This window comes from Dufourea novaeangliae, unplaced genomic scaffold, assembly GCF_001272555.1.
Source record: "Dufourea novaeangliae isolate 0120121106 unplaced genomic scaffold, ASM127255v1 scaffold118, whole genome shotgun sequence".
Classification (NCBI taxonomy): Eukaryota; Metazoa; Arthropoda; class Insecta; order Hymenoptera; family Halictidae; genus Dufourea; species Dufourea novaeangliae.
Window position 1 is genome coordinate 2537712 of NW_015374006.1, and position 72089 is coordinate 2609800.

At 39.2% G+C, this 72089-nt stretch overlaps 5 protein-coding genes across 5 annotated transcripts; 3 read left to right on the top strand and 2 right to left on the bottom strand.

The window, feature by feature from the left end:
• Positions 1–13878: 13878 nt before the first annotated feature.
• LOC107188245 (cysteine--tRNA ligase, cytoplasmic) lies at positions 13879–17031 on the bottom strand. Its single transcript, XM_015576506.1, has 10 exons — positions 17012–17031; positions 16731–16925; positions 16286–16628; positions 15908–16048; positions 15642–15852; positions 15089–15558; positions 14867–15011; positions 14575–14783; positions 14131–14505; positions 13879–14007 (listed from the first exon to the last, which is right to left on the bottom strand). The coding sequence occupies exons 2-10, from the start codon at positions 16907–16909 to the stop codon at positions 13879–13881; spliced, it is 2202 nt and encodes a 733-aa protein (XP_015431992.1). The 5' UTR covers positions 16910–16925; positions 17012–17031.
• An 820-nt stretch (positions 17032–17851) lies between these two features.
• LOC107188278 (lethal(2)neighbour of Tid protein) lies at positions 17852–19162 on the top strand. The gene has a single exon (XM_015576547.1). The coding sequence runs from the start codon at positions 17852–17854 to the stop codon at positions 19160–19162; it is 1311 nt and encodes a 436-aa protein (XP_015432033.1).
• Positions 19163–19741: 579 nt separating this feature from the next.
• Positions 19742–21653, top strand: LOC107188219 (zinc finger protein 277). Its single transcript, XM_015576476.1, has 9 exons — positions 19742–19754; positions 19851–20073; positions 20140–20317; positions 20394–20596; positions 20684–20846; positions 20910–21116; positions 21192–21334; positions 21418–21519; positions 21591–21653. The coding sequence occupies exons 1-9, from the start codon at positions 19742–19744 to the stop codon at positions 21607–21609; spliced, it is 1251 nt and encodes a 416-aa protein (XP_015431962.1). The 3' UTR covers positions 21610–21653.
• Positions 21654–21898: 245 nt separating this feature from the next.
• LOC107188220 (peptidyl-prolyl cis-trans isomerase-like 6) lies at positions 21899–24241 on the top strand. The gene is made up of 10 exons (XM_015576477.1): positions 21899–22117; positions 22201–22389; positions 22469–22531; positions 22613–22760; positions 22846–23038; positions 23137–23287; positions 23389–23575; positions 23642–23835; positions 23902–24035; positions 24118–24241. Exons 1-10 carry the CDS (start codon positions 21899–21901, stop codon positions 24239–24241), a joined length of 1602 nt encoding a protein of 533 aa, XP_015431963.1.
• Positions 24242–24467: 226 nt separating this feature from the next.
• LOC107188221 (DNA repair endonuclease XPF) lies at positions 24468–29171 on the bottom strand. Its single transcript, XM_015576478.1, is given in 20 exon segments — positions 24468–24632; positions 24713–24904; positions 24982–25122; positions 25197–25370; positions 25457–25675; positions 25749–25886; positions 25981–26148; positions 26224–26393; positions 26432–26716; positions 26804–26958; positions 27026–27174; positions 27243–27356; positions 27435–27587; positions 27685–27865; positions 27949–28128; positions 28200–28288; positions 28483–28627; positions 28697–28813; positions 28928–29052; positions 29142–29171. Coding segments are annotated over 20 exon segments (3090 nt in total).
• Between the last annotated feature and the right edge of the window lie 42918 nt (positions 29172–72089).

Genomic DNA, 72089 nt, shown 5'->3' on the forward strand with positions numbered 1-72089 from the left:
TTGACAGCGTCGCTCACGCCCAATGATTCCGAGATTAATTCAGTGAACATGAACGAACGACTAGCAGGCCCAGCCTCGGTGAAATGATCGTAAATTAAATAAACCCTGTCCACAGCTGGGCGAGTACACGATCTTTCGACGAGTGACGTAAGCTAGAAATCTTGAAAAATTAAGAAATATTCAAAAATAGTATATTTTAACATAGTGGAAAGTATGTATAGAAATTCTTTTTCTATTTAGGTTCTGCGAGACATTTCGATGAAATTTCGCAATGGGGTGAAATCTACCCTTCGACACCCCCTCAAGAGACGGCCACTCGAGGTTCAGTAGAATACCACCGGTAACGATGTGACTGTGACCTACTGGAGGAATTGGGATACAAAAATCGCTTCTGATATATCATTTTGAAGGTACCCAAAATATCGAATGTTTCAATAGCTTTGAATACCAACTAGCTTCGATATATCATATTGTGGTATCAACTATTTCTGCTGAAATGCAATTTCTTGCAGTATAGTTTCGATAAATTGAAGGTTCGTAAGGACTTCCAGTATTCACATAGCGTTAATATACATCTATTAAATTCTATACTTATATTAAGTAGTAAAAGAGCGGTAAAAATTGTTTCACCTTCTGAAAGTGTAGCTTTTCAACTCCTATTCTACTGTTTTCACCATCAACAGTATCCAACCTCTCTGTAACACTCTACAGACTCCATGTTAAGATCTAACTGAAATTATTGTTTTTTCAACTCATCAACTTACTATGTATTTTCGTCCCTACCAGCATCGAACTTTCCTCTAACACTCTATAGACTCTATACTAAAATACAACTGACAGTGTTACTTTTTCAACTCATCAACTTACTATTTTCACTCCCAACAGCGTCGAACCTACCTGTGACACTCTGCATACTCTCCAGAAACTTATTCCTCCACAGCATATATCATTCATCAACAAGTCGAACCATCCCAAAAACCTTCATCTTCCCCATCGCAAGATCAATCGCTTCTGGCTCCTACAAAAAATACAATTCCCACAAACCATGGTCCGGAATATCATTTCTCTTGTTTACCAGGCAGTAGTATCGAGTAGCTCTCTCAAAAGGCCACGCAAGAAGAAGGGAAACGCGTCGGTAAGGGGGTAGATCGGGGGGTGGCCGCCTGGTGTCTCGCGGCTGTAATTGCTGCCGGTGAATTAAATATAAAAAGACGAAGAAGAATAAGACGAAAGAAATAAGACGGTGCACGGAGGGCAAAGAAGAAGCCGCTGAAACGAGCTCCGGATCCCCGGCCCCTCCTTGGTCTCTTCCTACGGCCGATGAAGGGTCGGTAGTCGTCGGTGCTCTGGCATATCATTACCCTTGCTCTCTCTCTACCCGCCGATCCTCCTCCTCCCTCACAACCCCCTTTCGACTCTCCGTTTCCGTCTCGCTCGCCTTCTTCTTGGGCTCTCTTCACCCTTCCATCTTCTCCCGGTGGCAACCCTCCGGTACTTCGATTCGCGCGGCTTCTACCCTCTCCACCCCCTCCCCTCCCTCCCTATCGTCACCCCACACCGGGGGCAATATGGCCGCCCCTGAACGCGCTGGATACATTACGGGCCGCGTTGCTTAATTACGCAAGATACTTCTTCGAGGGTTGGAATCGCGCGTGCTACCGAGTTCCCTCTGCACTCCCCCCACCACCGTCCACGAGGAACAGGGAAAAAGAAGAAGCGGCCCGGGGGTCAGAATATTTTCTTCTTTAGATTTCTTTTACTCCCGTCCAGCACCGCGGAAGGGTGCGGACGGGTCTCTCGAGCGGAACAGGAGAACGAAGAAAGGCGAGGCCGGGCTACTTTCCCTGAACACGAAACGAAATTAGTTCGTTAATGCCGGGGGAGAAGAAACATGGCCCCGACTATCGTGAATTCCGTTCGCCAATTATCGCGAAGTAGTTCTCGTCGAGTGAACTCTCGGTGGTAGGTATTATCTTGTGGATGCTTGTTGCTTCTTGGAGGATCTCCATGGAACCCGGAGCTCCTCTAGATCAATCTACCGTGGAGAATCTTGGGAACTATTTAGACCAAGTTCGCCTGCCCCCTCTCCCTTGGTGTGCCCCCAACCCATATCTTTCGTCGGTCGGTACGGGCTCGGCGAAAGAAAAAATTAAAAATTAAAATTACAATCTCCCTTCGACCGTCTGTCCTGGTGAAAGAGGAGAGGTGGGTGAGGAGACAAACGACAGGAGGGGGTGAGGTGACGATGGGGGTGGGTGGGTGGGTTGATGGCGACAGAACAGGGTAAAGAGAGTGCTCGGCGCGAGGCGTAAAAAATAATGCGCGCGTAAAAAGACGACGCTTTCGGCCCGAAAAAAAAAGAGAACAAGGATACCCAGGAGCGAAAGTATTCACGGTTTAGTAGAAGGCATGAATAATATAAGGGCCGAGGAGCAACGCGAGACGAGCGAAGTCGGACCGAGGACTCCATTAACAGATCCCGCGGAAGGTGTAGATCCGAAGATCGTTGGAAGCTTCTTGTCTTTTAGCGAGTATTTTAAGTGACATAGCGTTTTCGCGTGGACGAACCTTTCACGAAGACGGCAGACATGACCGTGGGTTAATTGTCTGGTTAACACAGTCAAAGTAGTCGTTGTTTATACGCTATCACTAGGGTATTTTACCGATGTCGAGTAGATCTCCACGTTTTCAGTTGAGAAATTCAAATATTCTCTATAATCATTTTATGCAAAATCACATTTTCTAAAATAATTCATAAAGGCAAGAACAAAAGTAGGAATTTATTTCTTCCCATAAGTATCCTTATTGGTTGAACAATAAACTAAAGAAACTCGTCGCATCCGATGAAAGTTTTGTCTCTCTACATATTACCATCCAAGAATCTAGAACCACTGGAATTGCCATTCGATCATATATCGCGGCACAAAAATTAACATAAATTCATATTAGGAGACCCGATAAAAGCGATCCACACGGAGCAGACCTTCGATCCATCCGCACGAGGGGCACGGTTCCGATGAATGGCCTAGCAGCAGGAAGAGAATTTTCCATCGGGGTCGACGAACCCTTTTTTTTTTCGATGGAAACACAGCCCAAGGTACAAGGAACAGCGCACGAGGCGAAAGGATTCATCCCCCTCCGGGCGAGCCGCGGACCCACGGATCCGTGGCAGCGAGGGGTTGAAAAAAAAATGGGTTGGGTGATCGTGGGTGAGTCACTGCTATCGGGGGCTCTGGGGGTGATAGCGACGGCCTGCGGGGTCGGGCAGCACCGCGCAGACTTTTTTTTTATCTAGAGGGATTTGCAGCGGTGCCTAGGTCCGGTTGCACCCTTCCACCCGAAACCCACCCCCACCACCCTTTCGATCGACCCGTAGAAAGAGTATAGACACGAACACCCTCGGACGAAAATTATTCATGAGATGCGCGTAACTGCTGCACACCGCGAGATCAGTTCACGGATATTGGCAAGGGTTGACGAAGAGGTGGTGAGGAGGGAGGGGCACGAATTTGCTATCGAATCGGGCGGAGGGAACGGAAACGTGACGCGTCATTACCGCGTGTCTCGCTTTCGCGGTTTCTTGCCGCGGAATCGGAACTCGAACAACCACAGAGAGAAGATCCCGATTACCATATAGATGGAAGAGAGCCGTAAGGATACTACCGAGTGCACACGGCTGAACGAAGAGTGGGAGAAATTAAAATCCCGCGAAAGGATGTCGTCTGAAGCTGTACAAGGGGATGCTTCGTGCCGTGGGGGGGGAACGAGTCCGAACGAAGCCAATCAAATTAACAAAAAAAAAAAAAAAAAGAAAGAGTAAGAAGGAGGAAGAAAGAAACGAAAATCCAGGCAATGATCACGGCACACGACGGTATAAAGAGGATCAGTGGGGGGGTGGATCTCTTCTCGGCCGTGATTGCCACTTTCCGCTGACCCAGCCGATTCTTCTACGATCTTCGCCGGGCCAATTGCCAGAACGAATAAAATTTAGATGAGTAACGAGGTCGACGATGCCATTTAACATTTTATAATCAGAAATATCACGTTCGGAGGGGTGGTTGGGGCAGGATCTCGGGGTAACCCTGTACAATTTTCTCGACACGCGCGCGCGCGCGGTTCTATTCTAGGCAGGACGAAGAGAAGAAAAAAAAAAACGCAGCTCGCACCCCGACGGTATTTCATTCGCCACCGACCCAACCCCCCCGTGCAACCCCCCCGTGACAGGTCTAAGCCAGTCAGGACCGTTAGCATCAGCGGCGGGCCTCGACACTGGTTGGCCTCGCAAGTAATTTCGCTTAAAAACGTAATTAGTGTGCGTCGAGATGGGGTTGAGCAGAGAGTAAGAGAGAGAGAGAGAGAAAGGAGAAAAATCGTTAGGGGTAGCGAAGTTTTTTTCATGAGCGTGGGGTGCGGGCAAGCCGCCTCGCTCCGCGAGGGTGCCCTTCCGCGGAAGGCCGTGGAGCGTAGGGTCCCACCCTTGGCCCCTCGCTCCACCTTGCCGGCGTATCTCTTTCCTTTTTTTTTTCCTACCTCCCCCCTTGTCCGCCCTTCTCGTGATCAAATCTTTGGGGTGGACTTCTCGAGTGCTCCGCGGCAACTCGGCCGTGGGGTATCGAGCCGTACATCTTCGATGCTCCGAAGAAGTTGAAAGGATAAGGAAGTTGGAGGAAGGGTGAAGAACGAGATGGACCAGGGGGTGGCGGTAGATTGATAGGCGACGGAGGAGACCGACGAGATCTGGCCAGGGGGATGCTTCCATCGAGGACACACCGGGTTTTATTTGTTGTGCGACCTTTCTGGAAAATTGGAGATTCTTTGTTTCGCGTGATCACGTGGTAATCGAGGGGTCGACGGTGTTAACTCTTGGAACAAGGACGGTTTTGATAGCCGCTGAGAAATCTTGGGCACAAGGGTTTGTTGGGTACAGTTTCATTCGAATAATACGTAGTGAAATGCAACAGTATCTAAGGGCGTCATCCGGAGCTTTAAACAGTTAAGGAGATTAAATAATTGTTCGTCGAATGTCGACTCATTCAAGAAGAAATATTATTTTGTAGTATTATTCATCTGGACAATTATACCCATTCCTACCAGATGATTTTTCTTTCCTAAGGAAGTGGAATACAGAATAATACTTCACTTTTTATCTAAACGCATTATTGACCGATCTCGAATGTAACCCCTGCCTTGACCAATGCAATCTTTTCCTTAATTAATTCCTGTATACAGTCAATCGTTCGTTCACTTCAGCAATCGCCTATTTTTCTAACAAAAAGCACCGTATCAATGCTTTGCACTCCAAGACTTTTTTACAATAAACAAGTAATAACTACAAGAATCTTTGCTGTGTTACTTGTAAAATGCATAAACGTTGCTTTTCCAATACAGACTGGCAAGTAGTTATAATTTAAGGTTCATTCGTTAATTTAGTTTCTATTTTAGTAAATAGAACAAGCATATACATGAATCGCCGTTGCAGAGACAATGGACTGTAAATGGTTAACGAACTAATTCAGGACATCTACTTTCACTCGGAAGAATCCAAAATTTGATAGAACTCCCAATAATAAAATTTCATAATTTATCCAGAGCCTTTCGCAAAGAATAGGAGCACGCGCGTAAATCCACTGTTGGACCCGTAACGTCTTGGCACACGAGGTCGCATAAGTCTTGGACTCAGGTGCTCCGTACTCGACAGGATGTTCATACTGGGGAGCCCCGGTGGCACTCTGTGCTTTTACCGAAAATTTATTTCACCGTGCGTTTTACGGGGACCCCTCTCTAAACGGGAGACGTGTCAAAGGTATAATAGACCCGAGGCGCCGCGTCGCAACGTTTCGTTCGGATCATCGAGTGGAGAGACAGAGGGATGATCGTCCACCAATCCCCATACTCGGATGGGTCATCCCGAGTATCCAGGGCGATGATTAGCCGCCTCGACACGTGTTATGGAGATGAACTGTCACGAAAATGATTTCAGGGTGGCTTTCGGTAGGTGTACGCTTTCAGAGGATATCAGGCTTTTTGTGTCAAATCGATCCGCACTCGATCGAGCGAGGGTGTCACGCTGTTGCTGTACGGATACATAACACTTGGGGCGTTCCAGAAACGATGTTAAAGGGTGCCCCGTTCCAGCCCGTAGAAATTCTGTTAAGTTACGCTAGTATACCAATACTGTGCGTCTCTTGTTATCGAATTTTTCAACGACGATAATCTTTCAGGCGTTAAAATCGACGCGTTTACCGCGTTACAGAGATACAGTAACTCACACATTCGTTCACATACTTCTGAAATACCAATGAACTGTAACAATTGATATGCAATTTCTATTTATATATTCTTACTGTCTATACTTTTATCATCCTTCTGTGATACATTTTTGTATATAATTTAGCTATACAGAAATGATAGCCTCTCGTGAACAAACTTGTGAGTCACTGTGTATACTACATTTCTGGAAAACGGTTTTTAATCATTGAACTATGAAGCCTCATACAAATTCAGATGTTTACAGGTTAATTTTCTAAACAGAAATTACGCCAGCAATTCGACAAGTGTATTTCTAACATTACTTTGAACTTTCATGGTAAATGTAAATATAATAGACTTCACTACAATACAACCAATTATAATACATTTGAAGTATCTCCAGATAAATAGTTCGATACGCTAATACTGTACACTGTTCATCGCGAGGAATATAATCAACCCTCCACCGACGTTTTCACCTAACCACGCTATTCTAAAGAAAGGAACATCACACCAGGCATATTTTCATCTTTGGTATCAAGAGAAGGTCGGCGTTGATGCATTTCCCCCGAAGACGTTGGATGAGAGGAAGGCAAATTGGTGGCGGAGAGGAAAAAGTAATAGGGAGGACGATTGAAGAGAAAATTGAGAGAAGCTAGCACGGAGGGCACGTGTAGAACAGGAGGATCGACGACGGAAGAACTGATTACAAATTTATAAAGAAATATATCTCGCGACGCGTGCCTACGGGAGGAAGGAGGTCTGGCCCTTTGGATTCACCTTCGACCTCACCCTATATCCCCTCCCCTCCACCTCTTGTAACGTTCCTCGTCGGACGCGGCCTGCAGCGGAAAAAGCAGCGGGAGGCAGGCAAGAAGAGTAGGACGAGAGAGAAAAAAAAGAAGCACAGAAGAAGAGACGAGGTTTGCTCCCGGACCGACGAGGAAGGAATGGAAAGGTGGCGCAAGGAGGCGAAGGGATGGGCTGATTGAAGCGGGCATGATGTTTAATTCAAAGAAACTGAAGACACGCCCCGCTAACTACGGAGCAAGCCGCGCCATCAACCCCGTGGAAGACTGGACCAGCGGAGGGAAAGGACAGGAGGGAGGCAAGAAAAAAAAAAGGAGAAGAAAGATGCCATGATCCTCTTTGCCCTCCTCAAATCTCCCTGGTAATTGCTTCCTTTCAACGGAGCATGACTTTACGCGTATACCTACCAACGGAACCTATAGACACCACCGTCGGGGCTACTAAACCGTGGCGTGTTTCTGAAATCAAACGCGTCGAAGACCCCTTCGTCGAGACCAACCACGTTCCAGGATACCTTGGAGCATACGGTTATAGTGATATTCATTTTCTTCCAGTATGTTGACATCAAATGGTACTTTACTCAAACAGAAGTTTGGGAATCCTCGTTAGGCCAGTAGCAAAGTTTAGAGTCCATGTAACACCATAGATAGTTTAATGCTTCTTCATCATACTTAAAAGGTATAAATGTCATTATGTAGCTTGAGATAGGTGTACACTGGTGAAAACAATTATCGGAATCTTTTGATTAATAGTCGGTGCTAATACCGCACGGAAAAGATATCGATTTATCAAACAGTATGAAATTTTGATGATGAAAAATTGTTAATCATAAATGCGATCGATGAGATATACCGCAAAGACTATGCGTGAAATCTTCATTAGCCAGGCCCAGATTGCACAGCAATTCCGCCATCGCTACGAACGTCTACCATTTTGTCTCCGGTGCAGCAATTACCGAGGTTGCATTGCAGACTTTCCTGTGCGCATGCCCTCGAGGGTGAAAGGGTTAAAGGCTGCCCACCCTTAACTGGAAGGCAGGTCTTCGAGACCTACGGTTTCTTCCTTACGTTCCTGTTGGCTCGCGAATTTCTGCTTTTTAACATGGAATGAACTCCTTATCTAACGTTTATAATATTATTTACAGTAGTACCGAGGATCAACATTGTAAAATCGTGCGTATAGAAACCTTTGATGTCTGAATAAACAAAAAAACGTATGATAGATGTATATTTTGACAAAAAACACTTTGCATGGAACACAATTGATTTGTATAGAGAAAAATTAGGAAATTTCAATGTTATTAGCTGCTTTCCTTTAAATAAGGAATACTTGAATTAAGTGTAGGCATCGATTTGTTAATTCCTTTCAGACAAGTGTCTTCCCCTTTGTAGGAACACTGCATTTTAAGTACTTTCCACCGTCACTCCAATTTAACCTGTTAACCACAGAAGAGGAGTGCACTGATCATTGTCATTCGACTCTATCTTCCCTTGATTATTCAATTCGTTCTGCTAAATATTCCTGCATTCATCTGCATCATTCATAACCGCAACAAAATAAAGTTCACCGTCTCAGAATTTATTCCTGCTTGACATGCATCCGATGACACACATATGTATATCCTGAACCTCTACATATGCATGTTTACAACCAAAAACATTCTCGGTTAAGAAATCGAATAACTATCATCTACGAACATTCTATACCTCAATCAATTCGACTAATCGAAGTTCCAATCCAATTTCGTTCATCCCTTAATAGAAACAACAATTTCATCGATTCACTGATCCAACAGAACACAATACGCTCCGAGCACCGAGGCTCATCAAACAAACCAGCAGGAAAAAAAACCTACCATTCGTTCATACGACTCCGATTAATCGGATAAACCGATTCAGAATAACTCGTTTTCGAGCCACGGTGCAAAAACCCCAAAAGGGTGACCGATTCCAGCGAGTTAAGGCCGATTTGCAACCGCTCGTCGACTCGCCGTTCATTAAGCTCGCGCTACCCATTACATTTTTTCATTTTTTTTTTTTGCAAGACGATCACCCTCCGCCACTCTTTCTCACCCCGTGGTAACCACGTTTTTTCCGCTGTTTCTCCTTCGAGGGAGGAACAAAAAATGACCCCAGAACGACGGACACGTGGGTCGACCTAGACGCGTGCGGTTCCGTTTTGTTCCAAACGGGACCCCGTGGCAGTAATAACAAAACGCGGCCGTGGGCCCGCGGAGACGAAAAACTCGTCGAAAAAAACCGAGCCGAGACAATACATGTCGTAGCGCAGCTGGTTAAACGCGGAAGGGTTAGCGATTAACATAAAAGGGTGCCATTACACGCCGCGCACGCAAGACGCAATCGGATTCAGGGCCGCGGCGTAACAAGCCGTATTTGTGCACCGTGTTTTTGCGATAGAAAAACACACACACGGGCCCACCTCTCTCACCCTGCTCGGATGGATCGGGTGGCACGCGACCAAGCAGTTTTTAGACTGCCGATTTCACGCGTTTATGCAGTTGTAAGAAAGCTTTAAAAAGGTGTAAACTAATTGAATCGAGTATAACTTACAGAAAAAGATGTAGATTTCTGAATGATGGTCAATTTCGTGTGCAGATTATGTGAATCCATGGCAATGACAAGAGTGTATGTAGGGACAGTGAACTATGTGTAGTAGAATTCCGACAACCGGGCATCTAATTGTTCAGCACATACAATCAGACAAAATTCTGAACATGATCTGAAATAGATTAAGAAAATTAAATTACATACTTATATTCTATACATATCTTTTTAATTTTTGTTAATAAATAAGGTTATTATACATTAACCACGGTCGTTTTTAAAATTATGTTCATGATTTTAACCGCATTACGGGGGTATACTTACATGGTATAGTCCAATAATCTGGCAGGGTCGAAGTCCCCGAGCATTCTTGTTGCAGTATCCCTTGTCTTTGCTAGTAAAGGATGTAGCGCCTGTTCAATATGCTATCAACATAAATATTGCACAGCATTCTTCTCCTGAAACGAAAACAATTCGTCAATAGAAAAAGATGAAATAATGTTACTCCGAATTCAATTAGTTTTCATTCCGGTAAGGGTCATAAAGGGTTTTGATAGAGACGACTCTCTCCGTGTCCGCGAGCGATTTGTCATCGACTTTTTGATGCGTTTCATCGCAGTCGTCGTACCAAAAGGGCGCAACAATAGGAATAATCGCTCGCCCGCCGGGAAAGTTTCGGAAAATCACTCCTTCCGGCGCGAGAGAAAATAAATCAAACAAAAGGATAAGAGCGCGCGCGGCGATGTGTCTGCGGTGTAAATCGAAAACCGACGAGCAGAGGAGGGTAGCCCGAAAAATTGTCGATGGAGTTATAAAAGTGGGCTCCGCCGTTCCACCCCTCCGAGGGCGCCCCGACGCCCAGACCACCACCACGGTGGTGTGGCTGTCCTCAAATCGCGAACAATACATTATTTATGTCTCTCTAGCTCGTCCGTGTCCGTGCCGGCATCCCGATTCCTTTTATGACACGGAATCATCGATTCGCCTGGTGTAAATAACGACACTCGGATTTTTTTTTCACGCGTTCTTGCGGTTAATGCTTAATGACTTCCTGTCGTTGAACCGGGTCTGGCGCAACATTTCAACACTTTTTTTTTTATAAAATTATGGCTTCAGTTTGATGCAAGATTTGCTACAAACACCTTGCGCGCACATTGGCAGCAACATGTGCAGTAAATTGACTCGCGCAAACCTTGTTCCGATTTTGCCCTCAATTTGACATAGGTCATTTTGAGATGAAAGGCAAACAAAATGTATCTTGCATAAATAAAAGGATGAATTAATAGAAAAAGAAGACAAATCAACAGGTTAACACGTTCGCTGCTTACCGATTGTCACACGTCTATCGCCAAAGTCGATAGTCGACGCGGACCCGCGATGTACGCAGCGAACATGTTAATGAAATGTAATTCACTCTCGCATCAGTATTAACAATAGAGTGATACAAACTTGTTTTATAGGTCTAATCTAACATAATGCAGACCTAGTACTAATTTGAATATAATCTGACCGAACACACAGAATTGTATATTCTCGAATGGTACCAAACATAGGTTAGGTACGCTTGATTAGGAGTTACCTAACCAGTCTTAACCGTTATTAATCTATCACAATTAAACTATACACATTCATGACAGATCTAACCGAATCTAGGTGTAAACCCTGAACAAAATCTTAATTAAATCTAGACAGGGGTCTACCTTCATTTTTCTTCGGATAAAACCCAACTCCGAAGAGCATTCCCTGGTCAAGCTCTTTCTTCTCCATTAACTTCAGTTTAGAATCCTTTTAAACGCACCGAGAAGTACTCCTCCAAGGACCCCGTCGAATGTTTACTTTCCTTTCAACCGTAATTGAATTATGCAAGAGACTCCGGAACCGGGAGGGAACAAAATCCGCGGGAGTCGCCTAGAACAGGAAATAAGTCTCGGCGGGAACTTAGCGAGTACAAGGAAGCTCTCTTAATGAAACTTCAAAACTTCTTTCTTTTTCTCTCTCGAGTCCCCGTTGCAACGCACTCGCGCGCGATTCTATCCAAAATGAAAACAATTCTCCCGTTTCCAGTAATTCAGCCGTTACATCCAGCGGATCCAGTGTCGCAGATTTCACCGCGACAATTCCCGTTAGCGTACGTTGCTACCGGTCGCCACCGCTGCGTAACGTACTTATTCAAATCGCGTCAGGACACAAGCCTGTACCACTCTAATTTACCCATCGACAAATACGCCTCGTTTTCCTCGAATGCATCCCGCGGTTTCACCTTTCCACGCGTCTCGTTTTTTCTTTTTTGTTACTCGACTTTTTTCACGTTTCTCTTGATCGCCAGTCGGTTACATCAAGGCGGGAAGAACAAGCTCTGATCAGCGCCGTGGTGGAACCAGGGAATGGGAAGGCGGGGGGGAAGTACGCGGAAACGAATGGCATTTGACGAGGAAAAGGTGCCGGATACTTATACACACGGTCGGTAATACGAGTGTGAAGAGTGGTGCTCATTAAATTACAACAGTTACAGAACTCCGGACCCCGGGATAAAGTAATAGACCGGCAAACGAGGACCACAGCCAAGCGGTGAGACGGAAGAGGGGGGTGGTGGTGGCGGGGCTTTATATGCATACGAGAACATTCAGTTGTCAATCAACAGTCGAGACCTTCCCGACTTTGGGGTGCGAAAATCGGACTTTTTTCCGAAAAAATTTACGTATTCATTCACGCAGGCCCGTGGAGTAGCGAAACACGGGGTGAAAGTGAACGCGAGTGAGCAAGCGAGACGAAGAGCGAAATGTCTGTTTGCTTTTTTTTTACCTCTCTTGACTTCATATTCGAGAGCATATTCTTTTTTTTTTCTCCGTCAACCGTCACGCATTGTTAACGTCAACTTTACCAGCTTTTTCCCCCGTGTGTCGCTAACGCGACACCCATGAAAGGAATACCGTCGAGTGAAGAAATAACGCGAACAAATAAATCGAACGACTTCGAGGAGATTACAACGATTTTGCGCGGTAATGATTATTATTATTATTATTAGAGTTAATGGATTATGTAGTTTGATATGGTGAGCAATGTTGATAAGAGTACGTTTCGAAATGGCGAAAACTGGTAAAAGGGTGTTCACCCTCGTTTCGCTTGGGACCGGAAACAAGGGAATGGAAGTCGCGGGTGGGGGGGGTTCTAAATATTTCGTCGCGTTTTTGGCACGAGACATTATCAGACCGTGTATTTTCCACAGTTGGAAAAGCGTCCGCAATACAGGACCCGTTCGCTTGCCTCGCGTGTTCACAGTTCCTGAATGCGGGATGAATATCGGACCGCCTCGCCGCAAGTCGGGCATTATATCGCTTTTACATTTATAAAGCTGTCACTGACGGCTCCGCGCGTCATTGTGAAAGGGGTATTATGCTTCCATAATGGACAGCATCACGTGTCAGATTCATCCGGTAAGGTATGAAAACGCACCCAAGTTTATTTTGTTTCAGCACGCTCGAAACCCGGATGTCGGCACGAAATGACATTATGATTAAAAATCATAGTCTTATATAGAACTAAACCACGAATGTTCATTGCGAGAAATTAGTGACGTATCTCTTTCATTTTTAACTGAATAAAATCATTTATTAATCATTGATTATCAATTTGTATTTCGCAAGGATCGTAGTGTATTTGCAATATGTCATGTTTTAATAATAAACAGAGTATTTGTCATAGCTGATGTGGGGATCATACGATGAACAGTTAAAAAGTAAATATTTTGCCAAACGGCGGAAACAGTCTTCCTATCTACAAGTTCTTAAGGCAATTGGTATGAGCATCTGCATGATTTTCGTGTAAGTAGTTTGTCAATATTATTATCCTGAATTTAAATCTATTTAAATCATTAGTCAATTTGCAATATGTAGTTCGTGTTTAAAAAATGACAACAGTATTATTAAATTTTGCATGGGAGGTTTATTGTTCTTTTACCATTCGTATCGATACAATAGCATAATCAGCATTACAAATATTTTAAGTACAGTAACTGTATCTGTTAGTCGTACCATTTTAGAAAAATATAAAATCGGTATACCACAATTCGCTCATTCCATTAAATACCACACATATGCAAGCATCAACATAAATATTCTTAACAATAAATTAACACAATGATGCAATGATACGAAACCAAAATGGGAAATAAATATTTTGCGCGCATGAAGATAACATTTGTCTTGGACAAGTGTATCTTTTGCGCGCAAAATTAATACTATATAAGGGAAGAATATTATACGCCATTTTCAATAGAAGCAAGGTATTCGTTGTATCGTTTCTCTTGTGCTTGTTGCAGCTTCTGCAGTTTCTTTACTTGTCCTTTACTGATTTCTTTACCTTCAGCATCGTGCGTTGGTATACCCTAATAAACAATACAAAGTTTTGGTTTAGTGGACAAGCATATTCTTCATATGATATGATACAGTAGAGCTAGAGAACTCCAAACAATCACTAATTTTTGCAGCAAGTAACTAATTTTACTTACGTTGCTATCGAATTGAGAATATTTATCTTTCTCCAGCTTGAACATATCAGAGGGAGGCATTTTTCTTTGAGCTTCTTTTGCTGCAGCCACCGCAGCAGCTTCTATCTTTCGTCTCTCCTTCTCCTCTGCTTTTTCAAGTTCTTGCTTCCTCTTACATTCCTTCTCCCTTAAAAGTTCTTCACGATTTACCAATTTCACTCGACAAGATTCTTCATTACTATCTTCTAAACGCACGCCGATATTTGGTAAAACGTCGTCGCGCAATTTATCACATTCTTCAAGAATACTATTAGCTTTAAGTATTTTTGCTTCATTCCGCACTTGTTCTCGAAAGTTTGCCAGAACTTCTAAATAAGGCATTACGACCTCTTCAACCTGGTTGTAGAAAGATTTATAAACAACGTCTACGCGTTATAAATAAAAAATGAGAAATATAAAACGTACATTCAAGTTCGCTGTATTATCGTCTACTGGAAAACCAATGGTATCATGTGAAGATGATATTGCACCAAATATAGTAAACATTTTTGTGATATAAACTGCAACATCCCTGAGCAATAAGGTATTCGGTTGCTTAGTTTGATTCATATAAATATTACAATGTGTAACAATATCTCTAATCATATCAAGTGCACTTCGTGTGTCAACATTATCTGTTAAAGAATATTTGTTAAGTATTTCTAATGTATGCAAATGTATATAAATGTGCATAATTTATAACTCATTGCAAACCTACCACATAGTGCATTATGTACAGAGTCCTTAGCATTGCTGAACTTTGCATTCAATTCCATTTCGGAATTTGTCCATTTACTGAACGTATTAATATTTGTTTCCGAACCCAAAGACCTAATTTTACACTTTACATTCAAAAAGAATTCCTGGCACAAGAATAAATTTTATATTTACAAGTTATTATCTAACTAAAGAGAGTTGATTTACAATGATTCATACTTACATTTAAAAACTTCTCATACTGAAGTGCCATATTCATAGTATTGTCACTATAATCTAATGTATCTTTCCATGAATGCAAAAGAAATGCAAGTCTCAACTGTCTCGCCGAATGTTTCTTCAATGCATCTTGTATGGTAACGAAGTTTTTTAACGATTTCGACATTTTACAGCCAGCTATGGTCAAATGACCGGTATGAAGGAAATATCTAACCCAATTGCAATTATTGAAATACGCTTCCGCTTGTGCTATTTCATTATCATGATGAGGAAATTTCAAGTCAACTCCTCCAGTATGAATGTCTAAGCTTTCTCCGCAAATTATAGACGCCATCACTGAGCATTCTATGTGCCAGCCGGGTCGTCCTTTACCCCAAGGACTCTCCCACCATGGTTCGCCTTCCTTCGAACGTTTCCACAGTGCAAAATCAGTTGGCGACTTTTTCTCAGATGATTCTGCAGTACTCAAGTCTCCTAGTGATAGTAAATTCTCAATTAAATTGATTTCTATTAACTATTAATTCACAATCAAGTGCATAAGAAATACTGATAATTACCTTCTCCTTCTTGCAAACTTGATGTATCACCATAAGCCTCTGGAACAAGTTTGGCATAGTAATGTTTATCCTGCTTATCAAAGGCGGTAACATCAAAATATATGGAACCATTGCTCTCATATGCCAGTCCATTTTCTACGATCTTTTTAATAAACGCTATGATCTCAGGAACATATTCACTAACCCTTGTCAAAACATTTGGTCTTAATACCTACGAGCAATTCATATAAATACTTGATTAAATTCTCAATTATACTTCACCTTACATTCAAGTCATCCATATCTTTATGGAACTCTGATTCCCAGTGTTGAGATAGCTTATTGAAGATCGAATGCTCTGTCACTGTAGCTCCTTTCCTTTTATCCAGCCAGTCTGCCAAAGGATCTCTTGCTTCTTTTAAAAGTAACTACATCCAGAGAAGGTGTTAAGCATCTTTAGATAATACCATTGTATGAAAAAAGGTAAAATCAATGTCAAATCAAATGGTCTAATTGTGCCAACACTTATAAGCATTGTGCATGTCTTCTTTTTTACATTACAAACCAAATCAGCAAAGTTCTTGAATTGTCTTCAGTAACCAGTTGCTCTGACATTAATTTTAATAATATGATCTGGTAATTATATTATACTACAAGACACTTACTTCTTGAAATTCCTTAATCTTGTTCTCATCCTTAAGTTTCACAGCATTTTCAAGATCCTCAATAGCCTTTTCTACATTGCACAACATTTTCTGCAACATACACTTCTTATCTGGATCATTAGTGGTCTTCACTGTACCTTCAAACATATGCATTACACTTTTTGCATCATCTAAAATTTCATCAAGGGTATGAGCTTCTTCTATATATTGCTGATACAAATAATTTTGTCTGGCTCTTTTTATAATCTTATCATCTATATCCGTAATATTCATTACATATAAAATATCATATCCAAAATAATCAGATATGACACGCCTTAATATATCAAAAGATATATATGACCTATAATAGAACAGGAAATTATGTTATGATATATTAGCACATTGTTACACCTAATACACAAAAAAGATCACATAATGAGTTTATGATCAAATTTAAAATTACCTAGCATGTCCCATATGTGAGGCATCGTACACAGTGGGTCCACAACTGTACCAAAATATGCGATTTCCAAACTGTGATACAAACACTTCTTTTTCTCTAGTTAAACTGTTGTATAGTTTAAGAACCGCCGAATTCTTCTTTTGCGGTGGTACCCAAGGTGGTTGCACCCTCTTTGCCATCTTTATGATTTATAATCTGGAAATCCCCAAAAGTAATACTAAGCTAAAGATTTTAAAACACATAAATATTTCTGAAATCAAGAACTATAAAGTAAAACTTACATTTACAAAACAACCACTAAAAACTTAAAATAAAAATGTGTTATTTGAGAGATTTTTGTAAAATCAGAGTATACTGAAAATTAAAATTCCAAAACGAGTACATAAAGGAAGTGATGAATTGTCAAAGTCACGTGGCCGAAATAATGTTCCAAATTTCTTCTTCTTTTCGTGTACACAATTTTTGAGTCGTTCAAATACTAGACACTTAAAACTAACATGAATATATTTTTTTTAATTGCGTAAAAATGACACCATTTTTAATGCGTTTTATCTCTAATTCTTTTATGGTAAACATATAACGTTATACAGTTTGTACTTTACATCATTGGTATAACCTAAATAAATAGACAAATGAGACATTAACCAGCATTAAGTTACGAGAATCTAGAGATGTCCAGATACCGTTCCACCTTCCACCAATTGCATCACTAGAATACTCAATGAACTTTAGTTCGTTTATTCTATTTATTTACTACATAGTTATAACGAACAAGTATATATTAAATTATTTATTGAATTTCCATAAACCAATATTGCGTATTAATAATATTAGTTTCGACGTTTTTTGTTAATATCAGCAAGTGTCACAACAGTCACTAATTATTTGCGGTAATATAATTAACTAAAAATGAATTACAATGGCCAACAAAAAGAACGTTCATTTTATATTACATACGATATTAATAGACGACTCTAATAGTATTTTTGTGCTGAATTCAAATGGAATTTTTTTTTTCTATCAGGCAGTTGTTGCATGACCCAAATTTTGCAACTACATTACATGACTTATTGTTAGCAAAGAGATACTGTACTGTGTCTGTGTATGGTACGCGTAGCAATATGGCACCGCGCAGAGATCTTCGTTCTAACCACAATTCGGTGAAATTATCAAAGAAAAACGTGAAGAATTGGTACGAAAACTATTTAGAATGGGAGAAACTGGTTTCCTTATTCACAGATCCAAGGAAATTACTTCTAATTGGAAAGGTATTCATTATCCTGGAAATTATTCTGAACATATTGGTTATCGAACGAGTACCATACACAGAAATCGACTGGAAAGCGTATATGCAAGAAGTTGAGGGTTTTTTGAATGGAACTCTGGACTATTCGAAACTGAGAGGTGACACTGGACCACTAGTCTACCCAGCAGGATTTGTTTATGCATTTTCCGCGCTGTACTACATCACGGGGCATGGAGCAAAGATAAAAATAGCGCAGTACATCTTTGCAGCTCTTTATATAATTCTGCTCGTATTAGTCTTTCGAATTTACTCAAAAACCAAAAAAGTTCCACCTTATGTTCTGATCATTTTGTGTTTTACATCTTATCGTGTTCATTCTATATTCACTTTAAGGCTTTTCAATGATCCAGTTGCAATGGTTCTTTTATTTGCAAGCCTCAACGCATTTTTAGACGAACACTGGCATTTAGGAAGTATTCTTTACAGTTTAGCTGTCTCTATAAAAATGAACATTTTATTATTTGCACCAGTGCTTCTTATTGCTTACTTGTGCAACCTAGGATTTATGAAGACAGTATTTCATTTGATCATTTGTGGCTCAATTCAATTAATATTAGGTCTACCTTTTATAATCAATAATCCTTTGGCCTATATTAAAGGTTCTTTCGATTTCGGTAGAGTTTTTGAATTTAAATGGACTGTAAATTGGAGGTTTCTGCCAGAACATGTTTTTGTTCATCCATATTTTCATGCATCCTTGTTGGCACTACATATATTGACTTTAATTTATTGCACACCAAAGTGGATAAAATACATGAAATCATATGCAAACTTGAAACACGTGGAGAAAAGTTTACAGCCTCAGTTGAAAAAGAAAGAAAAAATAGATATGACTACTATGAGTCAGCTGTTTGTTTTCCCAATGTTTGCTGCCAATTTTATTGGCATTGCATTTAGCAGATCACTGCATTATCAGTTTTACATATGGTATTACCATACACTTCCTTACATTGCATGGTGTACAGATTATAAGACTGTTATTAAGCTAACCATTTTGGGCATAATAGAATTATGCTGGAATACTTATCCAAGCACTGTTTTTAGTAGTGTTTCTTTACACATATGCCATTTAATATTATTATATGGGATTATTAAAGACAAATCCAGCAATGAGAAAGAGAAATAAAATTTTTTGTACATTTTTCATGGACTTTTCCTTATCTCCTGTTCTTCCATAAGATTGTTTAATTTTATAAAATGTGTGACTGGAATGTTTTGTTATATGTATCTCTGTTGTTTAGAATTGGTTTTTATACTTTGTCTCTAAAAAATTGTAAAAATTAAAAGTTTGTTATTGTGTTTTAAATAAGTATAAAATATTGTAATTATTACGAAAAGATTTTAAATACATCTATATTTACAATATGAATTAACTGTTATTTCTTTAGTATTACTTCTGTAAATGTTGCATAAATAAACAATAAACGCGTGGTACGTGTGAGTCGCTAAAATAATCGAGTCCTATGTGATAAAGCCTAATAATGGGTCTTATACATTTCTCTATGCTTAGTAATGAAATCTTTATATAGAATCATTTTTTTAAACGAGCCTAATGAAAGATAGACGAAATTATTATTTCAATGGTTGGAATTTTGTATCGTATAAGAATTAATACTTAACCTATTGCAACAAATTTTCGGAGTAAATCTAAATTTTACGAAGTAATAAATATAATCTATTTGGATTCCTCGAAATTATAACAGTTATGAATCTCAAAGGTACACATTTGTCCAATTTCTATTGAAAATAAATTTGTAAATTCAGAATGAAATTTTAATCTTATTATAAACAAATTGTATTGATTTGTGTTGCAGAAAAACATACAGATATGTCACATTCGAGCAATGTTTCCAAACAAAATTGTACTGTATATAAATCTCAATTTGTCGAACTGGATGATAAGCTTTGTGATATAAAATGTCTTTTATGCGATATAAAATTTCTTCTTCCTAATAATGAGAAGGACTTGCTGAATCACTTGTTCAAAGAGCATAGGCTTATAATAGGAGATGTATGGAACATTGCCAGTTTAAAAAGGTTTATATTATTTTTGTGAGATTTTGTTAATAAATATTCTATAACTTTACAGTTTTTATATTTCAGCTATATACGTTATTGGGGTGTTAAGATTAAAGAAGCACCAATAACTACATATTGTACAACAATGTTAATGGATTGCACACCAGATGGAAAACCAAGTAAAAATGAAACCTACTTTTTACTTTCTGATTGCATCTCAGAAGATAAGACATTAAGAGATGAAATACATAGAGCTAAATTGGTATGAGTAACTTATATTAGAATGAATTTTCTTGATAAAGAGTAATAATAATATAATGTGTATTTCATTTTTCAAGGAATGGGTTTTATCAGAACAAACCAAAGAAAGAACAGACACTAACTTCAAACGTGGCTGTATTTTTTGTCGAATGGAATTTTCAGGATTACGTATTACATATGTGAAACATTTAGCACAGAAACATAATTTATACTTAGGAAAACCAGAAAATCTAGTATTTATAGATGAATTTTTAAATAAGATTGAAGATACAATCCGAAAGTAAGAAATTTTAAATAGAGCTGAAACTATAACTGTTTTTATAATTAATTAAACAAAATATAATTGGCAAGTATATGTTTTTTCCAGTTTCGTATGTATGTATTGTGAAAAACTGTTCAAAGATCGCACAGCATTAAAGGAACACATGCGCAAAAAATTACATAAATGTGTAAATCCAAAAAACAAAGAATATGACAAATTTTATGTAAATAATTATTTAGAGCCTGGAAAATCATGGAAGGATAAACAGGTATTATTGTAAAACCATAGTACTAGATTGTAATTGTTGTAATGTAATTTTTAATATATTTAGAGTAATTCAAGAGAAAATGATGTAGTGGAGGATCAAAGTAGTGAAGATGAAGAAACATGGTCCGATTGGAAAGATGAAGGCATTGGTATAACATGCCTGTTTTGCAGTCACACTGATAAGCAGTTTCATTTCATTCTTGCTCATATGAGAACTGAACATGATTTCAACTTTCAAGAAGAATCGAAAGATTTAACATTCTATCAAAAAGTAAAACTTTGCACATATTATATGATATAAGGAAATAATCAAATATCTTTTTTGTCAATTTTTATTTTAAAATAGGTGAAAGTAGTAAATTATATAAGAAGACAAATTCAATTGCGTCGTTGCGTTTTTTGCGAGGTGGAAGTGGATAATACTTTGGAACATATGAAGCGACAAAATCATTTTAAGATACCTATACAAAAAGTATGGGATCACCCAGAGTTAGTATTTTATGGAATATACATGAATTTTAACGTATTAATCTATTATCTAGTAATACTTATTAATGACTATAAAATTTTAGATTTTATTTTCCTATGTGTGAAAATGATTCATTCTTATACAACCTGGATACAAGTTGCAGTAGTGACGAGGAAAACGATGTCGAAAATACTACAGAAGCAGTGTAAGAAATACTAAAAGAATAGACATTTTACATGTGTAACAGAATATTACATTAGAATGGTTTTTTTTTAGGAAGGTTTTATCAACGTAACTGAGAACTAAAACAAAATAATGCCAGTTAATAAATATTTATTAATGTTCTTAGTATAATACTTTGTTCTGATGTATACATAAACCTTACATTACCTGTTTTCTTAAAGAAAAAGTATTTTCATTTTACATGTACAATATATATGAACACTTGAAGAAGTCACAAATGTGAATATAGTTTATGTAACAGTGTTTTATCTTTACATCATTTCATTCCATGTACACATATCATCTTACAAAATAAGTTATTTAAATAATCTTTAAAGAAGATTAAACTTTGTTAAATCACGATGATGCTTAATGAAATTAATAACGTTTGTTGCTCAGGTTTTGTTGAAAACGATAGTGTTAGACTTAAAGTAGTAGGTATTATAAATACTATTGCTTTTCAAAAAGCTCGAATATGTGCAGAAAAATTACATCAACATATGCCAATTAAATTTACAACTCCTCAAATTATAGAAATGTTTCAAGTAGATTGGTACGAATATATTGAAAAGAGGAAAAGGGTAATTATTATTTGTATTTAATGAAGTACACTGTGACTACTACTCATGTGAATTAATTATAACTTGTGTCCAATAACTTTTAGCAAATTGGTGGTAAAATGTGGTCTTTAACACGGACTGTAGCAGTCTTTATTAATGACAAATTCCTCGGTAGTGATGTGGAATTTGTACATTATATAAGTGAATCTTATATTTTTAGTTTACCTGTTAGTATAGGGTATTACGAAAACCTTGCCATGGAACGGTGTAAACTATTCATGGAAAAATCTAAGGTAAGTGATTGTAAATAATAATGGATACATTGATAAATTATAAATTATGCAGTAATATAAAACCAATACTACACTCTAGAGAAAATATGTTTACTTTACATTTGCTGAAAATGGTTTTATAATTGGCTCTTTTATGTTTATGGTAAGAATTCACACTTGTATTAGTTTTACACAGCATTATTGGTTTTAAAAAACATTCTTATTAAACTTCATATTCATTTAGCTGTACTCTGATTTGTTACCATTAACTTGTCAACATTTTTTAAATCTTTGTATTGGATATGACGAAGTAGCAAAATGTTATAGAGATTCATATTATGTAAATACATATGTACATCGTATAGTAAAAAATGGATGGATTCAATGTGGAGGTGAAATAAAGTATTATAAGACTTGACATACATTAAACGTAATATAATTGCTTCTTATTGTTATCTAACTATTTATTTACCAAAGGCACTAGATTACCTAAAATCAATGATAATTCTGTAAATAATATTAATGTGATACCTGATGAGTCTTATTGCATTCCTCATGATCGTCGTGGAGTTCTCTCAATGGCAAATGACGGAAAACATTGCAATGAATCTCAGTTTTTTGTATGCTTAAAACCCAATCCATGGATGAATTATCACTACGTTGCTTTTGGGTGAGTTAAGAAAAAATAGTTTTGTATTAGACATCTGTTTATTCGAAACTCAATCAATGAACAAAATTTAATTACCGTGATTTACGTGCCTTATAAAGACAGCTTGTGGATGGAATTAAAACTTTGAATACATTAGAGAGTATAACGACATACTATGAACATCCTACTAAACAGATAGTAATTTCAGATTGTGGAGAATATCTTTTTATAGATGAACCCAAAATGGAGACAGAATCAAAAGTTTTCCTTGTGAGTAAAATTATTGCTAATGATTTAAATTATTCATTTGATGATAACATTATATTATATTTGAGTTTTATTATCTGCAACTGTAATTTAATTTTTAGAAGCATCAGCCACCAATATCTATGGAAGGAGAAGATACAGGATATAGCAATACTGGATTTGATTTCTATTCTATTACATCTTGGCTTGATAATATTGTAGATACAATAGATGTTCGTGATACAGCTTCCATTTTAATGGCTGAACGATATTTAAATGGCCTTTATTGTCTTTCGTCTGATTATTTGACAGGTACATGAACACGATACATTATTTATATTTACCAATTTTCTTATATTTTCATCATGCTTCCGTTAGGCATGGATATGCGTATGTATGAAGAAGTTCATTTAATTCCAAAACATAGATGTGAAAGCATAACCGAGTCTATGCTTTATCAGTTATTACAGCAGTTTCATCCAGACCAAATGACTAAAGAGGACAAATTAATGTTTATTTCGCAAATTTCTAAAATCATTCTGGCTTATGTCTTTTGTTATAAAGAGAATAAAGTAAGTTAATTCAACAATTGTATATATTCGATGCCGAAATTAAACTACATGCGCATAATTTTTCAGTTCTGTTTGAAACATATTTCAATTGATACTCGTGAAATTATACATAAAGTATTAGAAGTTGCACACCAAATAGCTTTAAAAGCTGTTGAAAAAGCAAAACTTATGCAAAAATGTGGTGACTTAAAGATTGTTAGGTATGCTAAATAATTTTTAACTATTACAAACTTCTTTTAAAAGCTGTTATTAAAATACATTTCGATTATTCTGAATTTACAGCATATTAGAAGCAAAACAAATTGAAGTTGATTTACTAATCTCAGAAAATTGTATATCATTGTTACAAGATATCTTAAATGAAGCCATATTATGTTTGTTGAAGTCTTTTGACATGCAAGAATAATTAAACACGTGAACAAGAGACAAAAATAAAATTATATTCTGTATCATTATGTAAACGTGTTTTTATAGTTGACTAGTTTTTATTTTGAATTTGTACTAAACTTCGATAAAAAAATAATATTTTCTATTTCTTATGAAAAATTTTACACACAAAATTCCAATTTCCTATAAGACTAAAATATAATCGAAGTAATCGATACCTTTAAAAACACTGCATTATTTATACATCATTGTTTTATTTTGGAAAATAGTCTTTTCCCACGACCTCTACTGTATGTGGCTTTTTTACCATTAGTCTTTGATTTTTCTTCAGCTGGGGAAATCTTTTCATGAAACGCGCTGTATAACATTTGTGCTTCATTTTTATTTCCTATCATTTCCGTAAGTTCTTCCTGCAAAAGATCAAATTTTTATGTGAATATGAAAAGATCTATGCGATATCGTATACAAATTTTTTTATTTAAACACTCACTTTTGTAAGTTTGTTAAGATGGTCTAATGATTGTCCGTTATTCAAAATTGCATGTACGTTTTTGGTAGTCGCTCCCGGTAATCTAGCGATAAAATCTTGTATACGGGAATTAAATTTCTCTGTTCCCATTTGTTTATTCTCTTCGACTCCAATCTGAGCAGCTGTAATTGCATTTGGCTGACTTCTTCCTTGCTGTAATTTTTTTATTTCAAATTGATAAAAAGAATGGAATGTATTCATTGTGTCTTATAAGAAATCCATTTTACTACCTTTAATTCTTCAAACAATTGTGCTGTTGCATGAGGTCCAGGCGACCATACAAGCTTTAATCGTGGGAAATGCATAGTCAGCAGTTGCAATTTCGAAGTTATGAACATGTTTTGAACGTCTTTGCTAGCGTAATAATATCCCTGTAATGATATAGTTAATTCTTGAAAATAAATTGAAATCATTTTTTATTTGTGACAAAGGAAAACGTATCTACCTGAAAGCAGAATGGTTTGTTTGGATCGAACTCTATCAAAAGCATTGGTTTGGTATAATGTCTTGTCATGGATATAGCCTGATTATATAATCTCCCACTGTTTAATGAACCGATTAAATCAGAAATACTTTTCCTCTCAACACAAATTTCTGGCGATAAAATATAATCGCCAACCTGTAAATAAAAAGGGTAATAGACAAATAAAACTTAAGTTTGAGAATATTTCAAATGAAAAATCCCAAGTTTCTTGTTTAATATACCTGTAATGTTACAGGTTCGATTTTAAAGCCCCTCGTATAAAGTATAGCAGGAAGTTCACTTCGGAATTCTCGCATATCGACTATTACAGTATTCGTAACATCGGACGGAATTTGTAATCCCCCTTTGCGTGTATTATCTTCGGCGTCTGTATCCGTTTGCATTGAAAGGCTCAAAGAATCCTCAGTTTTTCCATCTTGGTCAGCAGGGATGATCATTGTCTAAAATTATAAGAAGAATATATATTGTGATACATACAAACGGTAATATTAATGTAAAATATTGTGACATTACAGTTTTAGCATTAATCAATTTGTGAAATGCTTCTTTTTCTCGTCGCAATGATGTAAGATATTCTTGTTCTTCCACAGATCCTTCATAAATTAAAAAATATACTTTTGTGTCTATTGTCGGATTATTATTCTGGTAAACCTATGAAAATAATATTCATTTACATGTTCTTCAATATACATGTTCACTGGTTGTTCTTGAATTAACTAAATATATTATGATTTTTTATGCATACCTCAATTTGTCGCACGGCAGAAATATCAGCTACATACATAATAATATTTCGTGGCATATGTTCTGCTAAAGCACGTTGTAAAGACATAGGATCTCCGTTTCTTTTCAAAGATTGTATTAAAATAATAGGTGCATCTGTCGTTACACTAGTTAAATCTAATTCTGCCATCTGTTAAAAGAAGATATATGTTGTTATTAAATACTCTAACTGTCATTGGCATTAAATAATGCAACAAAATATTACTTGTGAGCAATCCTGAAATAAAGTTTGATTTTTGTCTTTATCTTCAGATGAATTAGATCGATCTTCTTCATTAATCTGTTGAGATAATGTTAACACATAAGTGTCTTGTTCACTTTCGTCTGTATCGTCATTATTTGTCTCTCCAGATGTTGACTCCCCTTCTACATTCTGTTCACTAATTATAATAACAAAAAATATATAATTATATCAGTAGGATTAATCTTCTTGGCAAATTTTATTTTATATAGATTAATTATGTACCTTGATTTCAGTATTTCTTTATGAGGGAGTTTCTTCATTGCTTCATACAGTAAATACTTATCAGAACCCATGGTTAAATAATTTCTCAATTGGTAACATATATTACGATCATGTACTAACACAAGAATTTTCTCAACATCCCCACTGTTTCCTTTTTTCTTGTTCTGATGCTGAATTTCTAACAATACTTCTGTTAAAGCAGTCCATTTAGGATTTGCTTCTGGCTTCAATTCTATAGATAAGAGGTACATTATTATTAAATAATGGGAAATTATACAAAACATTTTTTTAAATATAAATCTGATTTAAATCGTACCACCAGTTTTTTCATTGTAAACTCTGTCCTTTGCGTTTTTAAATAATATATCTACAGAATCTAGCATTAACCAACCACTATTTTTCACAGCATATTCCATAGTACGTAAACGATTTAACATTGAATAAAAGGATACACAATCCTCGTGTGTTAGACAGCTGCAAGTTTTATGTAAAAAATTAATTTCGTTTATTTATTTATTTAATTATGAACATAAATACTTACGCGAGGAGAGCTCTTAACGTTTTCAAATCTGACAACAACTGTTTTGAAGTTGAACTAAGTTGATGCCACATTGGATCTAATTGAGACTGTAGTTGTTTGTGAAATTTTCTAGCAATTGCATTTTCAACAGTCAATTCATCTAAATCTACCTACAAAAATAAATCTTGAATGAGTTTTAAGATTATTTTTCAAAATACAGATAGAATTGAATATTTACATATTTATTGAGCTTTTTTATCTCTTTTACGACATAATTCATGACATCAAGTAGAGAAGACTGAATATTCAACATTTTTGGTGTGATTTTTACATGGAATTCAATTACCTCAGGCTGTGAAACATAATTATTTGCTGTAATTTTTAATATACATTATGTGTCATAACATTAACAATTACGTGGTATGTTTACCTCATGCTCTCCTAAACTACTATTTACAAGCGAATGAAAACGTGGCCATAAATACAATTGTTTTACAAATAATGTCTTCATTACTCGCTCTACTTGCATAAATCCAACAGTGAACGCTAATGCCGAGTTACTGAATGCTTTAATAAAACCTGTCTATAAAAATTCATATTTATATTTCGCAATTAATAAATATAACACTTCATACTATATAAATAATAAATATCCATGTTCCTTTTTTTTAAATACATACTTTATTGTTTTGCCGATATAAACGGAGAGCAAATGCCTCTTGATATGAATTTAAAATATTATGTGCTCTATATACAAGAATTCCGGTAACTAAATTTAACGGAACTCTGTTTTTTAACAAGTCTACTACCAGAATTGGACCTGACATGAACATAGCTCCACCTTCTAAATACATTATTGCTCTGTAATTATTGAACGAAAATATTAAGTTTCCACGTAAAGAAAGCAAATTTACGTGTTTAGCATAAACAATTTTAATTACAACCTTTCATCCGATGAGCATTCAGACGTTATAACCCGGGGTAATTGCTTTACCCCTGATTTTTTTAACGTATCAATAAAGTATTGTTCATCATGATTTGTAGTCCCTAGGACTATAACCAAGTTTCCTGGATCTATATAAGCTTTCAATATATTTGCAAAGACAGTTTCTATGCCAAGTCCTCTAAAGTAAATAATAAATTATGAGTTCAGCATTGAATATTAACTATAAAAAATGGATAATATAATAATTACTTTGCAGTAACAACGAGACCATCCTCGTGGAGTATTTCTAAAAATATTTGAGTCTCGTATTCCAACATAATTAATTATTAAATTTCTAACTATGCTTCTTTATACATTAAAACAAAATTTGAAGAAAGACCTCTAAAAGATTTAAATATGTAATCAATGCTGAAACTGATGTGTCTTGGTCCTGAAATAATAAAATTTGAATACATGAAAAATTACACAGAAATAAGTATCGAAAGAAGGTAATTATGTAACAATTCATGTAATTTTGTTGAAGAAAACATACATTATTATAGTCTTTTGGAATATCAGCTGCACTCTTTTCATAAAATATATTTTCTGTATTTTCTGTTTCATACACTAACAGAACATATCTATTAATTTCATGCCATGGATGTCCATAAACACCTATACTAACTGGTCTTTCAAAACTAAAAATTAATACATATATTAAAATCTATTTGTTGCATGTTATGTTATTCAATGTAACTAATATATACCTATCAGGGATAAGAATTATATCCTCTCCACATGTAGCAGATTTAAGACAATATTGATCTGGCTCATAAGTTGGTTTTGCAGTTATTTGAGAAGCATAAATATCTGCATCACCGATTCTATGAAATTCATAATATAAAAACTTTGGGTATATACCATATACACAGACATAACATCTTAATAATATGAGTATATTAATAACTAAACAATGCCCATTTTATTGCTTTACTTACTCAGATGTTAATATTATTCTAATAAATCCATCATAAGTTAAACTATAATATTTATAAGAACCTCCAGCAACTTCATCAGATATATAATGTAACAATTTTTCTTTAAATGCTAATACATAGGGTACCTGCTAAAATAATATTAGTTTATTAAATTAATATTAACAAATTAATTTAGTGATTTACTGTCTGGAATTTATTAAAAATTATATCTTACCAGAATGATGAAAAGAAATATATTCTTCATAGTATACTATAGTTTAACATGATCAGCATGCACTAGTGACAAATTTTTATGTTTTATATAGATTCTTGTAAAATTCCACTGAAAAAGAGATATTAAACACTTAACCTTCTTTGCCTGGAATTCTTAAACAACACTAAAATAAACCTAAATAAAGTTATTATTACTTTGACAATGTTATTGCAAGATATTTGGTATCAAATTAAACTTTTATATATTAAAGAATACTTAGTGATATCGATTACAGAAATACTCTCCCGTTAAAACATTTTCCTTCGTTTTTTCACTAATATTTGAATTTGAATAGGTTAATCAACGAAGATGACATCATACATACATACTTTTTCAAACAAACTGCACAGTATCATATATTTTGAAACAAACCTCTTATAATATACAGGATTTTATGTTCTTAACGTAACTTTTTCTGATATGTATACATAAAGATTACATTAACTGACAAACATTGCGAAAGATTATATGCAACAGTATGTATGTACATATTATATATATGTGTGACATTTGTAATAATTTTAAATATATTATATTTAGATTTAGTATATACAGAATTGATATTTCTTTATACATGTTATTTATAAGAATATTCATTATTATTATTTAAAGATGAAGCAATTTTCGCTAATTGTCAAAACAATTCATCATTCTACGTTACCGATAGAGAGGCGCGACTGTACAATTTGATTTACCTAGACCAATTAAAATGAGTAAATATGATTTTAATTGAACAATGTAATATTAAACCGCTAATTTATCTGTAGAATTTATTCTAATTAGTAGAATGTAAAGACAAATGGCAATTTTAAATTAAAAAAACAGTCACCACAATAAATAAAGACTTTTTTTGAATACCAATAATACATGATACATGAATATAAAAGCTTTGCAAACATCGTTTTTATATAAGCCGAAGTTTCATTGAACTCCATTTAGTAATATCTATCCATAATACCGGATGTAATGTCAAACCATAGACGTAGCAACATTCTAAATAATATAATTTCTATTTACTTATCTAATATTGCAATTTCAAAGGTTTTATTAGTTTTAATAAACGAAAGTGTTTACAATATTTCAAATTACATGTAAAAGAAACTGCACATTTTATTACCAGATAATAAGTTATTATTTAAAAGTATTTATTTGATATAATAATGTATTAGTCACGTTTTTACATTTACCACATACATTACTATAAATAGAAAATATTCTCCTAATGGTAATATAATAATATGGCAAAAAAGCAAATGTTGAATTATTTAACACATTCTTTGTATATTTCCCAGTTGTTTAAATAAAATAACAAATTTTCATGTACAAGCACAATCTAGATTATTTTACAATTAGCGACATTATTAACGTAGTCTACGACTATGTTTATCGTGGTATCAAAGCTCCCGTTTGTAGACCTCTTGATGCTCGCGCCTAACTCTTGATAATCAAGCACGATATCCGGTGCTTCGTTATTAGGAAACGAGGTATAATAATTACTGTTTTGTAGTGGGAATAGGTCGTCATAATTGCGTATTAAGGGAATTAATAACTTACTTATCCCATTTAAGTGAATGAAAATTCATACGAGTAATAAGCATTTGTAACGTTAAACAATACTGAGTTGAAGTAATTAGAATAATTACACCGTACTGGTACAATAAATTTAAACTTTTTAATAATATCAGGACATCGGAGCGCCCTGTTAACAAACAAAATATTAAACGTAATTCTTCTATGTATCTATTTCTTAAGGTGGAACACATTTAAACAGGTCAGTATGATGTGGTATGATGTCACAATCAGGTATATATGGCGTAGTTGGTATGAATACATACGTAGTGAGAAACGAAAGTGTTCAAATAAGAAGATATTTAAAAGATTCATTGCGCATATAAACATTGATTAGAACAATCTAAAAACTTGTGGCTCGAATACTTTAGTTATTCATTGCATATGAATTCAAAAAATCACTAAATTCACATGATATTCAATATAACCTATGTATTCGTTGCGTCTGTTCCTTTTGATCCAGCTTCTGCTTATCGACTATCGTAAACACTAACGATAATCGAACTGTACGTGTATCAGATGAATTTGTAAAGTCGACTTTCTTCACAACCAAGTTTCTCGCAAAAAAATTTCTTCCATAATTTCGGCATATTTTTATACGAAGGATTACTTCATATGTATTTGTACCATCAATACTGTCGTTCCTTGAAAACAAAAAGGAAGGGAAGAAAGTTAAGTAATTCATTTTGATGATAATTTATATTACGAGCTGTTATTAATGATGCTCTTGTTCTGTTATTGCATAAGTCGGAGCGTGCCTTATATTTTACGCTGCACAAGTAACGCGTTATCAGGATGCATTAGAAGGTCGTCATCTTATGCGTGTATTGCGCTACCATTGGTATTGGTCCGTCGAATTGCAGCGTGGTTACCTCGATTCCGCCAGTGCAATAGGATCGGCCGGTACTTTTTCCTACATCGATATAAGCTACCGGACCGGTAACAGTCTCTCCTTCTCGCGGGGTGTAAACAGGGCCTATGACGAGTGTGCAAGCAGTAGGAAGAGGGGCCGAGTAGCAGAACGGGCGAGAGTGTCGACTAAGGAGTAAGGACTCCTTGGTAGCGATGTGTACGTCGCCTTATTAGCAATGGGAGCAACACCCTCGTACTCAAAAGGATATACGAGGAACAATTTCTTTCCTTGGCAAAAAGTGACTCTGAAGGGGCCAAATGCTATGTAAGTTATGACTTTTTATCGTTTTTAATGTTTTGTATCACTTCTGAGCAGTGGAGGAGTATGTGAATTTTGTCTTCTTTCTTATGGCGCTTACGTACACACATTTACCCATAGAAAGGTTAAATGAGGGTCCAGCACTTAGTATCTAATGGTTTCATTCTGATGTTTATACTATGTTTAACGTTTAAAATTGTTCAAAAGAAATATTCTTCTATTTTAGAAATTGAATTTCTCAGGTTTGGATAATGAATTCGAGCATTTAATTCGTCATTTTTGATTGGTTATTTGAAATATTCATTGCCCGTTTACATTAAAAATAGATCTCGCCACAACACCAATGGCGACGCGACGAATCATGCGATCAGCTTTTGATTGGTACATTTTGCGATGAAAAGGCTACTTGCAATAAGTCTGAACTACAATCCCTCTCTTTTATTTTTCTGAATTAGGCATCATATTCAATGCCTTTCCTCAATTTCAATAAATATCTGCCCTTTTTTTATTATCACAATAATTAAGTAGAGTTATACAGGATAGAAAAATGAAAGGGCTACCTTTCTTAACGAACGTCACGTGGTTTTGTTGTGACGGGCCTATCTTTACTATGAACAGACGACACAACGGACAGCGAAGTTGCTCATCTTGGAGACGAAAGTTACATATATGTACTTCGAACTCTATCCGTTAGATGCTGCAAAGAGGCGCGTACTATGTACCAAGGAAGCGTATCAAAGATCGAATGCTTCAATTATTCCGATATTGTAAGGTTTAAAATGAAAGATAAGAAAGTGGTCGGTAAATTACAAGTTACCACCGGATCGATCCCATCGCTAGGTAATGTGCGTGAGTGTTACGGGCGATGGAACGTAGGGGACGGCGCACGGTGAATCGAGCCTAAGGGTTGGCAGAGTGGGGAGGGGCGGAGAGGGAAGGGAGAACGGCGGAGGGTCAAAAAATGTATAGGTGCGCGCGCAGCTGCTTTGTCTCTGTTGGTTGCGCCTTTGGTGGGGGGGTTAGCCGGCCACGAGGGGCCACAGGGGTCCGTGAGCGGACCATGGCGGACCAAAGGCGACTGCATCCTTTCAGTCGGCCGCTGAACCCGCGCGCCGTACGGTTGTCGTGTGTGTATCGCGTTTGACTTCGATTCGTCGCGTTACGTTCTTTTTTCTACTATCCGCCGCAGGACCACGCGTGTGAGGTTTTTTCTATTCGCCGGCTGTCCGTACGACCTGTATCTGCGACGGTGACCAGACCGAGGGATTGGAGGGACAGAAAAGGCTGCGTGCGTTCCAGAGGTGACCTATCCTGCGACCCAGGATCGCCGCTATTACGGATTTCCTATTCTTTTTGGTGTACATCATCTTAGATTGTGTTCGTGCGCGGGCGTAACGCCGAGCCGAAGTTCTTCTGCATGGTAAGTAGCCGTGAATCAACCTCTTGTTCCGTCTCGTTTCTCGTCCGACCGGTGTTTTCTGGAGGTGTCGCGGCCGTATTCTTCTACGCGTAGGAACGTAACCCCCGCGCGATCGTTCCGTTCCGCTCCGAAAGAGAGGATGTCTCGTTCCGCGTAGAAAATCGGATTCAGCCGGACGCAAGAAAGGGAACGAACGTTGGGTAAGGTTTTCACACACGTGTGTGCAAGTGTACAGGTTCGGGACCGCGGTGAAGTGACGCAACAAGGCGGGAGAGAAAGACGAACGCGGATGCAGGATAGGGCTTTTCTTTCTTGCGTTGAAAACGACACTTTACCCGCCGCGGCGTGCGATAACGACACTTCACGTGTTACCGGCCGCGAATTTGAATCGGGGTAAAATCGACGCTAGGGGACGTAGGCAACGTACTGTGGTTAGGTTACCGTTGAAAAATATTGTTACGACGTCCTTTGACGTCACTTTTTCTGTTTTTGAAAGAAAACAGGTCAGTTTTACGACGTAAACGTGCTCGAAAGAAATGGTTAAACGCGTACAACATTTAGAACGACCCGGAATAAGACAATTCTATACAATTTGCGAACGGAAGCGTGAGGAAATTTATGTGCTAACTCGTCGCGAGGTGAAGTGCGAACCGAAAGAAAACACTCTTTTCGGAGTAACGAGTCGGCTTAATAATAAGATTGTCGTTTTTTTATTTCAAATCGTGCGCTCGCGCGCGTGTGTGTGTTTTTGTGTATACGTGTGCGTCGGTGTATGCGTTCCTGAGATGGATACGTTGCACATGTTTTGAGAGACGGACGTGAGATCGGTGCACATGTGTGTATATATAACAACGAGTGGTGCTTTTAGTAACATAAGACTTCGAAATTGTGCGTAATTGCACGATGTAATTGCAAACTACTTCGTACCGTGCTCATGGTGGATTTTTAATGGAGACAGTATTCGTTACCATTTCACTGCTCATTTTACCCGTATCAGTCCTGGATGGAGGTAATAATTACTGAAAATTTTATTCTTTTACAAATGTAAGTAACGAAATCATTTTTCCACGATGTTTCGCGGTACGGTTTGAAGAATTTAATGAAAATAAAATTTAATATGATTCTCGAATATTTCATGTTCCGAGGGTTAAGTTTTGGTTATCGATGTTCAGATTTCAACTATCGATTTTCGACTTTCGATTCTCGATTGTTAAAGGTTTCAAGTGTCTTTCAGAAATAAAACTGCAATTATATTTATCATGGGCGGGAATATAATGATCATGACGTATGCGCAATAAATAATGATCCAACGAAAGTAAAAAGAGTCTTGTGACAGAAAGTATCAAATGAAAGTCTAATAAAAGCGCGAGTGTTCCTCCTCGCGAGACATTTAAATTGCTATCCCCTGTCTGTCTCGTCGAGAGAGAAAACAGACCCCAGCGTGAATAAATACTCCGTTGTCGTTTTAAGGAAGCAATTTACTGTTAGCGGGAAATTTAACGTCATCGCATTATACCGCGTTCATCCCGTATGTTCAGCGGGCATCTCGCGAATTCCGTAATGTAATCAAGTGGACAGGAAACGTTTCAATGAATCCGCCGTGGAAACGGGTCCCGTAAGTTCGGCGTTGAACCGCGTGTGTGTACGTTGCACGGTGTTTTATCGTGGTTAGGTTCTTTTCCCGCTTTCTTTTTTCCGTTTCCACGAAACCCCCGCGCGGCAGTTGTTTCGAAAGTCGAGGTCTACCAGTGAGATGAGAAAAAGAAGGATAAACAGGCAGGAAATTGAGGGAACACGGTTAAACCTCTATAGAAATGCAAAATAATGAACTACCGTGAAAATATTTTTCAAATATACTTTTCACATATTCTTTACGCGTCATTTTTTTCATAACTCGTTTAAAGAGACGAATTCCTTAAAGGACGTAATTTATAACTCCTGGTAACTTCTGTGGTACCGAGTTGCACGAAGCTATTTGGGAATCTAGACTTATATTCTGCAGAGCTTTCATGTTTTTCAGTATGAAAATTAAATGTCAAATAAATAGTGTGTATTTGATATCATAATTACGTAGTCTGATGTATGCATAAGTACCGAGTGGTTATTTATCCAGTCGTTAAACTGCAATTCTCATCTGAATTGTAAATTTCGTTTGAATGGTTTCGTGCATCAAACGGTTTAGTGAAAATATGGATCAATTTTCGAGATCATTTTCAGTTTAACCCCCGCGTCTGTGAACTGTGAGAGACTAGGGTGGGTCATTTATGACCGGATAGGAAATTCCTTTTATTGTTGTATAAAACAATTTGAGAACTCTGTTGATCAATGGGTCGTTGGTGACCCAGCCATGGGGGATTGCGATGTTGGAATAGGAGTCTCGAGTAAGGAAAAGATTTATCGCTTTATTTATTGCACACGAGACGTTGCACGGATTCTGAATAATTCCAATGTTTACCTATTCCCGTTTAAGTACCCGATGAAATATTGACGCCCGACCGTTCTCGTGTTTTCTGGTACCAAGGCTCTCCGCGTTTTATCGATGACTCCGTAATACCAGGAAATAATTTATTGTGACATGGTTCCGTTTCGCGGAAAGAGGGATTGTGTGACTTCAGAGGGCACGAACCATTTTTCAATTTTACCACATGCAAAAAATACCCTTTCTCGGGAACGGCTGCTGATGGAAAAACAACGTTTCCGTAAGTACCGGAAGCTTTTCCCGCCGTATTTAATCGATCAATATCGCGTATGTAAATACACGAGAAACTATTGATAAATTCCAAGTTGGTTCACAGAAAATCCAAGTTAGTCGTAATATTGCAGAGAAACAACGAATATAGAGGGTTCAAATAAAAGATTCTAAGGGAGTTGATTTACGAGAAGTATTCAAATTCGTGTTACGTTTGTCTGTTGTATCAACTTACTGTAAGTGAAGTTATTAAAAAAAAAAATAAGGGTCAAACAGTTCATAAAAAATAAATACAAAATTGTCACTACGAAAATAGGATTGCAGGTGGTATTTACATTAAAGGATACTCATGCTATTTCCATTCGGGTGTTATCTTAATTGTGGACGACTGTAGAAGGAACGATAGGAGAGGCGGGGGATATCTAAATTTGATCAAACTTTACTCTTGAACGTAGAGAGAGCGTCTTGGAAGGTCTCGGTGGGACGGAGTTTGATCTCAGGGCCAGCCGTGTACGGCAACCCTTGAATTCTGCCAATTCCAACACTAGTGTCGCAGTACGACAATCGATCTCGACTGGAATACACGTATACCGAACGCATTTTCAGGTCTCCGTTAATCTACACTGTCGCATCGGGCGTATCGTTAAATTTTTATCGCAAAATGTTCATCGAGATGGTTTTGTTTTAACTTTATTTTACTTATTGAACGAAGATAACAATGTAAATCACAACAATTATTCGAAAGGTGCAAGAATAACAAATGAATTTTTATGTAGCAGTTTCGATCATAATTTATTCGAAAAAAAAAAAATCTTTGCTGTATTTGATTTTTTGGAGCAATAGAATTTTGTGATCAGTATTGACAAATGTAATCCAATATTCGCTATTTTCAAAACGACAGGTGAAACTTTATCTACATTTGAATGTCTTCTGTAACAATTTATGGGATTTTTTAACAATAATTTACGTTTAAATATTGCTAATCGTTAATATGACGGGCTGCGTGAAAGATCGAAGACAAATCCGAACGGTTCGTTGAATCTTAATCTTGGCTACTTATCCTCAAAGCCCGTTGGGGTCTGTTACATCGTAGGGCTATAAAAAGGGCGACTGTTTGTATTGATGACCTCATTTTCCGGTGAACTCAGCCTTTACGAGTTTCCGTCTTTTTCCTGTATATACACAAGATACACGGTGAATTACGATCGCCGTTTGGTACTTACGGATCATGCATACTGATAAAAGGTTAGAGTCAATATTTATATCCGTTATCGATTGACCCTTAAAACCGCAGAACTCTGACAGTAGGACCTATAATAGGACTATGTCGATAAGTTCAAGCTGTTTGTTACCCTCCACTATGCTACAATGACTTGCATCCTTCGTCAATATTATCGTTTCCGTATTCATATCAATTGACGAAAATAAGTAATTTCTTCTATTTAAGGAAAGCATTCGGAACCTGAATTTTATATATTGATCCAATTATTGGCAAGTTTTGTTATGAAATCTCTTCTCTTTTTCTACCTTTTAGAACCATAAATTCAAAAGGTTCTGTTACTGTTTCCGTATTTCTATTTCATTATTTCTCAGTCACTCTTCGCACATCACAGTTGAGCTGTCTCTATATGTACAGTATGTTAATTTATATATGAAAAATAAATTAATATCCTACAACATTTTCTCGATAATATGTCATGTATCGTTCTGATAATTGTGACTTATATGTTACATAATGTATCTACAGAAAAATTACATAAATAGAGTAAATATGTAATAAAATATTAATTGAAGTTAATTAGAACGATATTGAAAAAGACTGAAGATAGATTAGTAATGCGTATGAGGAATGGGATATAATTCTTGTCGTTCGATAACCTTAGTTACATAACAGCGACAAGAATTATTGGAGTATGCAGAAATAATTAAAGAATATTATACCATGGTTATTCGATGATAATGTAATTACGGCGAATTTTCTTCTCTGTTCACGGTTATACTACCTTGATCGTCTATAAGAATGTATTTCATTTCACTCCCATTTTTTTGCTGGAACTTTCTTCGTCGGTTCAAGTTCACCTCTAACGCAGGTGAAAATCGTACGAGTCTTGAATCACCGCGCCTCGACGGTTACTTTTTTAAAGAAGCTTGTCCCCGCGAACTTGTTCTTCAACTTCTGTAGCGTTGTCTCGTGTATTCCTCGTTTTTCCTCCAGTGCACCGTGAAGTTTGCAACATTTTGCAGGAATAAAGTTATACATATTCGTGGCTTAAACACGTCCAGATCTTAAATCTTCCGTGCCAGTCTTAAATCTCGATCGTCCCACGTGTACGCACGCAACGAACAAGAACGAAAAAGTGGGGCTCGACTGAAAAAGGAATCGGTTGGTGGTCAGGCTGATGAAAAAATGTATTTGTTTTCTTGTTTAAATAACGACGAATTTTCGACGATTTTTTAAATTATAAAATTCAATAATAGTGTAACGGAAACTCGATTTTTTCGATTCAAACAAAGATTAATTTTATTGTACATTATATAATGAAAGGGTTGCACTTTTTGGGGGTGCTGGTGACAAATTTCTTTATTTGTTTACAACTTTTTTTTGGAAGGGTGGACAAACGAAAATTTTGGTTGGACAAATGTGGGAAAATCGTGGTCAAACGAATACTATTGGTTTTTCATAAAATTTTGCATTTGGGGGTGCTAACTTCACAGACCTCAATAATTGTAATACCAGAGATAAAGGAAAGAAAATAGCAATATTGTACGCGAGAAGTTACTAATTTGAAACAACTGTGTACGCCAAAACCTGCCCGTTGTATGTACATCATTTAACGATTTTTTTCATAAATTCAACGGCGGACGTCCGAGGCGGAGGCACGCGAGGAACGATCAGATAAATCTCTTGAAAAAGTCCTCTTGCCAAGATAATATATATTTCACATTCAGGGAGAAAACAAATGGGGAAAGTCGACGCGAGCCCGTTTCATCTTGGATTTGTCAAGCGGGGCGTGTGCGTGGAGTTGGAATACGTTGGCCCCCTTGCATTCAGGCTTTGTGTGGGTCCTTAATTGGCCATATTTTTAACCTCAGCGCGCGAGCGCTGGTCTGGGCTCCGGAGCGATAACTTTTTCTTTCGTTGCCCCGCAGTTAGTATGCATTTCGGTTTCTTCGCCCGTGAAATTCACTACCTGGCCCCGGGCGCGCTTAAACTCGTAATAAAACCGCGGGATAATTTTAAAGCATTTTTTAAACCCGGTCCATTAACACATTTAACGTGTAAACACCGGTAAAAAGAAAAAGGAATAGCCTGGACCGCACACGCCTTGTGAAACATCACAGGGACTCCCGATTTCAATTAAATTTCACTCTATCGTTTTATTACAATCGTTTGTTTAGGTGGATTTATTTGTAGAAGTAGATTGACGATATTTTAGCGATATTAATTTCATTATTTCTTGGGGAAATCAGTATACTTACTCGTCACTGCATAAACTAAGGAGCTATACCGTTTCTTTTATATTAATATAATGATGTTCCAAGATTCGACAGTGTTTTTGGGAACTGAAAGATTGAGAACACAGTTTCAGTGTGAAATATATCGCCGCATAATTAAATAATGATAATAATTACTTGTTGGTAGGTCTAATAAATGAATTGAGAATGAGGATATTTTGCACACTACTGGATAAGATCTTAGGCATCTCTTCGGTATCCCAATTGTGACTATCGGACCTAAACCAATGTCCATGACTTCGCTGAGTTCTTACTTCGCCACATCACTATCGTCGACTCGACCAGAATAAATCTCTTTAGCGAATAAATAAGTAAATGAAACACTATAGTTGGTGGACGATATATATTTATATATCTATATACCAATCTCGTAAAAGCACTTACGATGACAGTAAAGACGTTTTTCACACATCAGAACGATCCTCTTCACAGAAATTTACAACGTGCAGTCCCCGTTAGCCTTATTATGCAACATATTTTTCTTCGTTTATTGCTCCGAGTCCTAAACTAGAATGTCATTTACGAGCCTAAGCGTAGCCTGGGTTCAGCGTTTAGCCTGGTAGGTCTCACCGTATGAATGGTTACCGCTCCTCAGGGGGTTAATTTTACGAGTTCGCTGTATCTTGCCCTCCGAGTATAAAACGAGGTGTGATCGGTACGCCATGCATCAAGAGGAATTACGTTACGTCAACTTCTATCACCCAGTAGAACATGAACAATAAAAGGTAAAATGTTATATTCAGTTTGACTCCAAAGAATTAGAGTTTGAGGGTTCAAATGATCGAAACCATTGTGCGACCAAAACCACTGCGTGATCAGAACCTTCGTGTGATTAGAACTTTCGTGTGATAAAAATCACCGCGTGATCAGAATTTTCGTGTGATCAAAATCATCGCGTGATCAGAATTTTCGTGTCATCAGAATCTTCGTGTGATCAAATCACCTTATGATCAGAACTTTCGTGTGATCAGAATCACCTTATGATCAGAACCTTCGTGTGATCAAAATCTTCGTGTGATTAGAGTCATCGTGTACGATCGGATCCACCGATCCCTTCGGATCCACGATGCACGCACCTCCACACCCTCTAATCTCTATCGATTCTGAGTCTCCGACGTCACATTGAACCAGAGCGAATGCCGGTTCTATTGGTTTATCGATGACCGGTCGCACGCATTTTATACGTCTCGTTACCTTGTACCTCTCGCGACAGAAATCAGAACAGGATCGACGGCAATGGTAGACAGACGGTGGGGAGGATTCGAAGAGGGGATGCGAAGGTATTAGACGGAAGAAGGCAGCGGCGGGATATTGTCGAGGCGTAACAGATCAGAGTGAAAGTTGAGGCACGACTCGAACGCTCGCTCCGTGTTTCTCTTTCTTTCCTCGGATTCCCGTGCACGAAGAAGAGGAGCCAGCCCGGAATCACGAGGCCCGAACCGCTCCGAAATGATCGTGCCGCCCGCGGATTCGTGCCTTTGACTTCTCTCGACGCAATGATTATGCGATTATATCACGTTGCTGATCCTTCTCCTTACCCCTCCTCGATCCCCTTTAACGAGGATATATGTATACATAGTGTACGAGCGTGTTTCAGACCGAACATCGAGAACTGCGAAACGTAATAAACTTGATATTGGGATGGACATTAGCGATGGTTAGTAACAATTTTATCTGATGGTAATTTCGTTGGTGGATATTAAATTAGTTGAACGAAGTTTATCGAAACGCTTGGTCTCGACGAACGTGTTGTTAAACTCTTGTTGGAAAGCATGCCTCGGGGGAGAGTACTGTTTTTACACTTGCGTTTGTCGGTATTAGGATGTTCGCTGTAGGCGAAGGGAATGTAATATTTTCATTTCAAAAAGTTCTTTGCCATCACACGTGTGGCTTAATATTATCTGAATAGAGGACACGAGTTTTTATCGGTTTCCAGTGTTTAACATTTTTACCTACTTTCCTGATAACCATGCAATTTCTTTTGGTATGTTCCAGTAAGTAGACTGTGGATTTTATGGGTTTATGTCGTGGCCAACTGTGCGCAAAACAGCGAATTGAATACGAACATTTAAGAATGATTAATACAGTTTCTACATCACTATTAACATAATGAACACCTTAATTGGTGAAGTATACTTTTCCTTCGACCCGGTTTTCGTAAAACGTCCTACGAAAATGGTAATTCCTGCATACGTTCACAAGGAATAAAGTTCACAACCAGAAGCTCATTCTTTATCTTAAGAAAATAAATGTATTGCGTTATTTTCACGACATATTATGGATAAGTGGTTGAGAACTGTAGAATCAGGAGGGATGATTCAGCAAGATTTACATGAATTATTGAGAATCCTAATACTCTTGCATTTATGAATTGAAAAATTTGAATAGTTAAAATATATATAAATTATAGCTCATTGGTGCACCGAATAAAATTCTATAAATATATTATAAAAGACACATTTCTATGGGAACGTTATTATCTAACATTCTGTATAATTATGAAAAATTTTACCAAGTTCGCAACTTTGATTGCCTGTTCTCACTCCGTGCTTGCAACATCTTTCCTTGCTTGTCGATATGCTACTGGCGTGTCCCTGTTCCCTTGTTCAACCAGTTGCATCCCTTCGTCACGATCCGTGCTGACATCCTCCCATCGAGCGAGAGCAGCGTGCGTGCACTTCCGACTGACTGGTCAACCACTCCACGCCACTTACGCACTTAGGCCCCGACGAAAGGGTCCTCGTAGCTGTTTCACTGTCTATTTTTATCCCCGAGTACCGTGTATGTATGCACATATATCCCGTGGGTTCGATACCATTTCGTCTTCTGGCGTGTCTTGGCGCTCGATTTTCCTCTTCATTCGTGATTCAGCCGTAGATACTCTCCTTTTTCTTCTTGCGTCTATCGAATGAAGCACATACACGGTTACACGTGAACCACATACTGAGAAAGATTTTGTGCGACCGATACTGTTTGATTATTGGAGGAATAGAGAAACTCCCATCGATTGATTCGGGATCCTTTTGGAACTCCAATTCAATTAGACGTTTCAGGAGCTGTTTGCTATTGGCAGAGTTACGCAAAATGTAATGTAATTACAAAATCTAAATCACAATTACGATGTAATTGTAATGTAATTGCGAAACAATTATAACTATACTAAGTTTGCAATACGAAGAATAATGTAATTGTAATTGTTCCGCAATTTCATTGCAATTATATTGTAATTGCAATTCAGTTTTTGTAGATAAATTACATTTTTCCTAACTCTGATGTTGTTTATTTGTTGTTTTAATGAAGTTGATTTGTTTTTACTACAGACTTCTCTCGATTATGGTCCAGAAGTCGGGTCTAGTCACCCTCCTCCAGTGGTGGGGATAACGCCTGGACAATAATCGTATAGAACAAACGCGGACGATAATCGAGAGGAGTCTGTATTAATGATTCTTTTATGCTTTGGTTTGTGTATTAAGAACTGTATATAAATGAACTTTGAAAAAGAAGGTATAGTTCGAGGTCATTTATATCATCAAGGAGGATATATGGGCTTGATAAATTATTTCGATGATGTAATTTTTATTATATCCGCATGGAAATTACTCAATGAATCACTCTTTGTCCTTTCAGTCCACTTACAAAGCACTGCTTTAAACAAATCTCGTCTAAAAATTAATATCTTATGCATTTATAAGTTCCTTTTTTTTTTATTCGAATCTCTACACGGAAACGTAAACAGAAAGAAACTCGTAGGCGGATCCGTCCTTCGAGAGTATAGAATCTGTGAGAAAGAGCCCGTGGATTGTTCGCACCCCATCGGTATTGTTAAAGATAATTATACACTGCATGTGTTTCTAAGGCAAAAAAGACTTGTCAACAAGGTCATGTGTTGACGACGCGACACCTGTTCAAATATAACGCGAAATTCCGTGAGGATTTTTCAGACGTTCGACTGAATAAGTGTCCTTTTTGTCGGCAACCCACGTGCATAGGCCTGATTTGGTACAGCAGAGGATTCTCCCCAGTCGCGTCACACTGTCAAAACTAGATGTAGTCATCGTGAGTCACCGTATGGTTACCAACATCTGTCCGATTTCTGATTCAGCAATTAAACTCCTCGCTGCGAAACTCGGTGCCCTACAAAGTGTAGCGTGTGCGCTTCCGGCAAGAAGATTAGCTCGACGTATTTGGGGCACTTGGGAAGGGGAACTGTGTATCAATTCACTTTGAGTACGGTTTCGAATTTTCTATGTCTGTAATATCACTTATTCGTTACCTTTGCTGCCTTGTTTCTTCTCTTTATTCTTTGAATCGTGGTAATTATTATCCGATAGCGAATCGTTATGCGAATTTTCTATTCTTCTACATTACTCGAATGAGAGTGGAATTTTTTCTCTAAAAAGTGGGTTGTCAAACTGTTGTCATTTCTATGGTATTAAAATGTTTTGAAAAGTCGATGTTTTAGTAGAACAGATTTCGGAATTGGCGAATATGTCTGCCATTTTGTAAGGCTTTTACTTTTCCAAAAATTGAAGACTAAAGCTGAAAGCTACTACCTATGTATATCTTTCGAGAAAATTGAAACTTAAAAATGTGCATAAAAAAAATTTCCTCGGGATACTAGATATGTTATGTTAAGTGGTTTCTCAGTGGAGAGTATTGTGAAATTACATACATATGTATACATATATTTCAGTTTTGGGCAATATGTCCAGGAATTGTCTCGGAAAAAGTTGGCAACTTCGAACACTCATCGAGGATTTACTGTACTTGGTTCTGCGTACCGTGGCGCGACCACTTTAAAACTTCCGTAACACAAAAAACCAAGAACAGTTGAATCCAAAGACGTTGGTTGTTCCTCTCGCGAAAGGGTTGTGTCTAATAACGAACGACAGGTACGGAATCGTTATCGTTGCTCCAGCGACGACGGAACGGGGGGACGGTTGTTTGTTTTGCAAATGCCTGGTAAGTGGTCGCGGACCTACGAAACAATGGCTGGTATTCGGAGCGGTACATTTATTTAAATCGCGGAGAGAGAGCAAGTGTTGCTCCTTGCTCGGACGGACTGCGCAGCCGAAGAGGTTAAATATATCTGGCCTGGCTCGGAGGCCGTTCCTTCTCCTATCCTCATTCCTTTCGAATGCCCGGCCTGTGGTGGTGTCTGACTCGAAACCAACTCCCTTTCTCTCTATCTCTTTCTCTCTCGCGAATCGGATCTCCAGGTTCTGTTCGCGATCTTCGGGGAACTTCGACGAAGGATAAAACCGGACGATCGAACGGTCGTTAAAGCTTCCAATAACTTTCTTTTTTGGTGAATTCTGGAGGTAACGAGAAGCCCCTTTCGAGAACCCCCTCTTCAGGTATCCTCTTAATGACTACGATCCGCCTGGGCTTTGGAAATCATTGATCCAATTGCATGATTCGGCTTAACCGGGGGGAGGAGGTTATTAGGGATGATTTCTGGGGGATTTTTTTTTCTGCAGTATTTACGATAAACGAATGAAATCCGCAGTCTAGTAAACGAATACTGCGATCGCGTGTACGAGATGTGCTTTTTGTGGCCTCGAACACTTCAGGTATCGCTTGGATTAGCTACTTGTTATAGCGTTGAATATAAGAGTGCTTACAAATAAAAGATTCCTATCGTTAGTGGGAAAGTGAAACCGAACAGTTCATTTATATTGTTCACGTTTCAGTAATTTGGGATCGGATCTATTTAAATTCACATCTGTTCCTACAGAAAACAAACTAAAATGGAACGAAATATAATTCGTTCCGATGCATTTTTCTGTGTTTCGTATCTAGTTTCTCTAGTCTGTGTTCGGTATAATGTCTGTTATGTAGATTACTTTCTTTCTAATGAACATCGTGATGAATTGGTCCAATCCTCGTTTTAAATGTATCTCACAGGGTGTTCAGATTTCCGACGCTTCCTCGTATATACCCACGTAGAAGTTTATTGTGCCTCACACGTCGACTATATTAATTAAGTAACGTAACTCGTATACATAAACCTAATTAGTCGATTTAACGCGTGCAACATCGATTTATTTAATTGGCGATGCCCCGTGGCCGAGCAAGCCGCTTTTGCGTTAAAATATTTAGGTTGAAGATTACGTGCAATATTTTCGCACTCGGGCAATAAACTAAAGGCTACGCGGAGGAGCCCCGTTACCGAGGCAAACGTATAATGGCCGGTAAATTGGCTCTGATATACGGACCGAGCAGCGTAGCCAGCGCTCTCAGTCGAACTCGGTGGTAGACTCGATTCATTTGCAATCTCGACTCGTCTTTGTCTCAATTCGAGCTGGGGATCGAACGAGAAAACACTTACGGACGGATCGATTTGCCGTCGAGGAAATAGGGCCACCGATTACGGCCGGATATCGGTATTCACAGGCATTTATAAATCAATTATTAATAACAGGCCGATATTGTATCGTCTTGTACGGGCCAGCTCGTAATCTTCGACACGCACATGCACTACTGCTCGTATTTGCCCGTCCATATTAATTCACATTGGACAGTAATAAGACGCTGGATTTTTCCAAAGAACCAGTTTGCTTCACGATAATGACCATAAACCGAGCAAAAGTCATGATGATTTATTGAAAATTTAGAATATTAAAGGTCAAATAAAAGAGAAGATCCAGGGGTCCTTGGACTCTCCACAGGATCCAAGGGTCCCTAGACTCCAACTTTTAATTGTACACCTAACCCTCCAGAATCCTGCAGAATCCCAGAATCCCCTAGAATCCTGGAACTTTCCTGGCCCCCAGAAAAAATGACCTTTCAACTTCCCAAAACCCTACCTACACCTGGTACACATTGCATCTATTATCTATCGGATTTTTTAAGTCGAGGGTGATTCCTATTGGGCCAATCGAGTCCGGGGGTAATATATACCGATTTCCTCTAGTTTCAACATTCATAGTACCTGAAAATTCTCAAGCCTGCTTACCTTGTAACGCCACAACATCGTAACATTATTCGACCAACGATACCACGATATCCACGTTTCATTCTCGTTGAATATTCGAGCGGGCACAATTTACCGAACAGAATTCGATCGCCGGGTCTCGCAGTAAACAACGGGGGGACCATGTTCACCCGTTGTTCTTCTTTCGCACCGTTATCACGAACTCTGAATAGAGTTAATCTGACGTCGAGGTCGAAAAACACCATCCAGCGTTTTCCCATTCGTATCAATGAGTCGAGGATCGTTCCGAGAATAGCTAGTTCGCGTGGTATACAAGACGGGCGTGTATAAACTTCGATTTGCGGAAAAATAGCGACGGGATGTGGTCCACGGAGACGGGACAAGTGGGGAGATCGCGACGGGGTCGGTGTGGGTGTACGCGTGCGACGTGTGGGAAGGAAAAAAAAGGCCAATACGAAAGTGCAAGTCGTTTGCGTAACGCGACGTTACTTAAGGCGACGCTCACAACCGTTGATTAAACAGAGGCTGCGAGCCAGCGACTGCATATATATCTTCGACCGTAAATCGTCCGGGGACGTGGACCTTGATAACACTCGTTCCCATTGATCAGACCCCGTGGATAGCGTGTCGGGATCGTTAACGGAATTCGGTTGGACGGTAATCGAAAATAAGACTTGATTAAGGCGTTAATTGGAGATAGGGGTTAATCGTAATGATAACAGAAGAATAGGAAATTTGAATCTTCCATACCATGATCGATTGGTTTGTTTAATTTAAAATAAATTTTAATTATTCAAACCTTTTCTCGGGATGATCGTTATACGATTAATGATTTATATTGGACTATTAAAGTAGCTTTGGTGAGTTAGATGACTTATAATATACAAACGTATCGATCTACTATAAGTATCTCTAACCAAAAAAAAAAAAAAAAAATAAACAAAAATTAGTAGAAATATCCACCGTTTAGCTAGCATAATCTTTCGACTGGAATATCCCTGACCTTCGTATGAAAGAATCATCCCACGTGTCGCCATTCACGCGAATAAACCTAAAGTCTATTCATATAAACTGCATCATGGCGAATCGAGGTAATGTACACGCAACCAAAGGAATCAATAACTCTTTGTCTTTGGTACTGATAAGTTAGATCATCATAAAGGATTGCATTAATAGTAAGTCTGATAGGGCATCTTGCGACATTTCAGCGTATTTCTATCACATTCAAATCAGAATTAACTTTTATTTTCTTTTTTCCAATTCATGTTCCACATTCAGGACACGGTCTCCTCGATTCAACTTCGTACCGTTAGCAATCACTCGGCCGGGCCATCATTCCGGTTCGCTTAAAAGGGTGCGAAAATGGTCTCGCTAACACCTTCTTGAACCCTATTAACCTTTCCACCGTAAACGAGCAAGATTGCATTGAACACGCGGTAAAGAGGTTTTGCACGCGAGTTTCCCATCGCAATTCAGGAAACGGCGTGGTTTTTCGATAAAACGGTCGCACACCAGACATCCTTAACGGTGCCCTGAGCCCCACCGATGTCCCTTACGTGGCACACGGTATCGTTTTACGACATCGTTTCATCGAGCACGGGGATATGGCCCGAGGAGGAGGACGATGATTTTCCGATTGGTATCGCTTACTTCCCACGATTCCCCGCTTTTTTCGCCCCTATATCTTTATTCCCAGCTCGAACGCCCCGGAATAGGACGGGAAGAGGCCAAATAAGCGCGCACTCGTTTCTGGAAGGAAAGAGGAAGAAGGTTGAAGCTGCTCAAGTGTCGAAGTTCCGTCAGGCTCGATTTCTTTCTGTTCTACGATTGTTTATCCTACTCGAGCATTTGTGGTATATAGGGTGTTCCATGTAATTTAACACTAGAACTACCAACGATAAATCACTTCTAAAGAGAAGTTAATCACTTCTTGTTTAGTCACAAAAAATGAAATTTTCATAAAAAATCAGGTGGTTATAGATTTCTCACGGAGATTATAATGGCACGAGTTTTCAGATCGCTTTCAAATTTCCGTCACATCCACAGGATTTTAGATCATATTCACGGTTTCACTCCATTTTCAGGTTCTCAGGTTACATTAAAATTTCGTTATTTTTAATCGTTTAAACGTGGAAATTTCAATTTTTATAATAAAATAATACTTCTTTATGAATGAATCGATATTTATCGAACAATTATTTAATCTTATTAACTGTTTAAAGCTCAGGACCATGTCCTTAGATACTGCTGCCTTTTACTGTGTATTATTCGAATAAAATTCTGCCCAATTCTGGTGCAGACGCACTTCGGATGTCGCGGTTCTGTCTGGAACTGTGAATCACTCGCGACTGGTGGTTGGTCCGAGACGCTTCCGTTGGTTACCGTTACCTTTTAGCGCTCTCCCCCGTATATCAGGCCCAAGCACGTGAGAAAACGGTCTTTTTTCTTTCTCCCGTGAACGCCGTGGTACGCGTTAATTGCGGCTTTTCGTAAACGGTCCTGGGATCGACGGCGGCGGCGCAGTTAATTTGTACCGCTTGCAATTAAATTGATTAGCCTTAGTCGGTGGATCAGTCGAACGTGTGCAGGACAATCGAGCGAAAGCGAGTACTGGGGGGGGCGAGGAAGGTGGTTCGAACGAGCACCTTCGGGCGGTGATTTAATTTCGCGATTAATTCGAAAGTGAAATTGCCCGCCCGTTCATTGATTCCACGGAGGAGAGCAGTTTTAATGGAACGATTGTGTATCGCCGGCGAGAATCGGCTTTAAATGTCTTTGTGTGATCGAGAGCTCCCTGATTCTCCCTGACTTAATTCTAAATTATTCGAAAGAATTAAGATAACGGATCTATGTTTGGGGCGTTCCCCTTCGCGAATTCAGTGATAACGGGTGTAATGTCAGTACGATTAGGGGTTCTATCGCGATCGTAAACCAGGAATGGCCATTAATAAATGGAGGAAGCGATATTCGCGGCACGGTTGTATGGAAATTATTCCCGCAGATTTATTAGCACCACTGAGAGCCTGATTAATGCCCGTTCGTTATGGATCCTCTTCTTTTCTTCTCTTTTCACTCGTCGAACTCTCCGATTCGCTTATTTTTTTCTTTTCCTTTGTGCTTGATTGTACGTTCACGTGGATGGCGCGACTTGTAGATCGGAGAACGTGTATCGTCCGTAATTAATATCGTGTTTGTATTGCCGGGCGAATCGTTTTCTTTATTTCATAACGCATTATGGCGACGTATAACGCAGTCTTCGACTATTATGTAACGGTTCCATCGTATTGTGGTGAACCGTGTAAAGTTTATATTACGCCTGGGGGACACGTTGTTCAATCGAGGAATTTTTGATTCCAGGTGTCGCACGCGTGTACGTTCAAGGTGTATACTGGGTGTTTCAAAAATGTTTCTCTTCCCGAAAGTGAGGGGAGAGAAAGTTGAGTTCCTGGATTGATTTGAAACAAGTTTTTCTTTAGCGAAAATGTTATCTGAGGCTTTATTAACGAGATATTAACGAGATACGAATTAATGTACACAAATGATTGTAATTAAGACGGCAACGAAAAACCAAACGTCGAATGTTACAGATAAAGGTTAAAGAGGGAAAAATAAAGTCAATTTATGATTCAGGGTAATAATTTGCATTTTGACTGATCTCACCGCAAAGAGTTCTGAATTAAAAGGTCAGGCTCTGAATGTGGGAATTTGTTTTATAGATAAACGCGGCTAATAACCTTAGGAAGCTGTTTCAAAGGGACGCTCTTGGTCCGCCCTACGAGTGAGTTTAATTCATTCCAGTTTAAATTCCAGTCGCGGGTCAGAGTTCGCGCGATTAAGTACGGTGGCTTTGATCACCGTGTCCACTGGCGGAAAACGTTCTCACGAAACTGGTTCTTGTATATCTCGTACACGGGTCTCCATTTTGGTCCCTTCTCGAGAGCACGCTGTTCTAGTTAACCCAATTTATCGTGACGACAAGACAGGCTACGTGTACCTATATCTATATTTTTTTAACGCTTGCATGGATGCACTATGTTATATCGGTGCACACTATCGTTTTTATCATTTTTCATGCAATGGGATTGCAACATTAAATAGACATATTAACACTAGAACTAAAGTGACGAATTGCTGATTTCTTATTTTACGATTATTGAAATTAAAACAATGCTTTAGGCGGAATTTACGTCGACTTTCAATTGTCTGTTATATTATATCCTGTTAAATTATACTATATATTATGCATAATTATTATATTATACAAGTTAACATAATACACATTTTACACTTTTTCATTCATTTTATTCTTTCATTCTGTGGTCGGTGTAAAAGTTCTCCTGGCCTACAATTCCATCCTATTCATTCAACCGGAAGGAACTGACCAGGTTCCAACTGTTGCCAAACCCCCAAGGAAAAGTACAATAGCACACGAATTATTCTCCTTAATTTACACGCCAGAAGTTTCTGTCAGGTTGTAATTACGATAACGCGTACCTGTTCTTCTGGCACGCGCGTCGGGTATATCTGATGTTAACTCAGCCGTATGCCGTCGAAAATCTTCACCTTCCGCCTAAAAGGGCCAGAAAAATCTCGACATTATTACTTTCTACACCAATCGATCTCACAAATTTAATATTTTCGTTTTAAACTTAATCATATTAAATTGTAGCGTCCTTAGATTCAATATTTCTTCCCAGTTTAAGGGATGTAAGTGTATGAGCAAATACAATAAAAAAATCCACGGTCCAATTGTCGTTCAGGAAGAAATCGATCTATATTACCCCGTATCGATCACCAGAATAATCGCTCGGAACGGCATCTGTCCGTCCTGTATTTCCTATTGACTGGTGCGTGATGGTGCATCTAGGGCCCCGTTCGTCACAGAAGGCACGGAAATATTTGACTTCTGCCCTTGGGAGGCGTGTACACAGGTAGGATATCTCCTCCTTCAGCCACGGCGAGGCTCACGATACGTGTTCACCGCGCGGGCTCCCTCAAATACGTAACATACGGCCGAACAAATACCTGCATGAATACAGGTATACAGGCTGTCTCATAATACTTGGGACTTATTACAGTTATGTAAGCTGAGAAGGGTGGGGGGGTAGGAAAATAATGAAAAATAATTTTATTCCAATTGTGGAGACTACACAGACCAGTAATTCTTAATTACAAAAACCTGTTTTAATTAGAAGACCCTGTTCACAACAATTTAAGAAGGCCATGTCTTCACTGACTTCACGTTCTTGGCCCCTAATCGAAGGTAGTCCCACGCCTCGTGGAACATCCTATAGCTCGGTGTTCTGAGGTCCTTCCCTAATAACCGAGCATTACCGTACTTATGTTGCAATAATCCAACTGGGCTGCGCAAAATTCCTTCGCTAACTTCACATTCTTAATTCCTAATCGAAGGTGGTCCCACACTTCATAGAACATCCTATATCTGGTCGGTGTTCTGGGGTCCTTCCCTAATAACCGAGCATTACCGTACTTATGTTGCAACAATCTAACAGGTCTGCGCAGAATTTCTTCACTCACTTCACGTTCCAGGCCCCTAATTGAAGGTGGTCCCACACCTCATGGAACATCCTATAGCTCGCTGTTCTGGGGTCCGTGGTTGGCCCCACCACTGGACGTCGTCTCATCTATAGCAACCGAGCGTGCTCGCGCACGTATGTACCTGCGTGCCGCACGTGTTGTGTTGCGTGCGCTCGCGCGTGTTCGCGATGCGGTTGACTTATGTGTGCGGCAGCTGCTCGGTTCTCAGTGTCATTGACATCGGGCTGCCCGCCGCACACTAGTTCCCCGCGACGAGGAGCGAGTCGACCAGCCTCTCGCTCACCAAGAAGAAACACCCAGTGGGTCTTGTCCTCCTACCGATCGTACATTACACGCGAGGACGATTATAGCCCCCGACGACCCGACCCGGCACGCCAACCGGCCCGGTGTCTGATGTTTGCTGTTGGCGGCGATGAGGAGGATCCTTCCTGCGTCCTCCACGCTGGCCCATCGATAGAGGGAGAGGGAAGAGTCCTGCGTGGCGAATTAAGCCCATTACCGGGGCCCGGTGACAAAAATGAGAAATAAGGCGAGAGGAACCGCGATGGGGAGCAGGAGGAGTGCACACACACCTCCCTCCCTGCGATGCATATTCAGAGGGGGATGCGTTCGGGCCCCGAGGACGATAAGATATACACACATCCAACCCGGTGGGATCGTTGCACGGTGTATCTTGGATCATCGCACGGTTTCGGTTTTGATTTCACGCGCCGGTAACGATCTAGTCTGGAGGAAGTTTCGATTTATACAGGGTGTTGAATTAATCCATCGGCTTATGTTATAGCGGGGTTATTAGAGCCGTTTTTGTCACTTGAAAATAATTAGTAGGTACACGCTTGATTTATCATGGTAAAATTTTTGCGATTAAAAAAAATTATAGGGAATATCCTACTAAAAGAGTTGTGAGCGTTCAACAGACTCTAATATCGTGATGAATCATGTGACAACGAGGGGGATGTTCCGCGATCGATGAGACGAGGGGTGTCGCTCGAACGTGCCCCCGATCATTCCGGCCGATAATCGTTTCCTCGTTTCGTGGACGTCCGTGGACCACGTGGGCTAAATTTAAATGCTGATTAACGCCTCTTGTCGAATGAATCACGCCTACGGAATAAGATGCGCGCAGGCTGCTCGTAAATAACGAGCTCGATGGGTCCAGGCGCGTGTTTTTCCAGAAAGCCGCCGATTTTATATAAGACACTTGACGGCGCGTCTCGATTCCGCGTGCAGCCAGTTGGGTTTAAGGATTTACAGACGATAATTTTTCAAGACGTTCCATCGCGGTTGTACATACATTTCCTCTTTGCTGTTGCGTCTAGTCGGATCTAACGCCTGCTGGGTGCCTGCTGCTTCGTAGCCCCTTTCGGTATCTCTCTTCTCCTCACCCATTCGCGTCAGGTCTTCATTCTCTCTGTCTCCTTGCTAGCCTATCTTCTTGGCTTCCGTCTTTCCCTCTCCCGTCTGAATCACTACTCTCTTTCTCTGATCCTCCTCCAACACTCTGGCCGGGTCCTCTCCACTCTTCTCCCCTCATCTGCCTACTTGCTCGTCCAATTTAGTCCCATCCTCTTCCCCTCATCCCGGTTCTCCTATCCCCCTATCTTTTAGCTTCTCCGGCTGTCCCTCTCCTCTGTCCTTCTGCCTCTATCTGACCCTCCTCTGTGTTCGTCTCTCGTTGCTCTTCTATCCTACAGGTTCCTTCTTCTTGTTGCTCTTGTTCTTGCGAACCTCATCCTCTTCCTTCCTTCGTCGTACCCTCTCCTAACCTTGCTCCTGTTTTATCCTCTCCCTACCGCGGCAGCTGGCTCGTGCTACTCGTCCTCCTCCAGCTCCCTGTCGCTCCTCTACCTCTGTCCTCGTCCCCAGATCTATTCCCATTCGCCAACGGGCTGCGACGCGGCACACCACTGCCGGAACTGGTCCATCGAGGAAAGATTCCTTGAAAAGCCAGCCAACACCAGCAACCCACCAAAGCCAACTGGGCTGTTGCTCTTGTCGACGCCGCCGCGTGTTGACCCGCGCGACTCTCGACTTTAATCTCGCCCGGTGTGCACTCCACGGATTCCAGACGACGTTGGTCGTTCGAATTTACGCGGTTTCGTGGATGGTAAATTGGAGAAATTGAACGGGGGGAAACGGATCGTTCCTCTGCTTCTTGCCGTGATTCTTGGCGATGGTAACGGGAAGCTGATCCTGTCGGCTCGTGATTCGGTTGTTTCGAAAACACTCGAGGTCTGGTCGAAAAATAATGTTTGTTCGAAGCATAACCCATTCACTGCATTGGTATTTAGTATAAAGTTTTTTTCATAACAAGAACCAATAGTCATTTATAGGACTATTTAGAGCATTAAGAAGAAAGTTTTTCTTACAAACGGTGGGTTTGCTCACGATAAATAACGGCACTATTGTAGTCACAGTAAACCGTTTTTTTTTTAATGTTTAGATGTCATTCTTAAATTCTTCATTAGAAAAAATCTACCAAACCGATTTTGTCTGAAATTGATGAAGTTCTCAATTCTTGCCTATATTATACATAATTGGAATTGAATTTTCTCAAAGCTTAGTTTTCAGACGTAGTAGCATAGGAACACGATTTCTGTATTTCAAAAACTGGGAATGAATCAGAGGTATTTAACGTAGAAATCTCTCCGCGCAGTTATCGAGACTTTACCGTACAATCGAAAATCAATGAATCCATCGACGAAGAAAGGGCGCGATTTCCTGTTGTGGTGTTCGTCGATCATAGGTTAAGCCCCGTCGGTTGATAATTGACTTAATTGGACGGTATTATATGCGAGGGGGCGAGTACGTGTGGACGCCCGAACGAACACCGCGTTGTTGCATTCTCCTTAACGCCACGACGCGCGCGTGAGGACTCGTACGGACACGGTTGTTCGTTTGAAAATTATAGAACCGGTTCCCGGCTGTCTTCCTCTTCTTGGCCGTGTCGGTCGAAAGTTATTGAATCCACACGGGGTGGTGCATACTGTACCGCATTGTCGGCGTCTTCGTGTCTCTTTGCCCGACGTGTGGCTGCGCGAGGCCGTTGCGCCCGCTCGACAACAACCTACGACGACGACGTACGACACGGGTCATCGTTGGCATCCGTCGACCGATTGAACTTCGATACGATGCTCCTGTTACGTCGAACGGGGGCTACGGTTCTAATAAAAGAAATTTTAGCGGGATATGCGGCCGTGTCGGGACACCTTGGCTCTCTATCTTCAATCGGCGACGAGGGAGAAACATATGTCGGATCGACGTGACAGGCGATACGTGTGATACACGTACATATTAGGTCGCCGGATGATTGAGACTTTTCGTTGTGTGTCGGAAAGTCTGAATGGAATAACGTGGTTGGATGTAGTTGAAAGTAGTTAATGTAAATGGAAGAAATTAATTGTAATACGAGTAACTTTCTATTTCGGAGGTCGTCTTAAATGGAACAAAGTGGTTTTTAGGTTTTTGATGTATCATGCCAGGTGATGGTCGGTGATAGTTAATGTAAATGAAAGAAGTGAATGCGATACGAGTAATTGTCAGTTGCATTTCGGGGGCTGCAAGTGGTACAAAGTATGTACATAGTTGAGAGTACTATTCAACATCGTGTACCTCTACGATAACTGCTCCGAAGCAGTCCCGAGTTTTGAGCATCAATCCAAGATTTACTGTAGTTCAAAGTAGTTGATATAAATGAAAGAAATTAGAATGTAATATTTCTTCGACTACTGATAGGTTTCACGATTCACCTATCTTTTTCCCTGTCCCATTAAGGGACAACATAAGTTGACTGTCATTGCAAAATCTGCATTCTTTCTGGTAAATTATATTTGTTAATTCTTTTATTAACCTCACATCGTAAACACAAGGACAAGTCAGAAGTGACGCGTCCTCGAATGAACGAAAGTTAAATAAACCTTCTCGTGATAGCTACATGTCCAAATTTTCACTTCGTAAATAAGAATCGAGACATAAGGCGTCTGGTACAGGATCATTCATTGCATTGAATTTCGATGAACGTCACTTTTCATCGTTTTCGGGCCTCTATCATCATCGCCATCATCATCATCATTATTAGCATTAATTACACCGTCATTAACAGTTCCCAGCTGTAATTACGGGACAGCCTGCTAAACGGTAATTCACAAAAAAGAAAGTGCTTGGTATATCTTTCGCACGATATTTATAGCAGCAATCACTGGTCGGTATGTTGCGACGAGCAAAGGAAGAAACTCCAACCGTTGCAACCAGAGAAAAAAAAAACTGAATTTTGTTTCTGAACCAATAACACGTCGTAGTCCATTAATTTCGCATCGTGCACAGTGTACATTATACGGTCCCGGGAATTGCGGCGCCGGGAATAATGGTAAATCTTCAGCGGGAAGGGGACGTTTTTCCGGCACGTTACCGTTGGTCAGCGCGCGAGTTGCGCGGCGCGCCACGAGCAAAAGAAACGAATATTGATGAGCCGTCCCGTCGAAAAGCCATTCGAACGAATGCGTTTCTAATTGGCGGATCGTCGTTAAATGGCCGGAAAAATTTTTGAGGGTCGCGTACGTCTTGAATGATTTTTTTTTTACCCTTTAAGGAAACGTCGCCGCGACTCCCCTCTTTATCACCGTCGTTCGAAGATTCGAATGTTAATGCGTGTCATATTATTCTGCTTTTATGGTGAAAGACTTGGAACGACTCTGTCCCCTTCTCTCTCTGTCTCTATTTCCTTTTCTAAGACGGTATTATATGCTTAAAGCGGTTTCATAAAACGCAGAAATAATTTCAGGGATGGAACTGCCGCTCGATGAGAATAGAGATTTATATCACTTGCTTGTGTGTGACCGGTGATTTGTCGAACGATCGCCCGTGTGATCGTAACTTTCGAAATAATGGCGTCAAATTTAACGTTTTAGCACTCGGACGGAAAAGGAAATGCTTGACCCCTAAAGTGTGCACGGTTCCGGGTCAATTGGACACGAACTAGGACTTTAATGTACAGATTTCTCTCGTGTAGATGGTATAATTAAAAATTTACAAATTTCTCCCGTAAGTAATATAATTGTAAATTAATTTCACACCGGTAGTTTACGTGTGTAACGATCTAGTGAGCTGTAAGCATATTTTGTTAACCCTCAAATGGGAAAGTAGGTTTTAAGGTCGTAATTAGATAAGATGGGATCAGATTTGACCTGAGTTCTGTTTTGCTATTTTCAGACGGCGAAACAAAAGTTATTCTCTCAAACTTTTATCTTTGTTTATTTATATAATAAGGAATAACAACTGACTTTTTTTTATCTTTGACTCGTTATTCGAAACTCTTTATCTATATGATGAATTTGCCCATCTCAACATCGATATTTTCCCTTTTTAATACCTGGCCACTTCGTTTTACAATTCCTAGCCCCCCCAAACTGAGAATACTCTCCCGCCTTATTAGGAGGACGTGTCTGAAGACTTCAATTTGAGGAGTTTATGATCCCAATACTTCCAATTTCTCATTGGTAATGTCGTCACCCTCAGGTCCTCGAAACTTTGTAACGCCAATACTTCTTATCATTGACTACTAACAGTCAGTTTCGTAGCACCCAGCATCCCTGAACACATCACACCCCTCTATCCCCGTCACCCTTCCTGCCCCTTTCCCTCCGTGGTCACTTATTGTTTACGCTGATACGGGTATGTGGGTTGCTAGCTCGGAGCGAACAATACCTATCGCTGGGCGTCTGTTTACAACGTTAACTCGATAATATTGTTCCCCCGTTTCTTTTTTTTTCCTTCTCTCCTTCTGTGTCAAGGCGAGGCTGTTTAAGCACAGTCGACCACGATGCAATTTCCAATGAGCGTGATTAATCTGCGCCGATTAACGAGGAAGATGGGGTGCGGGCTGATGCAGACTTATTCTTTACATATTTATAGTAACTGTGTATTAGATCAGATTCTGTGCACATGTTTGTTCATAAAATTTTATCTTGTGTTCTTACTGTGGGCCGAAGTGACCCTGCATTCGTCGATCGTGTCATTCTCGTACCGATCGTTTTTTCCCGGGGTTCATGAAGCTTCAAACTATCTATATAACTGGTGTTTCAAAGTAACGCACGCGTTACTATGAAAATATATAACAAATGCATAGCAAAGGTATTACATTTTGTTAACTCTCACTTGAATAATGAAGATTTTTCATCGTGTACTGAATTTTTAAAAAAATTTCATCCCTATTCCGTGTTGTACGTGTCCTCTTTTCGTTGATGTTGTGACTCCACGACACGTGTAACGTGAAAACGCGGGAGAAATGGCCGGTATGAATCGAGCATAAATGGTGAGAACGGGTTGCCCGGTGTAAACGACGGTGGATCCGGCCAGAAGCCTTTGTGTCGACTGTTTCTTTGCCGAGTGAACGAGCCCGAAGGCGCAGGGGGAAGCCAGATTCTCTTACCGAGAGCATCAAACGTTTTAACCACCTGCTTCCGAAATCTGACCGCCAGTCATTCTTCCGTACACTCTCCACGAGGTTTGGTGTGTTGACAAACCACGCTGGCTGGGGGGACGAAGATGGAATCGGAGCCAGAGGGGACCGCTGAGTGGCGGATACAATGGGGTCCTGTTCAGAAATATTATTTCTTTTTCTTTCTATCGGGAAAATATCAACGATGTGACGCCACAATGTTGTTATACGAGTGCCAATTGGTCTGTGGTGGGTGTGAACTAGTATATTTCAGATATTTAGAGTTTTTTTTTTAAATAGCAAAAACGATATTTTGGTAATTCTTGACAACAGCTCAGTGGTGAAAGCTATTTAATGGATTTAGTAGGTCCAACGATCAACAGCTAAGGGATTATTATTAATACTAGAATTACAAACATTTAATGTAGGTTAAGTAAGTTAAATTGTCTGTAGGATCAACGTACTAAAGTCTAATGCAGAATTCAAAATTCTATTCTATTTTCATTGTTAGATATTTAGTATTTGAAATTGTGGATTTGCACGAACTTCCGCGGTCTAACTAGTAGAAAGTAGAAATGGTAACTACTAAACAGATACCTTAGCCCACTATTCTAGTTCACATTGAAGTTTCTAAACTTCAGTGTAATTAAAATGTAATTGTTAATGTAGACACATCCAAGATATTCTGAAAATTTTCAGAACTCCTTTTTGAATAATAAATCACCCGCTCTACGGGGTTCACCGTCGTTCCAGCCACACCCTGTATAATCGCACAGGTAAAACGAGAGCTTAAAAGTCGATCGAGATTTACGACGGAGCTGGGAAGTGCAAGTGAAACATTTTTGTTTAAACGAGACCACGTAATGTTATTACGTAAAATGGAGTCTTCTCGGGCTGTCCACGTTCGAATGTATTCAGATAAGGATATCGAAAGGCGGATACTTTACGAGATATTCTGCTCTGAAAAGTAGCACGTTCGTATCGTAAACTCACTCGAAACGAAGGTCCTAAGAGGTACTGAACATGATAAGGACATGACTTGAATTCTGTCACTGACGCAGAAATATACTACATATGTTGCGCGAAATATGCATAAATATTTCTCCATGGATATGCATTTAAAAATTGAATATTGTTTTAATTGTTAACCTTCTGTGGTTGAAAGTATTTTTATTCTTTTTTTTTTTTCGTGCCAATGTGTCACTAAATTACGTACACTCCTGTTCATAAGTGCTTTGGGACACTTATTGAATATGCGGTACATGATACGAGGCATTACGAAATCGTTAAATGTCTGAAATAAATAATTTTTAAGGAATATTAAAACTCTATGAACAACGCTTATGCTCCTATAAAATAACAGAAGATATTTTCTTCTTACACACCAGGTGTCCTAATACAGTAAATCCTCGATGAGTGCTCGAAAGTTAAGGCACTGAATATTAAATATTTCATAAACTAATGGTTATTAATAATATTTTACCTTCATCTTCATAATCTGGACAGTGCTATATGACGTGATTCAGATTCTAGATACTAATTGCAATAAAATTAAACGTTTGGTTCACACGTAGACGATAACTTTCTGCTTAATTTTGGCTCCTGTAAATTCATCCAAGAAACCAATACTCCAGGTTACTATCCATGAAATCGCAATAGGGACGTTTTACGACAGTCCTCCGAATGGCCAGTGTCTAATAAATTCCCCATGAAATTCTCGTGTCGTCGTGAACTACGAATGCATTTCTTCGGGCTGGGAGACTCTTTTTTCGGATCCATTAAGAGACACAGTAAGCGACACGTACGTGTAAGAGGAGCCGCGATAAACTTTCGAAACACGAAACCGACTACTTGTATGAGATAGACACTGTACGAAAAAGGTTTGTTTGCGATACATTTCGTATTTGTTTCAAGAAAATACAATTGTTTAAATAATTGAGCGTACCCGACATTAGTATCCGCCATTTTGTTGCTGGAAACAGATCCGGACTTCATACACAAGGAAACAAAGTAAACCAAAAGGTTAAAGATCGGAATTTTGTGTTCACCTTTGTATAATAAGTCAAATACAGCACACAGTGAAAAATTCTCTGTTTAAGGGGTTAAAAGACCCCCGTCCCCAGTAATGATCTATAACCCGAGCGATACGGTGGCTGGAAACGCAAAGACGGATGGAACTGTCCGGTTGGCAAAGAAAAGGCTACACTACACCGTGGACGAAGGTCAACTTCTTGCGGGGCGAGGGAGCGACGACGGTGTTTTATATGTATATACCTGGCTACCGCTTTGTTCGTCTCTCGCTGCGGTTACACCACAAAATGCGGACGCGTCCGTGTGTGTCGGGAGGTTGTTTTAAACGCGTCCCGGGATCGATTTCCTCGCGTTAATGTCTCGGTTCAATTTTGTTTTCTTTCCTTTATCGCCACATAGTATCGAAAGTTAACTGAAATAACGCTAGTTTGTATCCTACCAGGTGGATGGATCGACCAACCGTAACCGTCATTCCCACTCCTGTAATTTTGAAACAAAGTTTTAAATTTACTAATAGTTTATTAATGAGGTTAATTGACTGACTCCTTTCAACTATTGTATTATAGAATAAATGGTGGTCAATTAAAGCGATTTTCAAAATTAGGCTTGTATACCTAAGTAAATGTATGAACTTTTGGTACGCATCAGGTCAACAAAATATGACTGGTTCATTTGTTATAATCAGACATGTTAAAAATTAGTTAACTAGCCCCGGTCTGCCCTACGGCTTAACGACGCACCGCAGGAAGACAACGTCGTTCCGCCGCGTATATTTAGCCATCCGCGGCGAACCAGTTTGCCCCCGGGGGGCGCGTAATTCGAGACCTGCCCCGGCTGCCGCCGCGACAAGCGTTACGTTTTCTCACGTAATCATCATTGATTACCGAAAATTACACGGGCGTGGTGCCGCAATCGCGTAGTGGTCAAGAATGAAAATTTACCATCTCGTATGATTGTCGAGAATAAATTTCGAATGTATGATGCTCCGAAAAGGTCCACCAATTTTCGTGAAATTTGATTAAAATCGTCCCGAATACATACTCCCAAATGAACAGTAGGGTGGGTCTTGATTTCAACTTTTGAATTTTTTTCACGCCACCCCATTAGCAAAAACTAAAACAGTAATTGCAATTAATGAAAATTATGTATCTGATTGAAGGACTATCTTCCGTATAAGTTTCATTAAAATTGGCATTTGTGGGGTTGGGGAGATTACCTTGGGAGATTACCACAAGTAAAAGTCTCTGATTACAAATAAGTGGTACAACGATACAATGCTACGCCACTTGACAGCGAAGAAAATTAAGGAAATTTAAAAAAAAATATCTATACGTATATGAATTTTCTATAATTTCTAAATTATATGGCGTTATAGGGGGCTAAAGATAGTTACTACGGATTGACAAAGAAATTGTCTGATTGGTTTTCCAAATGATCGGATACGCCGGCTGAATACGTAATATGCACGCGAATTATGTAAGTAGACGCGGCACACCGCGGCTGACGCGCGCTAGAGATTGAAAGTTCCTTGTCGGAGGTCAGTGAGAGAAAAGTCATTGATACACCTTTCACCAGCCATTGACACACTCGCGTCGGATGCCGCGCGTTCGTCGGATGAACGTTCATCCGACGTCCACAAGCTGCTCTAAAATTGGATTGACTCCTCGAGCGCGACGCCATTTAAATGACCCGTGCTGTCAGCGGAATGCCAATACATTGAAAAGACGGTGGATACGTCTGGTAGCTTTGCATACAGGAAACCAGAAGTTTCCACATTTACGTATATACATATATTGTAGAGGACAAAGAAGTTCTGATTTTTCTGATTCTTCATATTTTTATTATTCCTTAACGTCAACTTAAAATTTTGATATACTATATTTTATACACCTTTGATTAGCATACGTTTATTTATACAGTGAATCATGTTTGTAAATTGTCATGGATTAGAATTGTCGAAATCTTCTTGTACAGTAGAGGACAGAAAGTTGTCACTTCTCTGATTCTTATTATTTTTATTATTTCTTAACGTCAACTTAAAACCTTAAATAGTAAAGTTTTAAGGTGATGTTAAAAAGTAATAAAAATAAAACAAATCGAAAACGAGGTGCCTTTTTCGTCGGCTACTGTAGTAGGAACGCTTGGTGATTTCGATGCGTGGTGAGGAGTAATGTCACTGATCCGAATCGATAGATGATACAGAAGCTTGCACGTTTGTTTGCGCATACATTGTTGCCCCTCCGCTTTGCCGAGGCTTGAGCTTCGAGGAAAAAACGAATTTACGAGAACCTGAAGCATTTCTCCCTACAAGATTATTGTCCTGGCGCGGACCTGAGTTCAGGACAATAATCGAGAGGAGTCTGTATAATTATTACTTACTGGTTCACCTAATGTAAAAGTTACAATCTCTCTCACGGAGTTTAGCCACACAAGTGTATCGACCGTAACGAAACAATCTTATGGCAGATCGTGTACAAAGGGTGCGAACAAAGTTCCGTTGAAAGAAGATTTCACGATTCGGTTTCCGGTAACCCGTTCGTTACTGGTAACTATCGTCGAACGTTGCGATGAACGGCCACGATGAATAGGTATGCAGAACACACGCGTGGGCGTCAGCGTGAGCGATGACCGGCAATCGTCGTCGTGCCCGATTCACCGCGCGGTCGGAAAAGAAAGTGCGCCTAGCCTTAATGACGGTCGCTTAAAAATAAAACCGCGGCGGGGGGAAGGCCGTTGACACTGAAGTGTGACGAATCCGTGAATGCCGCGAACGGGGCAGGCCTTGAATCCAACCGCCGACAAAGTGCGAGAGTGAGTTCGTCGCTCCCCGTGAATTTAAATCCAGCCGGCCCGGCCTGGCCGAGACACACTGGCCGTCGAGGTTTTCGTTGATTCCCGGGGCGGTTCCTTGTGTATACCTTGCGGAGTCATCGAAAATCATTGGTCTTCTGCTCTTTCGTCCGTTCCGAAACGGGTCTGTCTCGCGACTCGAATACGAGAACCGACTGATTTTGACCTTCGAACGGAGATGAAAGCTTTTAATATTATCCACGAGCTGTTGAACGCTTGTTTCATTCTGTTTGGAGATAAAACTGTGTGTATACTTGATAAAGGATCGTTCTATGTGAAATATGACACTTTTTTGGAGTAACATGTTGTAATCTTCAATGGTATGTAAACGTATCTTGAAGGATTTTTGAACATTTTGAAAATTGATTTTACTGATAACGTCCGATCCGCGATAGAGCGACATGTAACGAGAGAATATACTGCAGTTATAGAATGTACCATAGATACAAGTCCTAATGTCTAGAAATCGGTCGTTTTCTAAAAATAGGTAAGAACAACCTTCGATCCGTGCAAAATTGCACTATCTTCTATATGTATAAGTCCCAATATCCCAAAATTCCTCGTTTTCACGAAATACGGAAGGACCAACTTCCTCCGATCCTCGATAGAATGACATGTAACGGGAGAATACCGCGATTGAGTGTGATTCACGTCGCGCCGGGACGTGTGATCGTATAATGGGGTGGTATGTTAATGGAGTGCGTTTCGTGGCTCCTACGCTGTTGGCAGATTAGAGATGAATTGCTGTAATGTGCTCTATTATGGTCGCGCTCATGGTTTCTATGGGCAAGACAGCGCAGCATCGTCTAACGCTGACACAATTTCTAACACGATAATCGTTCGCGAAGCGGTATTCACCTCGGGAAGCGAGACGCATTCCTTACGGATAATACACTTGTTTTTCGCGGAAGTTACGCTACTTGACGGCGGCCTGCGGGACATTTTTACTTGGACGATTAAACTGTCTTCTTTATGCGCTATTTACCGACGAAACCGTTGGCGGTTGTGTAATAAATAGTTTTCTACTTTTGTAATGCATACATCGGTGATTTTGGGTTGCGGCTGGTCTGGAAATCCACTAAACTACTTGACTCGATCTGATTCGGTGCCGGTGTTTTGTAGCGTTTTGCGGATGAATCTTTCTAGAAAATAAAAATTTATGACATTTATTTCCTCTGCTGAGGGTTTTACGGTTGAGGGAATGACGGACATTTCCGGTGAGCAACGCGATTCGTGCTAGAGGAAACATTTAATTTTATGCGTTTTTCTTTTTGCAAGCAATAAGGATATTATTTATCGTTTATTAGGTAATTGAAGTTTTAAAAAAACGTAGTAAAACTTTTATTCTATGTTTTGCAACAGAAAAAATATTTCTGTTTCTAAAGAGCAATTTTCGAACAAGTGAATTTGTGCAAACAATCATAATCTTCTAATCCAACGCCTAATAAGTTGAAGATTCTTCAGGGATCAATATTTTCCGCCTGGTTAAACCACATCGATGGTATTCTGTAGACTGTAGAGCAACAAAATCGCTTCCACAAGTACCGCCGCCATTTTTACAAACACTGACTCTAAAATAGGAAAATACGATTGTAATCTTCGACTCAATGACTCGTCATTGTGTGTCCCATTGTGAAACACCCGGCAACGTTACTTAACCCCAATTTCGATTTGGATAACTTCGTGCCCGCTGATAACCTCGATTGCATCACGTTGTATATATGTATATTGCATAAGTCGCGGCATACAGACATTTTATATAAAGACCAATTGCAAAACTTTTCCGCCATAAATACATCACCTGGTCCGTCGCTACCGCGGCAACTATAATTGAACCGCGCCAATTTCAAACAGTACAATAGAACACCTTCCCGTTGACATCGTTCGCGGTACGAGAACTCGGACGATGATCCCGTTTAGATAATGTCAGGATATAGTATCCACTATTAATAGAGGCGAATTGTGAAACATATATACTCTCCTGCGGATGAAAACAAACGTTGACGGACGTGGATCAAGATGATGATTGCTCAATCGCAGAAATCCTTTTGGATTTCAATCGTATCATTGTACGACGATTAAGTGAAGTTGAGTGTTCCACTTAGAAAAACATAGTTTTTAAACAATAAAATTTATTATTATGTTTTAATGAATTATATAGCATAAAGAACACATAGGATGGATACATTTTGATTTCGTTATATCTAATTTCTTTATTTAGATATCAAGGTGACTGAATTTTTTAAAGAACAATGCATCTTTTTTTTAATACCATCCTGCTATTGGTCGTTGAATTCGTCCTTCTATTGGTATTAAAAGAAAGATGCATTGACCTTGAGGAAACTCAAGGTCACATTGATGTTTCAAGAAAATAAATCATAAAAAAAATCAAATTCTATCCATTCAATATATCCTTTAAAATTCTACAGAATTCATCGAAACGTTTTTTGGTACAATCAATAGGTAACGAGTTATGTTAGATAGCACTTATTATCGACTCACCCTGTATATCATTAGGAATATGTATACTATCTGTACAATACCCCGTTAAAATCGAAATTGAACAGTTGGGGGGTCCTTCATTCGTAAAATACCAAGTGAAAGAAGAAACGATAATGGCGTGTAAATAAAAATCGTTAATGAAATCGTTTTCGTAAGCGCGACCGTATTGTCCCGCTTTACGGGATTAAATCACGTTGAACAGCCGGCCGATGGGGCCGGGTGTCTTATTGCGGCGATGAATTTTATTAAACAGCCTTTATGTTTATGGTCGCAATTACACGGAACGGCCCCTGCATCCTCCGGCAACCAATCTTGGCGCAACTGGTGCCCGCAAGCGCGACAACCTGAAACTCTCGGATAAAAAGCAGGATACCGTTCTATAAATCATTCATCGACCGTATATTAGATCGTACCCCTTTACCGCGGCTCTCATACATAAATATAGAAGTTTCTTTTCTTGCTTCCCTCCTCCGTTTCTTGTCACAGTTGGAAAACAATTGTTCGGTCATTATTTTGATTAGAAATAAGGGAAAGTAACGATCTATCGCCTTATATTTCGTGTGAATTTTTTTTTTAATAAATGGCTTTTGGCCTGTAATCGTTTGCGTTTATTGTACCGGAGATTGCTGCAAGTTTCTTATTTTACAATTACTGAAATTATGAAGGCGTTTTTGTCGGATATTCGTGTTGGCTTTTAGTTTATTATTTGCATTTTAATATATTATTAGATCACGGGGAAATTTAGTTATATTTATTATATAATACAACTCAATTTAGATTATATTTATATTGTATAATATAATAGTTATATTTGTATTATACAGGGTGTCCCACCTAACGTGAGCACTATTAGTGTCTCACTTGCTTTTTAGATTAGCAGAAAAATGAAAAATTCTCATCATTGCATTATCCACACGCAGGCATTTAAAGTTGTCGTCACCTTGTCGCTTAGTCCGTCTTTCTTTTTCACTCGCTGTCCTTTCCTACCTTCGATGTTGATTCTACATGTATATAGAATCGATTGTTTTTACAATTACTAATTACCCGGATTCCAGGCCCAATTTTCGGGCACTAACCCAGGTTTTACTGACGAATCTTCATTTTTACCATTTCCACGATCAAACTCCACAAGGAAAACAAACTTCGTTGTACATATCATTTTTGTGTTTCTACGTGAAAACCACATCCCTCCGATTCTACAGACACGCCCGATACATTTAATCCTTCAGCCAGCTTGAAGTGCACATTGTAAGCAAGTAAATAGGATCTAGATCCACCGAGACCATGCAAATAATCTCAATCAAAATAATCTCGATCACCGGCGAATGTTTCCATACGTTCGAGAGCTCGGTAGTTTACGTATTTACGGGCACGAATAATGGCCGATATGTATCCCTCATCCGGTCGATCCATAAAGTATCGTTCCGACAGATCTTCGGGCCCATCGCCGTTCAAATTTGCAATCAAACCGGGGGCTGCGCGCACAGCGTTGAGGCCACACGATCGTCCGCGGTTCGGCGGTGAGTCCGCAATTACGTCGCCGGTTGGCTGCGGGGTTAATTGTGCGATCGAGATAAATATCACGATCCTATCGCCGAAACGATTAAGCCCCAAAGAGACCTTAAGCTTTTCCACCGATACGCGATCTACGGCGTTGGCCAGTTATTCACGACGTTCCTCCATTCTTTCCATTCCTTGCATCTTTCCTTAACCATCACTCTGTGCATTGGGGTCAAATGGACCCCAGTCATTGTAATATGCGATGTAATAAGTTTTTTCACCAAATAAATATCCCAGACAACTAAAAAAAATATTTCTTATGAATTAATGAAAATAAAAGATAAAAAACTATTTTGTAAAAAAAGACTTTACAAAATATATGAAAATATATATGGGGTCAGCTTGATCCCGTGCACAGACCATGGAAAATTTACTATGCACAGAGTGTGAAGGTTAAGTATCCTCTATGCCTTTCGGATACAGCGACTCCATTTTGATATCCAGTTTTCCATTCTTCTTTATCCTTTTCCTCAAAAACAGATTTAACAAATAAAATGCCAAGAGTAGAAAGCGTCGAGAAAAATTGTCGCCTGGTAGGGGTCCAACGGCGACAGACTCACCGTGGTGATAAAGATAGAAAAGGCACGGGAGGTAGACGAGGACGAGAAACAGGGGGGCATCGCCGCGAAGGATATAGCCGAACGCATCTGACTAATCGGAGGCTACACGTGACACGAGCAAATGGAAAAGTCGGACCCCTTCACACCCCCACCCGCCCCTCCACCAAAACGAAACGGGACAGTGATGTACAGGCCGGAAAATTAAAAGAAGCGCGGCGTGAAGCGGCCCCCACGGTTTAAGCTGGTTTTAGACACGTACAACCGACGCGAGAGGAATGCTTGTCGGACTAGGTTTTGACGAAATTTCGATATTTATAACCGGTCCACTGCGTTCAACCGAAATGGAGATGATAAATCGTTTTTTCTTTTCTTTTTGAATGATTTCTTTTCGGGTAATGTATAGGAATTGATTATGAGGTACACATATTTGGAAGTATAATAGTGAGGATTTGATTCTGTGTTGTATAGAAAATGGTAATGTGAAATTAGACATTTTTTTTTTTTAATGTGAAATTTGATTCTAACTGTATTATGGAAAAAATAGTAATGTGATATATACGATTTTATGAGTTTGTGACAGAGATGAACGAATCAGAATAAAGGGATAATTTGAATAAGAATATTAGATTCTGTTGGCCTTGATAGATTTCTTAACAGAAACAGTGATTTGTTTGTTGAATTCTGAGTTTGGGAAAGAGATAAGGTTCCCATCATATTAGTCAATGTGGCAATCAAGTTAGCAAGAATTAATGAGTGGAACGTGAAAACAAGGAACCCATTGTTCAACCAAACAAATAACTTTTAAAAGTAAGAATCTCTCCAGTAAACTATTCCTCCTTAAATATATAGTAAACTATTTTTTTTTAATAGTAAACTATATTTTCTGAAATGATAAACATATTTTTTCCAAACACGTAGTAATATATCTTTTTTCAAGTTCCAAACTATTTTATCAGAAATATTAAAATATTTTTTCTTAACTACCTGGTAAACTATCTTTTCTTAAATGGTAAAATATCTTTTCTTGAATAGTGAACTAATTTTTCTCAAATGTGTAGTAATTCATTTCTTTTCACCGTGATTGTTGATCGTCCGCGAGAAAACCAGTTGCGGTCGAAGAATCCGCTCGGCGTGCGCGCGTTTCACAGGCGTGCAGCATCCCGCTATCAGCGTAAACGCAAGTCCGTTTAAAGAAGCTCACGCCCACCGGTATTCAGATTCGTGACTAGGAAACTGGGATTCACTGACCCATGACTGGCCAGCCAAGAGAGAGAGGTACAGATGCAGGGTGGGTAGTGGTGGTCTCCTCCTGTGTTTGTTGGTGTGCAAGAGAGGACGACGCCCCGTTCGTTCGCCCGTTCAACTCCCACGTACGCCGTGGCGTGTCGGGGAGGAATTACTATATCAAAACGGCAGCGTGAGAGAAAGAAAGGCAGCGGCACCGCACCGCCCCGTGCCGTTAATGAAACAAACGTTAGTCACGTCTGCACGTTTCATACCCGGTATCATTTCGAACGATGTTGCGAAACCACCGTTACCGTGCACCACGACGTTTCGGTGTTACGACAGTGAAAATGGTCCGATTAAGAGGTTGGGCTTGAAGCACCTGGTGATATAGTTGAGTATGATTTTGTGTGAAATAACAGTAACGAAGACAGGATTTAGCAATAGTGGATAATTTGTATTAAGTTTGAGGAATTTTGGTAATGTGACGGGGTATGGTAGTGAAAATGGTCCTACGGAAGAAATGGTCCCAGAATGTTGCGTCGATTCCACGATCATAGGATTCGACATCTTTCACCCAATACATAGATTTAAAGAATGAAATTTAGATTCTTAAATCATAAATTTACAATCTAACGTCCTAAGTGTTAAATCTTACGTCCTGAAATCTAAATCGATTCTAATACCGATACAGTAAAGTCAGAGAACACAAGCGAATGAGACCATCAGTAACAATTTACCACGGTGTCGAGGTATCTTAATCGAATTTAAACACTTTTTCATCGGTCTTCTTAGATTCATCAGCTCGTGACAACGCAAACAGCATTAAAAAAGCCTAATAAAAGATTCGTGAGAACCTTCAGAATGTTAATACATAAATAGTGTAATAAAAACCGTGCTTGATCACTTTTCGCGGACGTCGTTAAAGTTGGATCTTGGCAGTAGCTCATCTAGGGCGTATAGTCTGTAAATGATTCAGTTCGACAAAAAATTCGTGCACAGTTCATTGTCAGATCGGCTTCGTTGAATGGGAACTATGCAGAACAGGGTGTCTGGTGATCGTTTTACTTTTAACCGAGGAGGCTTCATGCCGGTTTACGCCGCGTTTTCAGTCTCCATTTCACACGTATCAGACAGCCTCTGGAGCCTGACAGAGGGGTCGTCTTTTTTCTCTCTTTGACAGCCGTTTCCGAGTTCGATTCCACCGTGTGGTTATTACCAATTATAATCGCGAACCTCGTTTAAATGCATAACCCACCCGGTGCATTCGTTCCACACGCGAGTGACCCTCTCGAGATCGTGTTTTCAGCACTCGAGGGAACCAGGTGTCCAGGGAAATCTGTGCATGTATTTCAATTTTTATTTTTTAGTTGTGGAATCGGTAGATATACAAGTCATTTTTACCACTTTACCAAATCTATTTAGAATAATATTTGTCTCTTTTTTTTAATTATCAAACCTGGCCCCATCCACCTTTCGATTTCAGTTTCTTTTTTTATTGTCTGCTGGAGGCTTCGAACTTGTTATTAGTATCGATGATCGAGACGGCTCACTGCGAGCGCTGACGCGGGAATCCACGCAGGAGACACGCAGGTTGCGTGTGCCGTATCTAACGAACGCACCTTGAGTCGCGAATATCTGATATCAAATCTTTCCCTCCGGTGGGCGCCTTGAGGCCCCCTCGACGTTTCCATACGAACGATTTCGAGGATCATGAAATCGTCGTGTTTTGCGTTGTTACGTGCGTTGACCTGTTCCCGACCGTTCCACTTGCAAATTAACACCAAAGCAGTCAAAATGACTGGTTAGTATATTCTTATATTGGCGATTAAAATTTAACAACACTTTTCTTTGATTTTTCGCAACTTTCGTTGCAAAATAAGCAGTTATTCTATTCACACGTGCTTAAACGAATATTTGAAAAGTGAAAGAAATTACCGACACCAAATTGTTTTTATTTATTTCTTTAATTAACCCTTTCAACATCGAATCAACGAATCTAGTGAACATGTATATTATTCGTTTTCTTTGAGTCGACGTGAAATACTGTTCCGCTGGTATTAATATTTAAGTTTCATAATTTAACAGTTGCCGTAAGAATAGAATTCCTTTTGTATCTTGGAAAATATTAACGATAAAGTAATCCCTGAGAATGAAGTTGTAAAAAAAATCGTACGACAAGGGGTTAAAATAACATTCATATCGATAATAAAAGGTCTACGTTTCTCTTCAACTGTACGCCTATAACAGGGTCGAGTGCTATAGCTTCCAATCGTTATTTGTTCAAAACTAATTTACCATTTGGATGAGTTCCCTTGTTAGAAGCTTCCTATCGTTCAAGCATAGTTTCGTTCCACGTTAGTTTCCATCCTGGTGTCTAGGGGGATCCAATGGATCTCTCCATTCTAGTGGTTTATTACGGTTCAGGCATAAGAGCTCCTCCACGATTTCCACTTTTACAGGTGATACTATCTGCGATAACAACTCATCTCCGAGTGGAAAAAAAAGCTGTCTGAATCATAAAAACTATCCACTCTGCTTCGAGCTATTCGAAGCCCCGATTCGTGCCAGCGCGTTTCATTTTCGTTTCGTCGGAACGTCGAATAGTGAAATCGGGCAAAAAGATCGTTGTTAGAGCCGAGTTTTCTTTTCCACGGGCGCGGTAACACGCACGCGAGGGAAAACGGGGCACGACGGTGAAAATCGTTCCTCGTAGCCGCGTGTCCCTTCTACTGAGACTAATAAGATTCGCTGAAAACCTATTAATGAATTTTCACGAACTCCTCCCTTGCGTTCACGCGAGCTGAACACGATCGTTACGAGCTCGAAGGGGGAAGTGCTCGTATCGCGACACGCGTTGGAGAACGCTCGAGGCAGAAACGAGG

Bases quoted from the DNA above. Each gene is read 5' to 3' on its own strand.
- LOC107188278 (XM_015576547.1), top strand. From the start codon at position 17,852: ATGGCACCGCGCAGAGATCTTCGTTCTAACCACAATTCGGTGAAATTA.
- LOC107188219 (XM_015576476.1), top strand. The intron at 20,074-20,139 runs GTTTATATTATT...TTTATATTTCAG, and splicing joins AACATTGCCAGTTTAAAAAG to CTATATACGTTATTGGGGTG. The intron at 21,335-21,417 runs GTTAGTATTTTA...ATAAAATTTTAG, and splicing joins AAAGTATGGGATCACCCAGA to ATTTTATTTTCCTATGTGTG.
- LOC107188220 (XM_015576477.1), top strand. From the start codon at position 21,899: ATGATGCTTAATGAAATTAATAACGTTTGTTGCTCAGGTTTTGTTGAA. The intron at 22,761-22,845 runs GTGAAATAAAGT...TATTTACCAAAG, and splicing joins TGGATGGATTCAATGTGGAG to GCACTAGATTACCTAAAATC. The intron at 23,576-23,641 runs GTACATGAACAC...TGCTTCCGTTAG, and splicing joins TTCGTCTGATTATTTGACAG to GCATGGATATGCGTATGTAT.
- LOC107188245 (XM_015576506.1), bottom strand. From the start codon at position 16,909: ATGGCAAAGAGGGTGCAACCACCTTGGGTACCACCGCAAAAGAAGAAT. The intron at 16,629-16,730 runs GTAATTTTAAAT...GTTCTATTATAG, and splicing joins TCACATATGGGACATGCTAG to GTCATATATATCTTTTGATA. The intron at 14,506-14,574 runs GTACGTTTTATA...TTCTACAACCAG, and splicing joins ATAATACAGCGAACTTGAAT to GTTGAAGAGGTCGTAATGCC.